Raw genomic sequence first — 72089 nt, forward strand, 5'->3', positions numbered from 1 at the left:
TTTTTTATTGATATATACTTATAGATTTGATTTATAGAGGAACTCAGGCTAAAAAGAGATCACAGTGAAGGGCACTTATGAACAACAACAAATCAAGGTTTTCTGTCTTTTTCAGTAGCCAGTTCATCACCATCACAGTGCTCCGAGTCAACCCAGAGGGCCAGGGTGGGGAGGGAGGTGCGGGGGTTCAGGATGAGGGGGGACATAGGTACACCCGTGGCCAATTCATGCTGATGTATGGCAAAACCAATCAAGTATTATAAACTAATTATCCGCCAATTAAATAAATAAATTAAAAGAAAAAGCAATCTCTCTGAAGCCCAGTCTGTAGACGCTGAAGCTACTGCCTTTGAGTAAGGCAAACAAAACCACCTCTCTCTGCCTTCCATGACACCTGGCAGTTTTCATCTGGTAATTTTTTGTCCTCACAAAATGGGACACTCTCAAACAATTGTGAGGAATAATTAATATGATTACAGAGCTTATTAGGAATACTTTTACATTTGGTACATTAATTCTAAAGAGTTCCAAAATATGCAGACCATTTCTGTTTGTATACTATAGGTAACTGGAATAGAATGCTTTATAAGATTTGTTAAATATTCATAATGATTTGTTGAATAAAATAATAAAAACAATACTAAAGACCAACTAGTCTCAAAATTTTAAATAAAATTTCAACAAAGAACATGGATTTTTACAACGGCTTTAATGTTGGTATAATATGAATAGAAAATAAAGGGTAGCTTGCTATCTATGATATCAATCATGAAACCCTTTTTCTAAGAGGCAAACAGGCAATAAAAATGATCATTTCTCATACATCATCCTATCTAAATCAATGGAAACTTATCCTAATGATTAAAGTGGCTTAAATGTTTAGCAGTACACCCATTTTGTTGTTGTTCACAAGATTAAAATCTCAACATGTTCTTTATTTCATGGATACCTAACAGTGGAAAACACAGACCTAATGATCCACAACTGCTTCACTGGCCACCAATTATGGGGTTTAATTATTATCCTCTTTATTTATGATTTTAGTATAATTGCTTCTAGTTTTTTTTATCTATAAATATCTTTATGGAGTAGATATAATATTGTGCACAAAAAGAACTATCATTGCTTTTGAAATTTAAATTTAGAATATAAATATTCTCATTATTAACAACTTTTACAAGTCATCTTTTAGTCTGTTTACTAAATCCTATATACCTACTACCTAATTATCATTTACTAGGTTACTTCCATTTTAAGTCATTATATATAGTACTATGATGCACATGTCTACATATATTATGGTTTTAGGCATTTCAGATAGTTTTCTTAGGCTGTATTTCATAAGTGAAATTATTGGGCCAAAAACAAGGGAAATTTTCAGACATTATGTTCAAATTCCCAAATTACCTTCCGAATGAATTTATGACCGATAATTCTTCCACTAGTTTTTCATTTGAGTGACAGCCTCATTTCCATCTCACTAGCATTTGAAAGTAAAAGTGTTAGTCACAAGTAGTGTCTGACTCTTTGTGACCCCACTAACTGTAACCCACCAGGATCCTCTGTCCATTGGATTCTCTGGCAAGAATACTGGAGTGGGTTGCCATTCCCTTTTCCAGGGGATAGTCCCAACCGCGGGATTGAGCCTGGGTCTCCTGCACTGCAGGCAGATTCTTTACTGTCTGAGCCACCCGGGAAGCCTTAGTTTTATTCTAAAGGAGACTGTGTTGATCTGAAAGATGAGAAATGACATTATTATTGCTTTAATCTACATTTCTTTCATCACTAATGAGGTTAATTTATCTTAATGATTATTTATATATGATAAATGTTCTGATTATCTAATTTCCAAAAAAGATTTCTTGAAATTAAAATAGTCTATCCAAAAATGATACAAATGAACTTATTTACAAAATAGAAACAGATTCACTGACTTAGAGACAGAACTAGCTACCAAGGGGAAAGCTAGGGAGTAGGGATAGACTGGGAGTTTGCAACTGACATGTACCCAGTACTATATTTAAAACAGGTAATCAACAAAGACCTATTGTATAGCACAGGGAACTCTGCTCAACATTCTGTAATGACCTAAAAGGGAAAAGAATTTGAATAAGAATAGATATGTGTACATGTATAACTCAATCACTGTGCTGTATACCCGAAACTAACACCACATTGTTAATCAACTATATTCCAACATCAAGTTTTTTTAAGTAAAAAAATTCAAAATATTTTAGTCCCCATTAACTTGTCTTTTCATCTGGAATAAGAAATCTCATTTCCTTCTATTTAGTAAAAATCAGACAGTGAAATATTTACCACGTACCCCTCTTATCCTGGAAACTGGCCCTGGCCTTCTGTGACTGCACCTCTCTCTACGAGGCAAGGAGTCCATGGGCCCAAGAGGACATGCTACCTAAAGTCTGTGTGGCCCACTATCTCTGTCCAGATGCCCAGCCCCTGGAATTTCTTCTGTGCGTGGATCTAAGTCTATGCCAGGGATTGTGCGGGCCCAGGCCACAGGCTTCTCCTAGAACTGTCACTGTAGGACCAAGTCCTTCATGGATTTGGACTCTTCCAAATCTCACCTCTTGAGTATGTTGTTTCTCAACTCATTCACAAAATTGATCCCCAGAGCTTTATATTTATGTTGCAGCTAGTTGCAGGACCAAGTTACTAAACACAAGGGAACTGGAGTCAGTACTGATTTGAATTCTGGCTCTGCTTCTTATTAGCTTAAAGACTTTAAGTAAGTGACTTAATGTCTATAAGTAATACAGGATTAGGATTATAGAAGAATTATTTAATATATAAAGCATTTGGCATATAAAGTCACCTGGTAAATTATGGTCTTCATTATAAAAGAAGAAAAAAATCAGGTATTAGTTAATGATGCATTCTCTTCATCTTCTGAGTATGTATCCAGGCAGAATGTGAACTTACGTGTAGGTGTGTATGTGCCTGTGTTTACACATGCGGTCACAGAGACGTAGATTTAAACTAAAACCTGAATGTTAAAGATTGATTAAATTTGGCTTGAAAGGTCAAAAGTAGTAAAAACATATTCAATCTACTTTGCATGAAATCACAGCATGATAAAGAGCATCGAACTCAAAATCAGAAAGTCTTATATTCACACTGGACTCTTAGGAAAGTAACCACTCTGAACTTCAATTTGCTTATCTATAAAGTGACAATAACAGTCTTTCTCTGCCCATATAAAAGTATGAATTTATATATATTTGTTTACTTATTTTATATTTATATGAATTTATAGATATAAATTGTAAAATTTTATCTGCCTTTAATATTAGTAGCAAGTATCTACAGTAGTCACGTAGTGATATAAAGTAGTATCTATAGTTACAGATGTCTGCAGGGATTATAGACAGTACTACCTATAGCAGTTCCTGTGGTTGGTTTATATTCACTATTCTAGTGAGAATATTTTCACTCAGAAGCTAACTATATTCATTAGCTTCCCTGATGTCTTGTTGAATTAGCATTAAAAATTAAATGGAGGGATTCCCCTGGCGGTCCAATGGCTAAGAGTCCATGTCTCCAATGCAGGGGGTGTGGGATCAATCCCCGGCCAGGGAACTGGATGCCACATACCACAGCGAAGAGTTCGCATGATGCAAGTAAAGATCCCAGGTGGTGCAATTAAGATTCAGCACGGCCAGATAAACAAAATAAATAAATAATTTAAAAAAAAAAGGAAAATAAATGTATTCAATGAGACAAGGAGGGATCAAGTCAGTCTGAAAACCTTTAACTGTGGGCACATGGAAATGAATTCAACTCAATCCAATCATCCAGATAGGAAAATAAATGTAATAGACCTCATTATTTGTGTGTGTGTGTGTGTGTGTGAGAGAGAGAGAGAGAGAGAGAGAGAGAGGGGCAGGCTGCATGCCATTGCAGAAATAGTGACAAATTAGGCATATAGATTCATTCTGTGTTGAAAAAATAAAAAATCTATGGATTTTTTATGTATCTCAGAAACATAAACAGAGCAACAGGTAAAAACAAACTGCAGAGGGATAAGTAAAAATTGTTACTTTCCAAACTTAATACTAACTCTCTTGGTTTCTTTAGTATATTAAATTTTCTCTGTATCTTCTCTTGATGCTCTATAGAACCCTTTATATCTGAAGCTTATTTTTTCCATTCTGGAAAATTTACTTCCATTATTTCTTCAAATATTTTCTTCTCTGCAGTTTTACTTTTTTTTTTCTTCCTTCTGAAGCCTCCATTGCATCTTCTATTCCAATCCTTCATACCTCTTTATCCTTTTCTTTTACATTTTTCAACTATTTATTGTTTCCTAATGACTTCTGGTGCTTTCACACTGTGGTGCTAGAGAAAATTCTTGAGAGTCCCTTGGACAGCAAGGAGATCAAACCTGTCAATCCTAAAGGAAATCAACCCTGAATATTCTTTAGAAGGACTGATGGTGAAGCTGAAGTCCAATACTTTGGCCACCTGATGCGAAGAGCTGACTTACTGGAAAAAACACTGATGCTATGAAAGACTGAGGGCAGGAGGAGAAGAAGGCCACAGAGAATGAGATGGTTGGATGGCACCACCGACTCAATGGACATGAGTTTGAGCAAGCTCCGGGAGACAGTGGAGGACAGGGAAGCCTGGTACGCTCTAGTCCATGGGGTTGCAAAGAGTTGGAGATAGACTTAGAGACTAGATAACAACAACAAATGACTTCTGGAGGGCTGCTGAATTTGATTTTCCAATTCAACTAAATTGTTCTTCAGCTATATCCACCAGATATATTCATCCCATACATTAGGTTCCATACTGCAAATAATTATTCATACCTAAATTTTCTACTTGGTTACTCCTTATAATTCTAGTTGTGTTTTACGCTACTGTTGTCATCCTTTATCTCTTTAAAATTAGTATGGCTATTTTAATTTATTGGCTCAGGTATTAGAACATATTATGATGTAGTAGTAAAATATCCCAGCCCCGGTGGTTTAACTCAAGCAAAGTCCATTACAAGCCCCAACAGCGCTTCAAGGCAACAGCATGTGGTGTTTGAGCAGCACCGAGGGACGGAGGCTCGACCGCCACGTAGTTGTACTGTCTAGAGCATGCAATCCATTGGGCCAGCACAGCAGGGGAAAAGAGCTCTGGAGAATTTTGACCTGGCAATTAAAGGCTTCATACAGAAGTAATAAATCATAATTCTGACTTACAAAGAAGTGGCCCAGGACTGGTCACATGATCCTGTCTAACTGTAAAGGGGGAAATGGGCAATTATTCTATTTACCTGGAGAGAAGAAGTTGATATGGATGAACAGTACACACCACTGGAGTCCTTCTGTTCCAGTGCATATGTTTCAGATGACATATACTATTCTATTCACTGCTTTCCTTTTGAGGCAGTTGAACTTGTCAGGTAAAGAGGAAGTTTCATCACTGTAATGTTTAACAACGTGTCCATTTGACTAGGCCACAGTACCCAGATATTTGGTCAAACATCATTCTAGAGGTTTCTCAGTTCAGTTCAGTCGCTCAGTTGTGTCTGACTCTTTCTGATCCCATGGACTGCAGCACACCAGGCTTCCCTGTCCATCACCAACTCCAGGACCTTGCTGAAACTCATGGCCATTGAGTTGGTGATGCCATCCAACCATCTCATCCTTTGTCATCCCCTTCTCCTCATGCCTTCAGTATTTCCCAGCATCAGGGTGTTTTCTAATGAGTCAGTTTTTCCCATCAGGTAGCCAAAACATTGGAGTTTCAGCTTTAGCATCAGTCTTCCAATGAATATTCAGGATTGATTTCCTTTATGACTGACTGCTTTGATCTCCTTGCAGTCCAAGGGACTCTCAAGAGTCTTCTCCAACACCACAGTTCAAAAGCATCAATTCTTCAGCACTCAGCTTTCTTTATAGTCCAACTCTCACACCCATACATGACTACTGGAAAAACCATAGCCTTGACTAGATGGAGCTTTGTTGGCAAAGCCATGTCTCTGTTTTTTAATATGCTGTCTACGTTGGTCATAGCTTTTCCTCAAAGAAGCAAGTGTCTTTTAATTTCATGGCTGCAGTCACCATCTGTAGTGATTTTGGAGCCCAAGAAAATAAAGTCTGTCAACTGTTTCCATTGTTTCCCCATCTATTTGCCATGAAGTGATGGGACCAGATGCCATGATCTTAGTTTTTTGAATGTTGAGTTTTAAGCCAACTTTTTTACTCTCCTCTTTCACTTTCATCAAGAGGCTCTTTAGTTCCTCTTTACTTTCTGCCATCAGGGTGGTGTCATCTACATATCTGAGGTTATTGATATTTCTCTCAGTAATCTTAATTCCAGCTTGTGCTTCTTCCAGCCCAGCGTTTCTCATGATGTACTCTGCATAGAAGTTAAATAAGCAGGGTGACAATATACAGCCTTGATGTACTCCTTTCCAGATTTGGAACCAGTCTGTTGTTCCCCATCCAGTTCTAACTATTGCTTCTTGACCTGCATACAGATTTCTCAGGAGGCAAGTCAGGTGGTCTGGTATGGTCTGGTATTCCTATCTGTTTAAGAATTTTCCACAGTTTGTTGTGATCCACACTGTCAAAGGCTTTGGAGTAGTCGATAAAGCAGAAGTAGATGTTTTTTTTTCGGAACTTTCTTGCTTTATTGATGATCCAGCGGATGTTGGCAATTTGATCTCTGGTTCCTCTGCCTTTTCTAAAACCAGTTTGAAGATCTGAAGTTCAGGTTTCACGTATTGCTGAAGCTTGGCTTGGAGAATTTTGAGCATTACTTTACAAGCGTGTGAGATGAGTGCAATTGTGTGGTAGTTTGAGCATTCTTTGGCATTGCCTTTCTTAGGGATTGGAATGAAAACTGACCTTTTCCAGTCTTGTGGCCACTGCTGAATTTTCCAAATTTGCTGGCATATTGAATGCAGCACTTTCACAGCATCATCTTTCAGGATTTGAAATAGTTCAACTGGAATTCCATCACCTCCACTAGCTTTGTTTGTAGTGATGCTTCCTAAGGATCACATGACTTTGCATTCCAATGTCTGGCTCTAGGTGAGTGATCACACCATCGTGGTTATCTGGGTCATGCAGATCTTTTTTGTATAGTTCTTCTGGGTATTTTTGCCACTCTTCTTGATATCTTCTGCTTAGGCCCATATCATTTCTATCCTTTATTGTGCCTGTCTCTGCATGAAATGTTCTCTTGGTATTTCTAATTTTCTTGAAGAGATCTCTAATCTTTCTCATTCTATTGTTTTCAAGGAATTTTTTAAGATGAGGTTAACATTTAAATCAGTAGATTTTGAATAAAATAGATCAAAATGTGGGTGGACCTCATCCAATCAGCTGAAGGTCTTTTTATAAAAAGACTGACCTCCCTATAGGAAGATGGAATTTCATCAGCGGACAGCCTCTGAACTCAAAGTGCAACATCAGCTCTTCCCTGGGTCTTCAGGCTACTTTGCAGATTATGCACTTGCTTCCTCTATCAAGTGAGTCAATTCCTTAAAACAAACCCAACTCTCTCTTCTCTCTCTCATCCCTTCTCTCCCCCTCTCCATATATACTTATCTCTACTATGGATTTTGCTCTGTTCAACCCTGATTAATACACTAATGAAGCTTGAGTTGTGCACTCTCACTGCCAAATGGTTGTATATTTTTGTACATCTTCAGCAATAAGATATTTTATATGGAATCAGATAAGACTGCTGTCTCTTTCCTCTATTTCCATTTCTATTCTAAAACATATGCGTCACAATAAATCCTGAGTATAAAGTTATTACTAGCTACACCTGTGTAAAAATAGCTCTGGGGGACTTCCCTGGTGGTCCAGTGGTTAATAAGCTGCCTCACAATGCGAGGCACACCATTCAATCCCTGGTCCAGGAAAATCCCACATGCTGTAGGACAACTGAGCCTGTGCACCACGACTCCTGAGACCACACACCCTAGAGCCTGTGTTCTGCAATGAGAGAACCACCGCAATGAGAAGCCCTCGCACTGCAAGTTGTTACAACTATAAAAAGCCCGCACTCAGTAATGGAGACCTAGCAAAGCCAAAAATAAATAAATACATATTAAAAAGAAAAAAGCTTCTGGGAATACTAGTTTAGTGCACTATGCCAACTCATCCTGTCTGTATCATGATGTGAAAAAGGTCATGCTGTACTATGAGAATGTGCTTCAGTGTCCAGTACTGAGAATACAAAGGAAGTGGTCTGAAGTACACAAATCTAGAAAATAATATGTGAAAAATGATTCCAATCATCAGATATGTAAAATTATATGAGAATTTGTTTTTCAAACCCTGCCTAGTCAAAATGGAAGCTCTCTGTTCTTAGAAATATACTTGAAAATTCAAAATACATAATCTCAAGTGCAGCATACAATTTATCTTTCTTGACACAATCATGCAAAATAGGATTAATCAGATGTGCTGTGACTATAACACACAAAACTATTGCAGTATCAAAAACATGTCAAGTTTGTGAAGCTGTATGATTTATGTCCAGGTATCAATAAGAAAATCAAAATTTGAACAATCATATAGAAAAGGATAAAATATATTTGTTTTAAAGTCAATTATCTTTGATTATACAATTGTTGACAAAGAGGTGAATGAAGAGAATAAACAAACAAAAAAGGAAAACAGTTTTATAGGAATATGTGTCCTAGTTGTTGCTGTTATTGTTCTTTAGTTGCTAAGTCATGTCCGACTACGTGACCTCATGGACTGTTGCCTGCCAGGCTCCTCTGTCCATGGGATTTCCCAGGCAAGAATACTGAAGTGGGCTGCCATTTCCTTCTCCAGGGGATCTTCTCAACCAGGGACTGAACCCATGGTTAAATAATACAAATAGTTTTTTGAGATTTAGTGATATTTGTGTTATCTGTCAGTTTTTAAATATGTGTACTTTATTGCTATCTCTTGGGTCAGCCTAAACAAATAATCATTTTCACACCTGATTTTGTGTATTTGTAATTTTGTTTTTCTTTTTTTGTAAGATATAAAATGGTATAATTTACAGGCCTCATAATCCTGGATCCACCCCTTCCTGGAAGTCTCCATCATAGATTCCCCTGTAGTCCCCATGGAGCGAGACCAGCGTCAGTAGGGACTCCCTCAATGCGGCCCGCAGGGCTAGGGGCTGGCTCGCGCCCCCAGGCCCCAGAGGCTCAGAGCAGAGCTCACCATGTGGTCTGTGCTGGCCACAACAGGGGCAGAGCGCTGAGCCTGCTGCCGCTTCTCTTATCTTGGAATGTAGCCTGTCAGCCTCTGCGGCGCAGCGGGGTGCTTCAGGGTCATGCTCCCATGTTTCAAGATTTTCTCAGGGTGTCTTGTTCATAAATAGCTGTCAGCAGTTCTCCTGAGGGACAGCAGAGTCAGAAGCCGCCTATGTCAGCATCGTGCTGACGTCACTCTCCAGAGGTCTCGTTCTTGCATCTGCTGAACCCATGTCTTCCTGAGAGTATCAGCTATTCTGTCTGGTTCATGAAAAATGGCACAAGATTACACACTGAATCAATCAGTCCAGGTGAGTTCAGGAGGCAGAGATGAGTCCCCCCAGCTGAGTATCTCAGGCTACACAGAATCCCTGGTGACCTTTTGGCTGGCCCTCCAGCTGGCAGCTACTCCATTCAGGGTTTCTTTCAAGTGAATGACGGAGGTGAATCAACAGAGGCAGGTTCCCTCTGCTCTTGAGGTCGAAAACTAAAAGTTAAGAGGGAAATAAACGCAGGAGAAGAGCTGGTCAGTCCACACATGTGAGTAACTCACGGCTGGAGCAGGCCTTCTTCGACCTGCTGAACTACTCCCTGAACTGGCAACAGCACTGATCCTCTGAGCTGTGGGGAAAGGCACGTGTTTGTAGCAAAACACAACATGAGGCCTTCTAAGCAAGTAAAAGGCAAGTGAAGCTCAACAAAGCTTTCTTTTTTCAAGTTTTAGCATGTATCACATTACCTGGAAGGCTTGTTTAAACATAAATAGTTGGGTATTACTAGCTTTCTGATTCAGTAAGTCTGGAATTAGTCAATAATTTGCATTTCTAATAAGTTTGAGGTGATACTGATGCTACTGGTCTTTGTAGCACGTTGGAGAACCACTGTTCTACCCCATTCTCCCACTTTCTGCCTCTGCTCCAGGCTGCCACCACCCAATTATCCTGTGCAGACAATTCTCAGAAGGTCTTCCATCTATGAGGCCGGGGAGAGTGTTTCTCCTCTGTTAGTTCCTTAAATTCATAGTTCCCTTGTGCTTCTATGATTTCTCCAGCATTCATTTAGGAGGACAGAACTTGAAACCTGTTATTTCATCATCTTGGCAAAACCAGAAACCACCCCTCCTTCAACCTCCTCCTGTCTCTTTAGTTTAATATTTACTTAAAACCTGGGTGTGAGTCATCCTGGTTTTGCCAATTAAAAATAAAATAATATAGAGAATGCCTCATTAAACTGTCTATTCCTGTTCAATTAAGTAACATAAAGTACATCAAAACTGCGAAGTTGTCATCTGAAATCATGTCCAACAATAGATTACCTCTATTACAGCAAGTTCTCTCTGGAAAACCCATTAAAATAAAAGGTCAGTTTGATGGAGAAGGAAGTGGTAAAAGATTGTGAAAAGAAAGCAGAGCAGTGCAAAAAGTTTCTAAACTAGAGACTGTGAACCCAAAGCTATAGTTACATAAATTGTAGACCAAGAATTTTCAAACTGTTTAATGTTTCCCTTATGTTGGAAATAAATGTCTTCAGAAACTTGATTATGCCACAGTATTCTAATTATATACATAGGTTTTTAAAAAATCTATTGCCATTTAAGTAAAATGTATAACAACTCATATTAAAGTAATAGTTTATAGCCAATGACTCATTGTAAAGGGGTGAACTGAATTTTTTTTAAATGAAGGAAAACAAAGAGGAATAATAGAAGAAAGAAAATTTTATAGAAAAGTTTATAAGAAAAGTTTACATATTAAGTAAACTCTATGGTGACACTGGCAACTTGTCAAAGGCAAACCTTTTCATCTGAATCACACACACACACACACAACCCACAAACAAACACACACACACAAATATTGCCTTTCTTGTCTGTAAGTGACTCTATTTATACTCTTTCAGGTGGAGTTCCTTTTGATTACTCTAAGCATGTCTGCTATAGGATAAAAACTAAACTGCATACCTAAAATTAAAAAAAAAAGATAAAAAAGAAGTGACTGAACTATTAGAAAAAGTTATACATACATTGATATAGTAAACATGTAGTTTCTCACAGAATTATTCTCCTGGGACCCTCTCTCTTCCTACTCCCCTAATCCAACATATAGAGAAACAGGGCACACTTTGAAAAACCGTGCTCCAGTGGATTTAAAAGAACTGAAATCAACAACAGTGCAGATTTAAAAGGAGGCTTTTTCTCTTTAAATTGGGAAGAGTTGAGGATAATATCGCAGCTCCTCAGACACAGCTCTCAAGGGAACCACAAACATAGAGCTCAGTGCCTCAGCCTGGCTGCCACAGACTGTGCTTCTCTTCAAGGGAAGCCGAGGCCCCCTGGCCACGGCCCTGTGCTCCCTGAAGAATGGCTATGAAAGATGAGTGCCAAATTACAGTAATTTAGACCTTTTAGCAATGTTCTGGGAGCAGACAATAACTGACATTCATCTGTGGAGTGGAGCAAGGTTAATGATTCAATCCCATTTTTATTATGAAGGAATCTTACCCTGCTGAAATCTGCCAAAAGAAAAAAAAAAAAGAATCAATATGTATTGTTTCTGCAGTGTTGTTAGGGGTCATAGTTCTAAGGAGAACACTGTTTAAGCTAGTCCTTCGCTTACCATGTAAATTATTCTACCTAAGTGGTTCAAGAAAAATGAGTATATGGGATGCTAACTTGCAGATTCCTTGATGCAGATTTAAGTAAAGTGAAAATCTACTCTCTGGAGTCATGACTGTGGTGAATGGTTCCCTGGTACATGTCAGAAATGTTTGTCAAGACATTCCATTGATCGGGAAATGCCTTTGCCCATCTAACGATAGAGCCTCAGATCCACAGAGAGCAGCTTTCCTGACAGTACTGGTTTCTACTGGATATATGGCTGGCATCTTTAGCTATAATAGAAAAAATGACTACTTTGGAGGTCCAAAAAAGTTTGGGAAGTATCAGGGTGCCAGAGAAAATCACTGGAAGATGTCACTTGATTCACAACTTTCTGTGAACACAGAAAGTTCAACTTACAGAGCTCTGTATCCTTGGAGGGAAGTCTTAGTGGACTCAATTCAAAGAGTTTTCTTTGAACATGAAGGCTCCAGCTCTCCATGGGGTCATGCAGCGAGAATGAATTGGTGGTACCTTCACCTGTGTAGTTGCTGAAAACAACAATAAAGAACCTCTTCAACATAAAAAACAAAACAAAGCAAAACCCAAACAGTACAATGCCTGCGCTTAAGATGCTACCATTCTCTAAAGCACAATGTGCTGAATGCTCAAGAACAGTTTTGCAACAAGTAACCTGTTCACTGAGAGAGCAACTATAGGTACATTTTTTTTTCCAAGGCAGGAAATCTGTGAGTGGAGGGGGACAGTAAAGGCCCAGGGTGTCCTCCCCTGCCTCTTTCTCCAATAAAACAGAAAAGAGGCCCTCTGATGGAACTATAAACCCAGAGAAAAACAATAACTCTGTGTGGTTCCCTCAGGGTAATGAGTCCATGTGTCAATTGAAGATTTCTGAATGCCAGTACCTTTATTGAAAAGTATTCTCAGTGGTGGACTTTCTAGTGTTGTAAGAAATCAATGGGGAAGATAATGTGTGGGAAGGAACAGGGACTAGGACTTAAAAAATTCAAGGCTTTGTTATCAGAGGGATTTGGAGTTTTAATCTCACAAAGACAAAAGACATCCTTGAGCTAATTCTTTCTAGTCTCTGAGAATTATTTTCCTTGTCTATGAAATGAGGACTGACAAAATTTTCTCTAAGATCCATTTAAGTTTAAATATAGCACCTGAGGACTCTATCCTGTGCAAAGGCTTAAAATCACTCATCACCCATGATGCCATTCTCTTTTCTACCCTTGGTTTAAGACTGAGGCAGCATTTTGGTGAAGAGACGAGTCAGGCAGTTACTGCTGCTTAGTTGCTAAGTCATGTCTGACCTTTTTTGTGTCCCTATGGACTATAGCCTACCAGGCTCCTCTGTCCATGGGATTTCCCAGGCAAGAATACTGGAGTGGGTTGCTATTTCCTTACCTGTGTCTGAATATTGGCACTTCCACCTATCAGCTTCATAATTCTGAGTAAGTTGGCTAACAGATCTATGCCTTAGTTTCCCCACCCGAAAAATGGAGAGGAAAACAATCTGTCTTATAGGAGTAGCTGTGAGAATTAAATGTGTTAAGTCAGTGATGACTTGCAAAGTACCATAAACATCTGAATGTTTATACAGAAGATTCCACAAAATTGTAGGTTTTTTTTTTTTAAATCACATTTTACTCTCCAGTTCAGTTCAGTTCAGTCACTCAGTCGTGTCCGACTCTTTGCGACCCCATGAATTGCAGCACGCCAGGCCTCCCTGTCCATCACCAACTCCTGGAATGCATTTACTCTCAAGGAGACCAAAGATGGTGGTCCAGCATTCTCACTTTTGCCTCTCAGCATGGATCCATATTCTTCAAGATCCTTTCAGAGGCCGGCAACCATTTCTGTTTACATGACTGTTAGCAGTAAGAATCGATTCTGTTCCGTGAGCTCTCTTGCTGCTATTACTTTAGATATTTGTTTTTGTTGCCTTCACATTGAAACAGCATGGAGAAAACTATTGATTTCACTCTCTGAAATCTGAGAGATCTGTGCTTTTATCAGGCACTCTTCATTCTAAAAATAACTGCTATTCAGCAAGATTTTAATTTTTTCCCCAGGTTTCTTAAGATTTTTTACATGCTGCCTGCTTTTTATCGAGAAGAAAGAGGAGAAACATTTCTATAAAAATCATTTCTTTCTTCAAGAAAAGGAGAAGTATAAAAATGTTGGAGATAGGGTAAGGGAAAGAGCAAGTCTGTGATCAAGCTGTCTGTCTAGTGTGTCTGTGAGTGAGAAGGAAACAGATGGAAGGAGAATTACTACAGGCAGAGAGAAGGAAAGTGACTGAGAGACCAATTTTAAGCAGAATCAATTAAAGGGAAGTAGAAGATTGGAAAAAAAAAAAATAAGCACATGGCACCAAAAGGAGAAAGTCTGATGAAGAGTGAAGAATAATAAAAGCGTATAGTAATTCATGTATGTGACAAATTCAAGCCACATTTGAACAGAAACGCCAAAGGAAACAACAGAGAAGGATCTGATGGGACATTCCCTTCACTCACATAAAGTGATGGTTCTTTTCCCTAATCTTTCTTTAATTTTTTTGATTGAAATACTTTTACTTGCAAATTTCTAAAAGTTATTGCTCTCGTGTGCCATTTTCATTCCTTTTATGATTTTTATTAAGACTAAATAATTCAGTGAAATATAAATATATGTTCTGTCCCTAAGTATTTCCCCTCCTCCATCCCAGGAAGGTGGTTAGATCACCATTCAAGTCATCTACAGAAACGATCTGTGGTGGTACACCAAGAAAATGTGCTTAGGCTTCTGTGTTTATCAGTACGACATTCCAGATATCAAGCCCACTGAAAATAAGAAAAAAACATGGAAAATAAATATTAATCCATATAAATTCTTCCCTGACCTGCCAAGAAACTAAGAAATGGTCAGGGGCTTACAGCAACAATGAAGCTGGGAGATCCCAGCCAGGCTGAGGACATAAGATCTCATTATCCTCCCAGCCGTTTGAGCTTATTCAAAGCCCCTCATTCAAATGGTTTGATCCCTTTTTCCCCTCAGAAGAAATAGTTAGGGGCCAAAAATGAAGTCAAAGAGGGAATTCATAGAGTGCTCAGATATGGTATAAAAAACATTCCAAACATAATGTGCATCCAGGTCACCTAGAGATTTTTTTTAATAGCCAGAGCCCCAGGTTCCAATCACTAAACATCCTGTGATTTTAAGAAGTCCCCTGGTGTGCAGTTAAAGAAATGATAATGCGGACCATTATCCTAGGATCTGCAGAAATTTACCAAGTGAATGCTCACTTTCATGAGACTGGCTGTCTAAATCAACCGAACTGCTGAGCCAAGCTCATGCTGGTATAAAGTGATTCAGATATATGTGAAAAATATGACAGGTATGTAATCTGTATGTATTTACATGGAGAGAATACATATTTTACACATGCCTGGGTATGTGTACACCTCTGCTTGTGCACTTGTGTATCTTTTTTGGTGCTTTATATTCAGAACCAATTATTATTAATTCTATACAACCACACCAACATTGTACTCTTTCTGCAGTATTCTATGTATACAGTAGGATATAGGGAGCAATTTAGAGTTGGTCTATATGAAACCTTTTAAATTTATTTATTTTAGCTTAGTGATATATCTTGCGTAAACGGCTATTCACCTAAAAAAAAAAAAAACTCAAAAAATCCCTTTATAAGTCATATGGAGTTAAGCAAACATCTCAACAGCTTGTGTCATGTATTTCATTAATTTATTCAGCAAGCATTTTTCAATATTCTGTTTAAAATAAGAACTTAAGTAATTCACCTACAGTAGGTCACGTTAAGACCTAGTGAGAAGTGAGGTAAGGGCTCACCTTTCTCTCCTCTACTCTTTCCCAAACTCTACATATTTATTCTAAAAGATTAACCCAATGTATAAAAGCAACTGTAGTTTTTCTTTGGGTCACCTGATGAAATCACCCCAAGAGTATCTTTTTATAAATTTAAAAACTCTACTGATTAAATTCAAACCCCACAGAGAATATTCCAAATTGAGAAATTTAGGTTAAGAAAGATAAGCTTAATTTCTTTAGAAAATAAAATGTCTTCTGTGAATTCCTTGTATTTACTTTTTTAAGATTTCCATTTACTCTATTCAGAGACTGAATGGCAAAATTTCTTCCATGTCAATAGAAGAAGGATTTGTATCTAAATTGTACGATACTGGAATAGATACAGACTACAACTTAAATATTGGTTTTAGGCAGATGTTCATTTCAGAAACTTCTAATATCTCACTTGTATATAATAAAGAACAATGTATATAATAACATTCAGTTAGGGTTTAACATTCTTAGAATAAAATAACAGAAAACACTCACTGCCTGTCTCAGTGATAATATTTCAGAAGCTACTGTGGCCTATTTATGACCAACAGAGAAGAAGTTGGAGGTCTCTATTTCTTTTACAAGTGATGGTGGTTTGGGGAAATAAAGAATGTGTTAATGCTTCGGTAAAGACATGGGTTAGCAATAACATTAGCATTGCTTGTAGGATAGGATCAGAAGCTGGAGACAAGTATGACAGAGATGCAAAATCAAGGCAAATCTATGTTCTTCACCACCTGCCTGTTTCTTTGTGAAAAATAACTTTTATCTGAAAAATTAAAAATAACCTAGAGAGTCCCTTTCAGGTTTCCCGCTGAGGTAGAAGGCCATGCCTGCCTTTTAGTGCTTTATGAATCAGCGAACTTTTTCACAAGCATCGTTTCTTATCTAACAGTCAAACAACTTCAACTACTGTTGTATATTAGATGCTAAGGAACCTTCTTACCTTTACTATAATACTGTATGGTTCTACTCCCACACTGCATTTTTACTTCAAAAACACTGAATTTTCATTTGTTCTGTTACTATAAATGTCTCATGGGTGGAGATTCATTTCTGAAAGCAATAAAAAATTCATTTGGTTCATAAAAGAACTGTTTATGAATTGTACTACCAAAGCTGTTCTTGATATGCTATTAAAACAGAATAGTTGAGAAATCCCATTAAATCTCTAAAGAAATTTTTTAAAGTTACCATTTTAAAGGACTGACTTTATCATTGTTATTCAATATGCCTAAGCAATAGGTCCATTCTTCTAAATCCTAAATAAATAGTCCATTAGAAAAACATGGCCAAATGGTTTTAATCTAGAAAGAGTAGCTATTAAGTAATACCAAAACCAAGCAAATGCATCAGGACTTTAAATTTAAAAATTTTAAAACAGTGAACAAAATATCTCATTTCTTCTACAACATAAGCAGAAGAAAACTTCTCTAATGTTTCTCCACATGTCACAAATCACAGTATTATTACTACAGATGAAAAGTGTCAATAGAAGAATCATTCAAACACACAACAAATTTGACTCAGAAATTATTTGCTTAACAAATCACCTGCAACGCAGGAGACCCTAGTTCGATCCCTGGGTTGGGAAGATCTGGAGGAGGGCATGGCAACCTAATCCAGTGTGCTTTCCTAGGGAATCTCAAGGACAGAGGAGCCTGGCAGGCTACAGGCCATGGGGTTGCAAAGAGTCAGACATGACTGAGTGACTAAGCACAGCACAGCAACAAATTACAAATTATTTTGGTTCTAAATGAAAAGTTTGATATGGAACTTTATTTGGTGAATCAGTCAAATGAACTCATAATAGAAACTCCAAACTTCTACCCAAAAGGGTTTTAGGGGTTAATAATATGGTTGGAAGGGGATCTTGAAGCTAAGCTTGCAAAGTACTCTGTACTCCATTAAGAATCTGTGACCTATCTACAACAAAGAAGAAGAAATGGAAAGTTGAGGGTGGGGTGTCAGGGGGTCTTAAAGACACAGATGCCCCTAGTAGTGGAGATCAGGAGAGTGGAGATGATGTAGAAGGAAACTGAAAACAAAGAAAGAAAATGAAGCCGTCATGTTCCTCACACACTGCATAAACTACGTGGAAATATCCTTTCAGCTTTAAGCATTCAGGAAAAACTGATCCAGCTAAAAGGGGTCTTTATAACTTGTATAAAGGCAAGTTAAATTTCACATTCAATTTCTTAACAATTACTGCCTCTCCCCTAAAGAGAGGAGATCCTCAGGGGTCATTTGAAAGAACTATCCTGGATTAGAATTTTGCTTCTCCACTATTATCTGTATAATTTTGAACAAGTTACTTGACCTCTCAGATTCTTACTCTTTGAATTTAGAAATTTTACTAATGAGCCTCTAAAGCGGTGCATGGTATACAACAGGCACACCATAAATGTGGATGAATGGATGACTGAATGGATGCTTACCTAGGTTATATGAGACCTGAATAAGCATGTACATAAAATGCGTGACAACCAATAAGAATGCAGCAAAGACTGATTTTTTTTTTCCTTCTCCTACATCTCCCACTACCTACTACTATGACTTCTCTCTCATTCTTTAACGGATCAAAATAAAAGAAGTCAATTATTTAAGGCAAATCTCTAGTTATTTTGATTCCCAGAGAACAGGAGGCCAAGAGAGGTGGGAAGAAAAGGGACAGTGACAGAAATCCAGGAGGTTCCTTCCCTTTCCTCCCTAAGCACCTCCTGACATGGAAGCAGGAAGCATGGGCATGGGCAGAGCTGCTGTCAAAAGCTTCCTTGGAGGCTAGCCTATTCCAAACTCTAGTACTTTCTCTTGGCAAACGGTGACCAGAGGTTTGGATCCAGCATTCACCTACACCAAGGCACTTGGAGGCATATACCGTGACCAGTGAGGAGTCAGTGACTTTGCTGGTAGGGTCAGGAAATAAGTTAGCAGTGGTCAGCTACTGGCTCTAGGCTTTCCTTCTCTAGCCACTCTCAAGGGTAACATCCAACATGACCCCAAGTCCTAAAAAATACATTCACAGATGATGCAAGCCTCTCCATAACACTTAATATCACAGGAATATTCCTGGCCCCAAGTGACCATTTGGAGTAGGAAATGGCAGCCTACTCGTTTGCTTGCCTGGCAAATTCTGTGGACAGAGGAGCCTGACAGGCTACAGTCCATGGGGTCACAAAGAGTCGGACACGACTAAGCACACACAGGTCACCATTAGAGACAGACAGTCTACTGGGAATGCCCAGCTGCACCTAGCAGGATTCTGCAGTCGCCTGAAATATATAGGCTTACTCAAGTACTGTGAAAGGCTGTTTTGAAACACATAATTATGTACCAGAGTATTACATTTGGTTACTTTCAGCAACCTTGTCTTTTTTTTTTTTTTTACTGAAGTATAATTGTAAAAAGCAAAAATAAAGACTGTTTTAACATATTGGCAACTCTTGGCAATTGAGTAATTCTATTTAATTCTACCATTTAACATACTGGTGATTCTCCTTGGCAATAGAAGGGATTACATTGAGGAAAACAGAACCAAAATGCCTTTATCAAAGATACTGTCACCTAAAGATGCTGCTGCTGCTGCTAAGTCGCTTCAGTCGTGTCCGACTCTGTGCGACCCCATAGACGGCAGCCCGCCAGGCTCCCCCGTCCCTGGGATTCTCCAGGCAAGAACCCTGGAGTGGGTTGCCATTTCCTTCTCCAATGCATGAAAGTGAAAAGTGAAAGTGAAGTCAGTCATGTCCGACTCTTAGCAACCCCATGGACTGCAGCCTACCAGGCTCCTCCGTCCATGGGATTTTCCAGGCAAGAGTACTGGAGTGGGGTGCCATCGCACAGAGCAAAAACTGACAAAAGGTATTCTTTCTTCTCATGGAAGTTGATGACAACAGCTTAACTTGCCATTCCACCCTTATTAAATTCATCCCCCTAAAAGTTAGGTTTTAGTGCTAGTTCTTCACCTTGGGTCAGAACTAAACATTCTTCTGTCTGTGTAATATCATGAACAGCATCTGGTATTTAGACACAAGCATATTCAAAGCATACATCAAAATAATACAATAGAAGAATACTTCTTTACTGGGATGGAGAGTGAACAAGATCTGTGGAGGGAAAAACGACTCTCAATATTCGAGGAAAATCTTTAGCAATGAACAGTAGGAGACTGTAGAAACTGAAAATGAAAAACAGAAAAAAGTCTCTCTCTAAATCTAATTTCCCTTTCCTAATTCCTTTCGTTAAATTGTTTTCTTCTCCCTCTTCCATTGCATCTGTAAGTGGTTAACTGTGTCTAATGTTCTCAGAAAGACTTTGGAGCAGGGGGTAAGATGCTAAGATCGCTTAGGTATAGGCCTGCTGAAAATGGAGATGTAAAATAGGTACTCCTTAAGTTTGTGTTTCAGACCAGCATTTTAGCCGCCAAAAACCTTTCATATCAGACGAGCTTCAGTTTTAATCATCCATCTTCCTCTTACAAGTTGTGTGGCCTTGGAAAATTTACTTACACTTTCTGACCCTCAACTAACCTTTTGGAAAAAAGATATGGGAAAAATTAGTGTTCCGTGAGTTGAAATTTAATACCAGAGAGAGATTGGAGACAGTTAATTAACATTTGTTGTTGTTGTTTCTGTTAGTCCCTCAGTTGTGTCCAACTCTTTGCGACCCCATGGACTACAGCCCACCAGGCTCCTCTGTCCCCGGAATTCTCCAGGCAAGAATGCCTGGAGAATTCCCTTCTCTGGGGGATCATCCTGATCCAGGGATTGAACCCTGGTCTCCTACATTGCAGGCAGATTCTTTACTGTCTGAGCCACCTAGGAAGTCCAATTAACATTTATTAGGCACCTAATATATGCCACACACTGCTCGTTTATATGTTTTCTTTTATGTAGAATTCACAGCAAGCTTTTCAGTTACATGTCCTCTGTTCTGAAAATGAAGAAAGTGAATTTTAATGAAGTAAAGAATGAATGAACCTCTGTCCAAGATTATACAGCCATTAAGTAGCAGAGATTTTAACACAGAGCTCTCTGAGGCACAGACCACACACATTACTGCTATGTGGCCTCCCAAGGGATAATATGGATAGAAATTTTGGTAATATTGGGGCAAAAGGGGTTGCTAAATAGAGCTGTAGTGGGCACAGGACTCGGATTTCCTGATATCATCATAAAACTAAACAACCATAGCAATACTTGTAATTATTGTAAATTATCAGAAAGAGAAAGTAAATACTCAGAATCAAAGATGGACTGTTTATGATATTTCTGAGATTAAACCCTCCAAATAACAGGTCAGTTAAATGGGTACATGGACACACTGAGAGATACATATGCACACACACCCAACTTCATACACGTTTACATACAGGTACACATATGTACACACATACACTCATGTACATGTACACATACATACAGGCACTCAGGTACTTAACATCTGGATTTACAAGGGAAAAAACTTTCAAGCCCATAAATAAAAGCAGAATCTTATTTCAGATTCTCTCGGGATCTTAATTTAGGTTTTAAATTTCCCTTTATAATTCGAAGCATCTGGCCTAGGAACACCCACCCTCGGCTCTGGTATTTGTGATCCATGTGAAAAATTTCAGTTGCTAAGTAGGAACTTCTGGTTTCAAGTGATAGTCCAACTCAGCCCATGCTTTCCGATGATGAAAAGTATAAGTTTCTTCTACCTTGGTTGGCTAAACGTGGGGCCAGCCTGCAGCAGCAGAGGAGGCTATGATAGACACCACCTCCTGCCAAGACAGAACCACTCTCAGCCAAAATGACCTTATCAGACAGTTTCCCAAATTACAGATAAATGAGAATAAATAATTTAAAGAACTGTATCCAAGAAGGGAGCTCTGTGATGTTCAAAAGTTAGAAGAATAGAAAGAAAAGGCAAGATGTTGAAAAAGTCTGGAAATTAGCTTACCTGAGTATCTGATCTAGAACCATCCTTTTCAATCCTGCCTTATTAACTTTGGTATACTCAATCAGAGACTAGAAAAATAGAAAGGAACTAAGACATTTAATTACATCTAAACCAATGCTATGATAGTGACAACTTCAAATTTAGAAAGATATCATGAAAAAACTCTGCTTCTGTACAAATTTATTACTGCATGAATGGTAAAGACTTATAACCCAAAATATGATACAAAAAGTAATCTGATTATCTGTCCAGTATGTGCAAAACCAGTTCTCTGGTCAATTTTGATAACTGCTTATTCTTCTTGCATTCAATTTTCTCCCAGAACTGGCTCATATACGTATCTCTGACCTCTGAAAAAAACAGAAATACCAGCTGGTAAGATCCATCCAAGTTCATCTCTAAAGCATGGCCATTATCTGGACTATTAGCTCTGTCCAGAACAGAGCACATTCTTCCCCTCAGTACATTTTCACTAGGCTTGTTACAAGAAACAAGTGACTAATCAGGGAACGCCTAACGTGGCTGGAGATATCACAGAGATGCTTTCAAATACTTGCCCCAACCCAGTGAGATAGGTACTATGATCACACATCACAGGGAGGAAACCGCGATCAGGTTACCTACCCAACGTTTCTCATTATACTGTGACGCTGCAGTTGAAGCCAACACTCTTCATTCCATTCACGTTCCCTGGGATCTTGTGATTTTAAAAATGATGAAAATGTTCATCTAAATAATAAACAGCACCTAGAACCTCCCAGATTTTCTCAAATGTATCTCTTTTAGGAACAGAAAACCCCAGGCACCGGGAAAGGAAAACATTCCAAAATAACCTCAAGGGCTTGATGCTTATTAAATGGCAAGATGGTTCAGTCGAAAAAGCTAATGATGCCAAGGAGAGTCAGATTTTCTCCAAAGCTTCAAGGTGAAGACAAATAAAGCTCTCAGCAGCATTACAGATAATGAAAATCATCAACAATTCCCTGCTTCTACTGTCTTGCGCTGATACTTCCGTCGTGCAGATCACCCTAATTTGATTGCAGGATTTTTTTCCCTTGTTGTTGCCAAGAACTAGAAACACCGTGGGATGTAATAAAGTGGTGTTCTGGGTCTTTTATTGTCATTATTATTCTAATTCAGTTTTAGAAATTAGATGTGACTTTACTGGCTAAGAGCAGAGCTCTCCGTCTTTTCACATAAGGTGTGCCAGTCAGACATCCCCAATCACGTCACCTCTTATTCATCAGTTTTGCAAAGGTGCCCTGGGGAAAGAGCCATGGCAAGCAGAGAAACACCTGTAAAATGCATTAAAAACTCTTCTGAGAATGATTTTTCTCTGGGACTGAGCCACATTTACTAGGCGACAAACAGCCTGCTGGGCATTCATTTTATCAGTCAAGTATGCTCGAAAGCTCAATGTTCTCCCACAGGTCTCACTAACTGTACCTCCACCCTGACATCTTTTTATTTTAAACAATGTCAGAATTAGCTGAATGGTCCTAGTCCTAAGGAAAGGGCCAATGCTGCACTTGAAAAGCACTAAGGTATCCCCAAGAGATATATAACCCACTCTCAAACCAGGCATCCTAAGTTGAATTCAAACTCTGTCCTGAATTAGCTAAATATTTTGTGCAAGTTAGTAAGCCTCGATTTAATTCTCTCCTGTCAAAAAGAGCTTATAATACTTTAGAGGGTGACTGTGAGTATAAAAGACACAATGTCTTTTAAAGTATTCACCATAATGTGTGTTACTTAATGAGAATCTAGAAAAGTGGTTGGTAAGTATATGTTTGTGTCTGTATATAAAACGTAGGGACATTAGCAAAAGGAAAAAGAATGTCTTTGCCACCAAAACCAAGAGTTATATGGCCATGTAAGTTTAAAAAAAATATATAGGTTTGAACATAGGGAAACAGATTTTTTAACCGAAGATTTCCTTAAACTTAAACACACATTAGGAAACCACTAGAGAAAGCTGTAATTAAAAAAACAACAAAAAAAGTGGAGTTTCACGGATGCCAACCAGTCAGCTGAAAAGAGACACACAAATGTTAAATCAACACCCAGAAAAACTGTCCCTAGAGGGCTTCATGGGAGGTCAAGCCAATTTCCACCTCAATCTGAAAGAAAAAACACCAAAGGCAAGCAGAACAAGCTCATGAGATAAATAAGGACACAACAGACTGAGAGAAAAAGGCTTCTCAGGCAAATTACCTAAAGTGAAGATGTCCATGCTCTGTGTATGTCCACAATTCCTTCGGAAACAGCTAGTACAGAGACGTATGAAGAAAAGCCAAGGTTGAGAAGTGCCTGGAAAGTGTCACTGTGTTCTTGGGCTCCCTTTTCTCACTGAGGAAACCAATCGAACTTCCAATCTACCAGAGATGATACTGTGAGGATTAAATAAGATTGAGCCTTTTTTAAAAAAACACCAAACTGTTACACACTGTTACACTGAATGTAAGTTGGGACCACTTAGTAAGGAACAGGTGAAGAGAAGGTCAGGATTTATTATAAAATCTAGAGAAATAATGGAATGAGACCTTGCTACTCAAAATGTATTCTATGAACCAGAAGTATCAGCATGATCTGAGAACTTGCTAGACATGTATCAAAACTGATTGAAACATAATCTGCATTAAAAAAAGATATTTAGGTGATCTGGGTACACGTTAAACTTGAGAGGTATTTGCACACTAGCTTTATAGAAGGAAATATTGAAACTTGGCAGAAGCTGACCATAAGAAAATAAAGCTAAAAATAAAACATGGTGCTAAAAAGACATAATAGGCTCCAAATGGAGACACTTATGCTAAGCCCCACATGAGGAAACCAAGACTTAATACCTAACCTAAATGCTGTTTCAGCCCATGTCAAGAATGTAACCTTTAACCAGTCAACTTGGAATTACCCAGTCAGCACTAGTAAGATAATCTACCCAAAAGATTCCTCCATTCCCTTGAGAACGGTGACCTTGCCTGAAACAATGCATTTTTTGCTAATAATTTCCTTTTACACTCATTCCCTTTCTGCCTTTAAAAGCCTTTCCTTTCCTTCAGTTTGGTGGAGAGTCCCTCTCTATTTGATATATGGGATGCTGCCCCATTCCCGAATCATTTAATGAAGTAAATTTTATCTTTAAGTTTATTTGGTTGAATTTCTCTTGTTAACAGGTTTGGTAGCAGGAAGGGCATCCAAGGGGAACTTCTTACGGCATTCAAGGACAATGAGAAACACAGGTATGGTACCCTAGAACCCCGTTTTGAGTTCATGGTCTTTATTATCACCATTTTCAAGGACCATGGCTAAGTTCAGCAGGGTTCTGAGCTCCACTCTGTTGTGTTGAGCTCCTGATCTAACTGTCTTTCCAGTGCAGGGCATAGCAGATCAGCTTGAGCTGGAAGATAGTTCCATCTGCTATCTGAGTCCCAGACCTTTGGTTCAGTTGGATTGGAACTCCCTCAGTTTCAGTTTACAGGCCACATTTGCTGGAGAATGCTGGTCTGGTTCACACTGGAAATTGTTGGTGGTGTGTACGGTTTTCTCTTGTCTAGTCCACTAACATCTCTTCATTATTGTTACTGTGTTAAGGTACATGTTTCTTTGTCTTGGTTTGTCTAGACAAGGTCTATTGTTAATGGAAATCTTGGGGGAAAAAAACACAAAAATTGAGCACTGGTTGAGTATTTATGAGTTCTTAGAGCACTCACTACACAGAATAAGTTGGTCATGAAACAAGTTGGATTTATCCTAGGTCACCTGCCAAGTGGAAGAAAATTTCCATGCCAGGTAAACTGTGAAACATCACACAGTTCTTAACGGCGTGGCACATCACTTTTAGGTATTAGTTTGGCTCTGAGAACACAAAGGCTTAGCTAAAAATAATTGCAACAATAACAAAGTAAAAAATTGGGATCTTCAAAACACAAAATGTTAAGTGTGCCACCTGGTGGCACACCTGCTTATTTTATGTCTAAGAACTACAGTCCCCAAAGCTATCAGTTCAGTTCAGTCGCTCAGTCGTGTCTGACTCTTTGCAACCCCATGAATCGCAGCACGCCAGGCCTCCCTGTCCATCACCAACTCCTGGAGTTCACTCAGACTCACATCCATTGAGTCAGTGATGCCATCCAGCCATCTCATCCTCTGTAGTCCCCTTCTCCTCCTGCCCCTAATCTCTCCCAGCATCAGAGTCTTTTCCAATGAGTCAACTCTTCTCATGAGGTGGCCAAAGTACTGGAGTTTCAGCTTCAGCATCATTCCTTCCAAAGAAATCCCAGGGCTGATGGACTGGTTGGATCTCCTTGCAGTCCAAGGGACTCTCAAGAGTCTTCTCCAACACCACAGTTCAAAAGCATCAATTCTTCAGCGCTCAGCTTTCTTCACAGTCCAACTCTCACATCCATGCAAAGCTATAAGTATCTACAAACACGGCAAAGTCCTACCAAAGACACAACCTAGAAAGTATGCCCATTATGTGAAACATTTCAAATCAGTTCAGTTCAGTTCAATTGCTTAATAGTGTCCAACTCTTTGTGATCTCATGGACTGCAGCATGCCAGGCCTTCCTGTCCATCACCAACTCCAGTAGCTTGCTCAAACTCATGTGCATCGAGTCAGTGATGCCATCTTACCATCTCATCCTCTGTCATCCCCTTCTTTTTCTGCCTTCAATCTTTCCCAGCATCAGGGTCTTTTCTAATGAGTCAGTTCTTCACATCAGGTGGCCAAAGTGTTGGAGTTTCAGCTTCAACATCAGTCCTTCCAATGAATATTCAGGACTGACTTCCTCCAGGATGGATTGGTTGGAACTCCTTGCAGTCCAGGGAATTCTCAAGAGTCTTCTCTAACACCACAGTTCAAAATCATCACTTCTTCAGTGCTCAGCTTCCTTTATGGTCCAACTCTCACATTCATACATGACTATTGGAACAACCATAGCTTTGACTAGACAGACTTTTGTTGGCAAAGTAATGTCTCTGCTTTTTAATATGCTGTCTAGGTTGGTCATAACTTTTCTTCCAAGGAGCAAGCGTCTTTTAATTTTATGACTGCAGTCACCATCTGCAGTGATTTTGGAGCCCCAAAATATAAAGTCTGTCACTGTTTCTACTGTTTCCCCATCTATTTGCCATGAAGTGATGGGACCAGATGCCATGATCTTAGTTTTCTGAATGCTGAGTTTTAAGCCAACTTTTTCACTCTCCTCTTTCACTTTCATCAAGAGGCTCTTTAGTTGTTCTTCACTTTCTGCCATAAGGTTGGTGTCATCTGCATATCTAAGGTTATTAATATTTCTCCCAGCAATCTTGATTCCAGCTTGTGCTTCATTCAACCTGGCATTTCATATGATGCACCCTGCATATAAGCTAAATAAGCAGGATGACAATATACAGCCTTGATGTACTACTTTTCCTATTTGGAACCAGTCTATTGTTCCATGTTCAGTTCTAACTGTTGCTTCCTGACCTGCATACAGATGTCTCAAGAGGCAGGTCAGGTGGTCTGGTGGTCCCATCTCTTGAAGATTTTTCCATAGTTTGTTGTGATCCACATAGTCAAAGGCTTTGGTGTAGTCAATAAAGCAGATGTTTTTCTGGAACACTCTTGCTTTTTCAATGATTCAGTGGATTTTGGCAATTTGATCTCTGGTTCCTCTAAATTCAGCTTGAACATCTGGAAGTTCACGGTTCATGTACTGTTGAAACATGGCTTGAAAATTTTGAGCACTACTTTGCTAGTGTGTGAGATGAGTGCAATTGTGTGGTAGTTTGAACATTCTTTGGCACTGCCTTTCTTTGGGATTGGAATGCAAATTGACCTTTTCCAGTCCTGTGGCCACTGCTGAGTTTTCCAAATTTGCTGGCATATTGAGTGTAGTGCTTTATCACAGAATCATCTTTTAGGATTTGAAATAGCTCAACTCAAATTCCATCACCTTCATTAGCTTTGTTCGTGGTGATGCTTCCTAAGGCCCACCTTATTTCACATTCCGATGTCTGGCTCTAGGTGAGTGATCACACCATCGTGGTAATCTGTGTCATGATGATCTTTTTTGTATAGTACTTCCATGTATTCTTGCCACCTCTTCTTAATATTTTCTGCTTCAGTTAGGTCCATATTGTTTTTGTCCTTTATTGAGCCCATCTTTGCATGACACGTTCCTTTTTTTTATCTCTAATTTTCTTGAAGAAATCTCTAGTCTTTCCCATTTTATTATCTTCCTCTATTTCTTTGCATTGATCACTGAGGAAGGCTGTCTTATCTCTTCTTGCTATTCTTTAGAACTCTGCATTCAGATGCTTATATCTTTCCTTTTCTCCTTTGCCTTTCGCTTCTCGTCTTTTCTCAGCTATTTGTAAGGCCTCCTCAGACAACCATTTTGGCTTTTTGCATTTCTTTTTTTTGGGAATGGTCTCTATCACTGCCTCTTGTACAATGTCATGAACCTCTGTCCGTAGTTCTTTAGGCACTCTATCAGATCTAATTCGTTGAATCTATTTGTCACTTCCAGTGTATAATTGTAAGGGATTTGATTTAGGTCATACCTGAATAGTGTTTTTCCCTACTTTCAATTTAAATCTGAATTTGGCAATAAGGAATTCATGATCTGAGCCACACAGTCAGCTCCTGGTCTTGTTTTTGCTGACTATATAGAGCTTCTCCATCTTCAGCTGCAAAGAATATAATCAATCTGATTTTGGTATCGACCATCTGGTGATGTCCATGTGTAGAGTCTTCTCTTGTGTTGTTGGAAGAGGGTGTTTGCTATGACCAGTGTGTTCTCTTGGCAAAATTCTATTAGCCTTTGCCCTGCTTCATTCTGTATTCCAAGGCCAAATTTGCCCATTATTTCAGGTATTTCTTGACTTCCTACTTTTGCATTCCAGTCCCTTATAATGAAAAGGGCATCTTTTTGGGGTGTTAGTTCTAGAAGGTCTTGTATGTCTTCATAGAACCGTTCAACTTCAGCTTCTTCAGCACTACTGGTCTGGGCACAGACTTGGATTACTGTGATATTGAATGGTTTGCCTTGGAAACGAATGGAGATCATTCTGTTGTTTTTGAGATTGCATCCAAGTACTGCATGTCAGACTCTTTTGTTGGCTATGATGGCTACTCCATTTCTTCTAAGGGATTCTTGCCCACAGTAGCAGATATTTCAAATATACAAGATAATTGGCCTAAGTAGTATACCTTAAAGTACTTTATAGGCTTTCATATCAAACAGAATGAAATACTTATTTTAATTGGTATACAAAACATTTCAAAAGGAAGACTCCCAAATAACTTTATTAAAAAGTTTGTTGCTAAAGGCTAACGAGAATTTAAAATACAAGATCATAAACAAAAGTGAAGCAAACCATTAGCTTTACAGCTACAAGAGCTCCGTCAGACACTAAAATTAATACCTGGATCCCCCAACACTGCATACTCCAAGGGGTTGATCTTTACAATGCTGGTCCAGGGATCAATGTCTCAATTATTATCATCTGGAACACATGAAAAGAGATTATCTTCAAAGGGCTTATGCAAATTTTTCGACATCAGACTCACATGCCTTCTTGTCTACTCTCAAAGGAGAACCTTCCTATTGGCCCCTTTCAGAGTTGATACAACTCGGAGAGATTTTCTGGTAAATTGCTCTGGTATTCCCTTAAACAGCTAAGGTAAACTAAAAGTTAATGAAGAACTTTGTCAAATTCTGGAACACTGAAGCTACACCCCCTAGTTTAAACCTTACTTGCCTGAAGTCTGCCAACAGGATCTTCAGAAAACTGACAGAAGCCAGCTGAGGGTAAGATGCTTTACCAGAATCAGCTCTCCTGGATCTCTGTCTGTAGTACTCAGTAGAAAGAAGAAAATAAAATATCTTTTGCAACCTCATTGGGAATGCCTCTTGAGTCCAAAGGGTTGTTTAGTACTGCCAGAAATATTTACTGTTTGTCCCAGCTAAAAAACTTACAAAGTAGCTCTGTGGTCAGAAATTGGCCAAATTGCAAAGCCTACTAGAAACATTTTAAAAGCCTTCTCCCTTAAACTAAAATAAAACTACATATCCAGAGGGAAAGAGAAACATTTTAAAGCCCCTGTAAAAGAATTTATGGGTGGGTCAACCTATGATATCATTTAAGTTGCAAGCCAATTCCTTGAGGAATTGAGAGCAACGGTCCTTAAAAATCTTTGCAAAACTAGAAATGCAGCTCCAGAGGCAATCCAAAGTTTACCTATTCCTTTTTACCAATTTCAAAACCTCCTCTGTTTCTCTTAAATGACTTATAACCTGCGTTCTTACCCTGTACCTTTGAGATGTAAATGATAAAGTACAAACTTCAAGGAAGCAATTCTTATCAGTGAAAGAAAAGGAGGGTGGGGAAAGGTCACTTGAAACGTGGGCAAATGAGATGTTTTAAGTGTACTGAAGCTATGACGTCTCTTCATGCATCTATATGCTCACACGTGTCTCCATACATGTGTATATGTGTGGTATTTTCTACCTCCACTTGGTAATGCCAAAACTAATCTGTAAAGGTATTTAACTGTTCTAAAGAAAATTAAATGCTTATATGAATTACATATTCACAAAATTCTTAAAAATACAATAAAACATAGTCCAATACTTTTCAGGTTCACATGACCTGAGATAATAAGCATTAGTAAATAAAAGCCAGTTTGTTGGTTAAATTAAAGAGGTATGTCTTTAGAGTTATCAACATTAAAAATAATTCTGACATACAACTTTCATTCTAACCTAGATTTATTAACAGTCCATTAGGTCATGTCAGAGCTTAGAAAATTTGTGAGTCAAACTAAACAAAACAAAAAACTTGGGATGATTGCTGACTTTGTCTAATGGCTCATGAAGTTTTTGTGGGTAATATAAACATAAGTGCTGAAGAACAAGTAAACTGAATAGATGTAAGTACGATAAAGAGTTTTAGATGAACTTTTCACAAATCTTTTTGAGATCCTGAAACAAAGTTTTGCTAAGTTAAATTAAATGATAGGGGCGAGAGAATATTGAGATGGTTGGATGGCATCATCGACTCAACGGACATGAGTCTGAGCAAACTCTGGGAGACAGTGAAGGACAGGGAAACCTGGCATCAATGAGGTCACAAAGAGATAGACATGACTGAAGGACTGAACAACAAGTCATTAAATATACAGATCATTTCCAAATGAGTTATTAATTACTAAACACAGGTTTATCCACTTTTGTTTTCCTTTTACAGAGAAGTGGAAAGATCTATCAGTAAATATGTTCTGTGGCACGCTGAAAAATTAGTTATGAGAAATGAACCGAGATCATTCTGTTGTTTTTGATAGTGATCAGGATCTTTAATTACAGCAAGAAGGATCTAGTTTCCTGATCAGGGATTGAACCCAGGCCCCCTGCATTGGGAGCACAGATGTCTTAGCCACTAGACCACCAGGGATATCCGCTTGTGTGGTTTATAGACCCTTAAAATTTTATGGCCTCCATGGCTGTCACCTCTCCAGTCCTGAGTCATAGATTTAAACAGAAATTATCAAGGCATTCATGATTCAGGATTTGCTTCCATTGGCAGGGCCCTACTTCCTTAGTTTGGAGTAAATGCAAATGAGGCTATAACCAGGAATGTTTTCTTAACTCTTGAAAGTTTGCAGAATCTTGAATGTAAAGCAACAAATGACCCCCAAAATCCTTAGACTCTCTGGCCTAAGTTTTCCCTGACAATGCAATAGCCCTTGATTATCTTTTAACTGAATAAGGAGTTATATATGCTGTGGCCAATACTACCTGCTATACCTGGTTTAATATTTCTGGGCAAGGTAAAGCTGTTTCATAACATCCCTGAGCAAGTCACATGGCTTAAAAAGGTGACTCCTTCAATGGGGACTTCCTTTGACTTATTTGATTTTGATTGGTTTGGGTCTTGGGGACAATGGCTCCAAACTGCATCCAGATTGGAACTATCCTGCTTATAAGAAACATAGTAACCTCCTGGCAGTTTGTGGGTTCTTAAAGGTTTTAAATGTAAGCTCACAGCCATTGGCCTCTAAGCATATGATTTCCATAACTAGAACTTCAAAAATAGAACAAAGAGAATGACCATATTAAAAAACCTGAAGTTGTGGCCTGTCATTTATTACAGAGATTAAGCGAAATGTCATGACCAGTGGATACCGCATAAAGGATCAACAAAAGCTTTGAGAACTACAGAACAGTAGCTGAGAGTGACCCTACTGCTTTATAATTTGATTGCATTTCTCAGTTGAGTTGAGGGTCTGATCAAAAGGGGAGGATTTTTTTTTTTTTTTTTGGGTAGGGGAGGATTGCTAAAAAGAAATAACAGGGCCAAAGTAGATTCACTTGTACTAAGCCTCACATAAGCAAAGCAAGACTTAATTGGTTCAGTTCAGTTCAGTCATTCAGTCCTGTCCAACTCTTTGTGACCCTGCAGACTGTAGCAAACCAGGGTTCCCTGCCCACCACCAACTCCCGAAGCTTGTTCAAACTCATGCCCATCAAGTCAGGGATGCCCTCCAACTATCTCATCCTCTGTCATCCCCTTCTCCTCCTGCCTTCAATCGTTCTCAGCATCTGGGTCTTTTCCAACGAATCAGTTCTTTGTATCAGGTGGCCAAAGTATTGGAGCTTCAGCTTCAGCATCAGTCTTTGCAATGAATATTTAGGATCGATTTCCTTTAGGATTGACTGGTTTGATCTCCTTGCTGTTCAAGGGACTCTCAAGAGTCTTCTCTAACACCACAGTTCAGAAGCATCAATCCTTCAGTGCTCAGCTTTCCTTATGGTCCAACTCTCACATCTATACATGACTACTGGAAAAACCATAGCTTTAACTATACAGACCTATGTCGGCAAAGTGATGTGTCTGGTTTTTAATATGCTGTCTATGTTTGTCATAGTTTTCCTTCCAAGAAGCAAGCGTCTTTTAATTTCATGGCTGCAGTCACCATCTGCAGTGATTCTGGAGCCCCCCAAAATAAAATCTGTCACTACTTTCACTTTTGCCTCTTCTATTTGCCATGAAGTGATGGGACCAGATGCCATGATCTTAGTTTTTTGAATGTTGAGTTTTAAGCCAGTTTTTTCACTCTCCTCTTTCACTTTCATCAAGAGGCTCTTTAGTTCTTCATCGCTTTCTGCCATAAGGGTGGTATCATCTACATATGTGAGGTTATTGATATTTCTGCCAGTAATCTTGATTCCAGCTTGTGTTTCATCCAGTCCAGTATTTCACATGATATACTGCATATAAATTAAATAAGCAAGGTTACAATATACAGCCTTGATGTACTCCTTCTGCAATTTGGAACCAGTCTAACTGTTGCTTCTTGATCTGCATACAGGTTTCACAGGAGGCAGGTAAGGTGGTCTGGTATTCCCATCACTTTAAGAATTTTCCACAGTTTCTTTTAATCCACACAGTCAAAGGCTTTAATGTAGTCAATGAAGCAGATGTCTTTCTGGAATCCTCTTGCTTTTTCTATGATCCAACAGATGTTGGCAATTTGATCTCTGGTTCCTCTGCCTTTTCTAAATCCGGCTTGAACATCTGGAAGCTCTCGGTTCATGTACTGTTGAGTCCTGGCTTGGAGAATTTTCAGCATGACTTTGCTAGTGTGTGAGATGAGTGCAATTGTGTGGTAGGTTGAACATTCTTTGGCATTGCTTTTCTTAGGGATTGGAATGAAAACTGACCTTTTCCAGTCCTGTGGCCACTGCTAAGTTTTCCAAATTTGCTGGCATGAGTCCAGCACGCTTTCACAGCATATTCTTTTAGGATTTGAAATAGCTCAACTGGAATTCCATAACCTCCACTAGCTTTGTTCGTAGTGTTGCTTTCTAAGGCCCATTTGACTTCACACTCCAGGATATTTGGCTCTAGGTGAGTGATCACAACACTGGGGTTATCTGGGTCATGAAGATCTTTTTTGTATAGTTCTTCTGTGTATTCCTGCCACCTCTTCTTAACATCTTCTGCTTCTTTTAGGTCCAAACCATTTCTGTCCTTTATTGCACCCATCTTTGCAGGAAATGTTCCCTTGGTATCTCTAATTTTCGTGAAGAGATCTCTAGTCTTTCTCATTCTATTCTTTTCTTCTATTTGTTTACACTGATCACTTAGGAAGGTTTTCTTATCTCTCCTTGCTATTCTTTGGAACTCTGCATTCAGATGGGTATATCCTTCCTTTTCACTTTTGCCTTTCACTTCTCTTCTCAGCTATTTGTAAGGCCTCCTCAGACACCGTTTTGCATTTTTGCATTTCTTTTTCTTGGGGATGGTTTTGTTCCTCTTAATTCTCATTTATATCTGTTTATAACCTACATAACGCTAGTAAAATAATGCTCAAAATTCTCCAAGCCAAGCTTCAACAATACGTGAACCGTGAACTTCCAGATGTTCTAGCTGGTTTTAGAAAAGGCAGAGGAACCAGAGATCAAATTTCCAAAATCTGCTGGATCATCGAAAAAGCAAGAGAGTTCCAGAAAAACATCTATTTCTGCTTTATTGACTATGCCAAAGCCTTTGACTGTATGGATCACAGAAACTGTGGAAAATTCTGAAAGAGGTGGGAATATCAGAACACCTGACCTGCCTCTTGAGATGTCTGTATGCAGGTTAGGAAGCAACAGTTAGAACTGGACATGGAACAACAGACTGGTTCCAAATAGGAAAAGGAGTACGTCAAGGCTGTATATTGTCACCCTGCTTATTTAATTTATATGCAGAGTACATCATGAGAAATGCTGGGCTGGATGAAGCACAAGCTGGAATCAAGATTGCTGGGAGAAATATCAATAACCTCAGATATGCAGACACCACCCTTATGGCAGAAAGTGAAGAACAGCTAAAGAGCCTCTTGATGAAAGTGAAAGAGGAGAGTGGGAAAGTTGGCTTAAAGCTCAACATTAAAAAACTAAGATCATGGCATCTGGTCCCATCACTTCATGGCAAATAGGTGAAGAAACAGTGGAAACAGTGACAGACTTTATTTTTTGGGGTCCAAAATGACTGCAGATGCTGACTGCAGCCATGAAATTAAAAGACGCCTACTCCTTGGAAGAAAAGTTATGACCAACCTAGACAGCATATTAAAAAGCAGAGACACTACTCTACCAACAAAGGTCCATGTAGTCAAAGCTATGTTTTTTCCAGTAGTCATGCATGGATGTGACAGTTGGGACTATAAAGAATGCTGAGGGCTGAAGAATTGATGCTTTTGAACTGTGGTGTTGGAGAAGACTCTTGAGATCCTTTGGACTGCAGGGAGATCTAACCAGTCCATCCTAAAGGAAATAAGTTCCGAATGTTCATTGGAAGGACTGATGTTGAATCTGAAACTCCAATACTTTGGCCACCTGATGTGAAGAGCTGACTCACTGGAAAAGATCCTGATGCTTGGAAAGATTGAAGGCAAGAGGAGAAGGGGATGACAGAGGATGAGATAGTTGGATGACATCACTGACTCAATGGACATGAGTTTGAGTAAATTCCGTGAGTTGGTGATGGACAGGGAGGCCAGGTGTACTGCAATCCATGGAGTCACAAAGAGTCGGACATGACTGAGCAGCTGAACTTACTGAACTGATAACCTACATAAGGTAGCTTTCATCTCCAGCATAGAAAAAGCTAGAGAAAAATCATTCCTTTTACATCAGTGTCTGCTCCATTGAACAGAAGCAATATACAGTGCTGGAGGTAACCTTTGGAAGTAACTTGACAATAGCTCTTCTTGATCTCAACAAATATATATACATATATTTTATTTTTTCTTGTTTACAAGTTTTACAATATCTATAGAACCAGAAAAGTGACACTCTCAAGTCATACCTGGATTCTTTTTATGATACTGTAATGGTTGATACATGTCATTATATATTTAAGACCAACATAATGTATAACACAAAGGTGAACCCTATTGTAAACTATAAACTTCAGTCAATAATGTCTCAACATTGTCTCACTGCTTGTACCAACCGTATCATACTAATGCAAATTGGTAATAATAGGAAAAACTGAGGAGAGTGGTGAGAGAGTATATGGGAATTCTACTTCCTGTTCATTTTTCTGTAAACCTAAAACTGCTTCCAGAAAAGTCCTTTCTTACTAACATTTTACAAACTGTATTGAATAAATTAATTAGAGTCGACATGGGGATAAAAATGGGAAAGAATTCTTGGGAAAAGATCCTGATGTGATAAAACATAATGACAAAGTTGGAAGCTTAAACACATGGCTGATTTATTTCATCATTGGGCTTCTTCTTTCATTTAATATTTATGAAGAGAGAAGCATTTCACCTATGTTATCAAGAAAAAAACAATTATTTGGATCCAATATAAATATCTGTACTGTGTGGGTAAAGTCAAAACGTAAAGACTGAAGTTTATTTCATAATTCAAGTTTAGATTCAAGTTGTCTCTGTGGTGATTGCAAGTAAATTACCTAAACATAGTCATTTCCAACACTGTTAGCTCATAGCACTAGACAAGAATGCCAAGAGAAGAAAAGCCTTAACATTATACAATAAAAAAACAATGTATTTTGTTTCTGGGGTTCAAGATGCACTGTGTTGGAGGCACTCTGAGACAACTAACCAAGTTAGGGTTTGGGATGTTCTATGTTTCTCTACTGTCCTGGGACACAGAAAAGGGAGGCAACAAAATGAGGTTTCTTTATCTGCCATGCAAATTCTGAAATAAAGTATTTTTGTGAGCTTTCTAAGTTGACTGACATGCTATCTCTAATTTGATCTTTGAGTATAACAAATATTAACATTTATGTACTTATATTCCTAAGTATAATTTTATTTTCTACTTATATTATGGATAAAAGAAATGTTCACATACTGAGGTACAAGAAAGTCATTCTGACTAATACATGAGTTAACTTGAATTTTATGTTAACTAAAGCAGTCTGTTTGTGGTCTATCAAACACACGTTTTACATATGCTGTCATTGGCCAGAGGTAAAGAATATCCATGTGAAAATAAATATAAAAAGCCTCCCTTCCTGAGATTCCAATGTTGGTACTCCTCCAGTATTATAAGACTGTCTTTCCCAGTGCCATATTGTGTACTTGTTGATCTGTTTTTCCTTTTTTTGAAGCCCCGAAGGAATGTATTCTTGACTTGTTTGATGTTCTTTAGTTCTGATAAGACATAAAATTGTGCTGAAAATGCTTCTCTGAGGTAGACTCTCCTAATTTTCTGAGAGACTGTCTTCTGAGTTATATTCCTCAGTTTGGCTCAGATAAAACTCTTTTCTACTCCTAGTATAGGTTTTTTATTGATTATTTTCATTGACATGATTAAACTATTGCTTTCCAGGTGGTCTGACATGGTAATGTGCTAGAGCACTAAATCCTCCTGCCTGAAGTGAGACAGGGAAATCTGTCCCATAGACAGGCTGGCAAAGAACGTTACCTGTTGCAAATTGCAGTGAATTTAGTTCAGTGGTACTGACCTGTTTATTTCATAGGTTATTTTGCAGGCACAGTTCTTTGTCTCTACTAATGCACCAGGAAGTAGGAAGGAAGCAGAATGACTTGTTGAAACTCTAGAATAACAAAAAGGGACTTGTTTGTAAAGATTCTGTTCTGCTCCATTAGTTCTCTCTGGTGTAGCTTAACTTCTGACTCTTGAGTTTATTGTTTCACCAGAAGCCATGCTTTGGGTGTTGCTGTATCTTTTTCCTTTGGAGAGAAAGGCTGTGTCTCTGGATCACTTGAGGTGATTTTATTTTATTTTTTTCTAATGAGAGGGTTACATGTACTCAGGTCAGCAACTTCTTTAAGATCCTAACAATGACAATTGTTTCACATGACTCCTAAGTGTCCACAAACGTCACTTTAAGTCATCCAACTACAACTTGAAAAATCCTTGCAGCGTTAGAAACAAACAGCTTTACAATTTAGTGACTGTCTCAGAATTCTTGTGCTAATAATCTAGCATCATTTCTAAGCACTTTTCCCTCTACCTCTCAGAGCTTTTCTGAGCTGCTGTTGCCATTCTGCACTGCATTTTGGGGCACTAGATTTTGAAAGATTTTTGCCACCTTTACTTTGCTAGAAACGGTATAGAAAAGAAGGAAGAGCAGACATCCACATATAAACTGTATATGCCTGGCCACTCCACTTGTTAACTCGCTTTACTCACGAGCAACCTCACAATAGATGGAGAAGCCTCCTCTCAACTCAGTGTCATTCAATGTCATTAGCATGCGGTAAATTTCTAAATTTAAAACATAAGATTCATCCTGACAAATCTAAATATACCATTTTCGTCAATACAGAAATTTGTTTAACCTTGTTTCTTTAGAAGTTCACTGGTCTAAGAGGAGATGATACAAAGGGCAGAGCAAGTCTGATTCTTTCTGACGCCTTTATTCCTTAATGAAAAAACTGTTTTCCTTTCACATACAAAATGAATTAAAAACCCAAATTAAAGAATACTTCCTTATATTAAACATATAATGTTATACAGGGACTGTTAAGCTTCCAAGGGATTCTGGGTAAAAGAATCCAATTTTACAGATTAAAGGTAAAAGTGAATGAAACCATACTTTGAATAGTAATTTCTGAAGCACATATCTCTCTTTATTTTATCAGCACCAAGAATTTATGTCTTTATCCAAGCTCTCCACCATCCATCTTAGAATTGCCTGAAGTGCTAAGGGGAAAATCATTAAGACATTTACTTTTCTTTCCTTCAATAACAATGCCTGTAGGACAGAACCCATTGGGTGAGTGGAAAAAGCCAGGAGAGACCACTGAAAATATAATTACATAAATGAAGATGTCAGTCTTTGACAAAAGAAAAACCAATTTGGCATAAAGTTACCACTTTTAAATACCATTATTTAGTAAACAGAAAATACAATATTACTATAAAATTCTGAAACCTTTTGTTGATAGCCATAGGTAAAACACTACAAAACTAAGCAATTAAAACATGGTCTTAAAAACTAGCTCAAGAATGGCCCTTCTCATGCCTTGGGAATAAAGGAATAGATAGGCCAATGGGATAATCACATAGGTCAAATATATTCCAAAATGATCCAAGTCATTGTGATATTTTTTTCTAGAAGCCTGACTAGGTACTTTGATGTCTCAAGCAAACATTTTGAAAGAGATATGTGCTAGTTTTTGATTGCTATGTAACAAATTACTACAAATTTAGTGGTTTAAAACAACGCTAATTAATTATCTCACAGTTTCTGTGGGTCAGGAGTCTGGGCACAATCTAACTGGGTCTCCTGCTCAGGGTGTCACAAACCTACAATCAAAATGTTGGCTGGGAAGCATCCTTATCTGGAGGTGAGTCCTCTTTCAAGTTTACTCAAGTTGCTGGTGGAGTTCAATTTCTTCAATTTCTATAGGACTGAGGCCCTCAGCTCTGAGAGGCCACCCATTTCTGTAGGCAGTTCAGATGTGGTTGTTTGCCTCTTCAAGGCCAGCAGGAGAGCTTTCTTTCAAGTGCATCACCTAAAAAAGTCAGGCCCATTTGCAAAATTTCTTCACCTCTTCCACATAATATAACCATAGGAGCAATATCTCATCGTATGAACAGGTTCCATTCACACTGTGCACATTAGGGGATTGAACAGAACCCTGGTCATTCAGTATTATCTCAGGTCTTTCATAGGCCCCTTCCAATGAACTTGGTACTGACTCCCATCCCTTTCCTTAAACATAAAACTCCCTACAGACTATAGACCTTCTTTCTTCTCCAGTCTCCATCTATCTTTTCAGCCAGGTTAATATGTCTACAGGTTAATAAGGTCACAGAGAGACCTTGAGTCATTTTCTTATCCCCCTTTTTCTCTGGTTCTCAACGCAAGCTTTTCAAAAGTTCTGACTCTGAAATTCCATACATTCCTCTCTTGCTTGATTTACCTCCTAAAATAACAGTCTCCCTTGAATGGCTTTCTATTCTAGAAAATCATCACCCACTACTTTCCCAGGTTAGTACTGCTATGTTGAGGCCTCACGTGTCCATGTAAAGTGGAATTTGCTGGGTAGGTATTGAGAGAGATGCATATTAACCCTCTATAGTGTTATACTGGGGCCTTGTAACTCCAGGAAACCTCTACCACTTCACAGTCCAGATGTGGTTATCAATTAGTGACAGCTGGTTGTCATGTTATTTCAGATATTTTTACATAACAATGAGACAAGTACTTCTAAGTCACAAATGATGAACTTTAAGGCTCAATTTATTCGAAGGGATAGTTTCAGCTAATATTCCTGCATTTATCTGTGTTTTATAAAGCAAGAGCTGAATTTCTTTCTCTTTTTTAATGATACAGGCTCAATATCTTTATACATATGTATTATTATAAACCTTAAAGAATCATGTGTTTTCTGTTTCAGAATGTATATATATATAATAAAAGAAACATATGATAGGAATGTGAAACTCTAAATTCAAGGTATTGATTATTTCTGGAGAAAGCGAGAGAAATGGGATTAGGAAGAAGAACAGAGAGGACTATGGTCACCTCTGTAATGTTTTAATTCTTAGGTTTCTTGGTAAAGACATAGGTGTTCAATATACTATTGAAGTCATTAAAAAAAGAAACATTTAAAGTTGCTGAAAATGATCCTAAAGACATGCAGAGAAGGAAAAGTCATTTCCTCAAGAAATCTACTAAAACTCAGCAAGAACAGCAATTATCTGTGCTAGCTGAACCACAACCCACTTCCTTCTCCCTGTTTCTCTGCCTAGAGAAATTCCACTCTAGGCAGCCAGGAGCACAGGACTCCTTTTCGCTACAGCCACGTGTCAAGGGCTATAGTGTCTTTCCAAGGAGGGCAGAACATCCACATTTCTCATTCCACGTCACAGATGTTTGTGGCATAGCTAAGTTCCTGGTAAGTGCCATCAAGAGACTGGGGGCTCCCTTTTTCTGTCCAGCTCCTACTCATGGGAAGAGGCCCTACTTATGTATGCATGACACCCTAAGAACACTTAGGTCCCCAGTTCATACATAGGTCTGAGGTTCCAGACTAGGAAAGGCAACAAAGAGGACCAGAGACTACCACCCTCCATCCAGTGCCCAGCTATTAAAGCAGGAGTGTCACTCAGAGAAAAGCAGAGCACTTGTCCCTAAACCCAGCTCTAGCGCATGGCTCAGAGATCTTTGCCCTGGGCAAGAGGCAGGCCATAGACTAGAGAGGTCTGAAGCTCTACCCAAGAGGACTTATTTTTTTGAGTCAGAATGTGAGTAAATCTAAGCCTAAGGATGCGCTCACAGATGATGGAGGTTTTGGTGGAAAGCAGTTACGAGCAAGCTAGTAGATTAATTACTAGCCTAACCAATAAATTAGATTTCCTAGAATTAAATTTCTGTATCTCACTGGAATTAAGTTAACATAAATTTGATGTAGATGCTGACATCTTAAGATGTATATATTAAGCCCTACAGCAATAAATAAGAAAAAAACCCCAATAAGAACTGTAAAAAATCATTAAAGAAATGAAAACATTACATTAGAAAATGTTTAAGGAAAAGAAAGCAGTAAAAAAGGAGTAGAGGAACAAAAATGACATGAGACATATAAAAAACAAAAAGCAAAACTACAAATGCAAATCTTAACTATATCAATATAACATGCTGCTAAGTCGCTTCAGTCGTGTCCGACTCTGTGCGACCCCAGAGATGACAGCCCACCAGGCTCCCCCATCCCTGGGATTCTCCAGGCAAGAACACTGGAGTGCGTTGCCATTTCCTTCTCCAACGCATGAAAGTGAAAAGTGAAAGTGAAGTCGCTCAGTCGTGTCTGACTCTTAGCAACCCCATGGACTGCAGCCTACCAGGCTCCTCCGTCCATGGGATTAAGAGTACTGGAGTGGGGTGCCATTGCCTTCTCCAATATAACACGAGATGTGTATGGATTAAATAATTCATGCAAAAGACAACTGGATAAAAAAATAATATCAAACTATGTGCTATGTACAAGAGCCATACTTTAGACTTAAAGAGACAAATAGATTAAAAGGCAAAGGTGTGAAAAAAGTATACCATGCAACAGCAACCATAACAAAACTAACGTGGCTATATTAATAGTCAAAATATATTTTAAAACAAAAATATTACTAGGGATAAGTACAGGAATTTTATAAGAGTAAATTCTCTTATAAAAGGGTTAATCCATCAGGCATCTACAACAAATTATAAACAGATATGTGCCTAGTAACTGAGCACCAAAATACATGAGGCAAAAACTTATAGAAAATAAGGGAGAAGTAAACAATTAAACAATACTAGTTGGAGACTTCAATATTTCATTTTAAATAATGAATAAAACAACTGGCAGATGATGAATTTGAATGAACAAGGAAATGAAAGCATCAAAACACTTACAAAGCAACTAGACTTAAGAGGCATCTATAGACTACCCCACTCAACAACAACAGAATATACATTCTTTCCTAATGCACGTGGAACATTCTCAGGGTAGGTGACATGCTAAGTTATAAAATAAACCTCATAATATTCTCTAAGCATAATAAAATAACATCAGAACTCAATAATAGGAACAAATTTGGGAAGCTCATAAATACATAAATATTTGGGAAGCTCATAAATACATGGATATTAAACAACATCAGATCAGATCAGATCAGTCGCTCAGTCGTGTCTGACTCTTTGCGACCCCATGAATCGCAGCACGCCAGGCCTCCCTGTCCAACACCAGCTCCCGGAGTTCACTGAGACTCACGTCCATAGAGTCAGTGATGCCAGCCAGCCATCTCATCCTCTGTCGTCCCCTTCTCCTCTTGCCCCCAATCCTTCCCAGCATCAGAGTCTTTTCCAATATACTTCTAAATAATCAATATGTCAAAAAAGAAATTACAAAATACTTTTGAGATAAATGGAAATGAACGCACAGAATGCCAAAACTAACAAAATGCAGCTGTAAAAGCAGTGCTTGGAGAGACATTTTAGACATACTATAGGCCATAAATGCCTATAATAAAAAAATAAGAAAGATCTCAAATCAGTACAATAACCATCTAGCTTAAGACACTAGAGAGAAAAGACAAACTGAACCCAAAGCAAACAGAATATAGGAATAAAGACCAGAGTAGAGGTAAAAAGAAAAATGAAAAAAATGGATAAGATTAATGAAACCAAAAGTAGGTTATTTGAAAAGATCAAAATTGACAACCTTTAAGAGTACAAACTTCCAGCTATACAATGAGTAAGTTATGGATATCTAGCATACAACATAGTGATTATAGTTATTAATACTGTATTTTTACACTTGAAAGTTGCTAAAACTGTATATCTTAAGTGTTATCACCACAAAAAATAGATGACAATTATGTGACATGAAGAAGGTCTTAGCTAATGCTACTGTGGTAATCATTTTATAATAAATAAGTATATCAAATCAACACACTGCATACCTTAAACTTGTACAATATTGTATGTCAATTATATCTCAAAAAATATAGAAAAAATGAACAAACCTTTAGCAAGACTTATTAATAAACAAAGAGAGGAGACTCAAATCGCTAAAATCAGGAATGAAACAGAGGACATTACTACTCATCTTACAGAAATAAAAGTGATTATTATGGAATACTATGAACAGTGTATGCTAATAGGTTAGATAACTTAGATGAAATGGACAAATTACTGAAAAGATAAAAACTACTCAAACTGATTCAGGAAGGAATAAACAAATTGAATAGATCTATAACAAATAAGGAGACTGAATTAGTAATCAAAAAACTATCCACAAAGGAAAGCCCCAGCCCAGATGGCTTCACTGCTGAATTCTGCCAAATGTTTAAATAAGAATTGGTATCAATCCTTCATAAAAAAATAGAACAGGAAGGACCACTTCCCAACTCATTCTATGAAGCTCTACTAATCCAAACCTGACCAAAAAAATCATAAGAGAAAAACTACAGACCAGTATCTCTTAAGAATATAGGAACAAAACTACTCACAAAATAACCAGCAAACTAAATCCAGCAATACATAAAGAGGATTATATACCATGACCAAGTTGAATATAGTCCAGCTAAAATATTCATACTTAATGGTGAATACTGAATGCTTTCTCTTCAAGATCAGGATACTTCTATCCCACATTATACTGAAGGTCCTGGTGAAGCCAATTAGGCAAGAAAATGAAGTGAATGACATCTAGATTGGAAACACAGAAATAAAATGCTGTTGCTTGACAACATGACCTTGTGTATAGAAAAGCCTAGGGAACTGTTTAATAATTATTACAACTAGTAAGTCCAAAAGGTTGAAAAGAGGCAGAAAGACTCTCAACACACAAAAAGTTTATTGTGATTCTATACACTTACAGTTTATAATCCCAAAAGAAAATTAAGAAAACAATTCCACTTACAACAGTATCAAAAATAATAAAATATGTAGGAATAAATTTAACAAAAAAGTGTAAAACCTGTACCCTTAAAAGTACAAATCATTGTTGAAAGAAATTAAAGAAGATCTAAATAAGTGGAAAGGCTGATGTTCATGGATCAGAAGATTTAATATTGTTAACATGGCTATGTTCTTCAACTTGCTCTATAGATTCAATGCAATCTTGATCATAATTTTCCAACTGAATTCATGGTAAACATGTATATTGTAAGATATCATGAGATAATCAGTGTAAACAGACAAACAAAGCCCTTTCTGGCCAAAGAAATTTGGAAAAATAAGTTAGCCAAAATTAAACAATTTTATTTAATGCAGGACTTTTCAGCAACATTCATATGCTCAAGAGCACTGTCACTTGGCATTTTCCAAATTTATTTAACTACAGATGCCTTTTCTGGAGGGCCATGTATTAATATACCAAGGGCCATTAGTGTTCTCCAACACACATCTTGAGAAATACTGTCCCAGGGGATATTAATTCACTCTGTTAATCTACTTCTTATTGTCTCCCTAACTGACACAATGAGCAACCAGTCAGGAAGAAGGGGGAGTCAGAAAACCAAGTCCATGTGCATAAGCACACATATCTTAGCCTTTTATTAAATTGAAAGCTTCATTGACTGTATTCATTTATGATTACCTCGCAAAAGGATTGCTGGAAAGTCTCACAGAAACTGACCATTTGAATCACACTGAATGCTTTTTAGTGACTGGGCAAAAAGATTTTGCACAATGTATAGATACTAGTGAATGATGAATGGCTTCTCTGATTAGTCCAAAGTTCATAGCTCTTCCAAACTGCCTAACAGCATTCTGGGAAGCAATTAACACACCAAAACAAGGATATGTCATTGTAATCAGCAAAATCTAGAGTGGAGGATCTCTACAGGTCAAATCTAGGTTTATCCAATTAATAAAGAACATAAAAAGAGATGTGGGGAGAATATTTAGACTAAGAAATACTTTTAAAATACTATTTTAAAAATGGGCAAAATTAATTATAGTGTTTAGAGATACACATTGGGGTGGAAATGTTTAAAGAAATGCAAAGACATCACAACTATGAAAATCAGAATAGAGGTAAATTTTATGAAGGAAAGAAGGATTTGTGATTGATAACGGGAATGTGGAGAGCTTCTGGAATGGCTGCCCAAGGCTCTATTCTTTGATCTTTGCAATGGCTCACCTTTTAATAATTCTTTATGTTATGTATAACAATCCATGTTATAGCATTATAAAAATCCATAAATTATAATCATTATGCTATAAGCTGTTTTCTTAATCTGTGTTTAATCTTAATCTGTGTTTTAAAAATGGCTTTATAAATAGATATGCATCAAAGGTTATATATCCACATTTAATTTCTGCAGAAAACTCACCTTCAGAAGAATGGAATAGATCTTAACATCTTTCTCCTGATATTCAGTACCTTCCTATGTCACCACATTAAGGTACATACCATTTCCAGATTCACTAAAAGACAAATGCATATACCCTTCTGATGACACTATTTCTTTCATTTGTTCTTTACATATAGAACTAGATAAAGTATTTGTGTTGTGGGCAACTATTTTCTAAAACTGTTTGTTTTATATTGGAATATAGTTGATTAACAAAGTTGTGTTAGTTTCAGCTATACAGCAAAATGATTCAGTTATACATATACATGCATCTATTCTTTTTCCCAGACCCATGTCCATCGAGTCAGTGATGCCATCCAGCCATCTCATCCTCTGTCGTCCCTTTCTCCTCTTGCCCCCAATCCCTCCCAGCATCAGAGCCTTTTACAAAGAGTCAACTCCTCACATGAGGTGGCCAAACTACTGGAGTTTCAGCTTTAGCATCATTCCTTCCAAAGAAATCCCAGGGCTGATCTCCTTCAGAATGGACTGGTTGGATCTCCTTACAGTCCAAGGGACTCTCAACAGTCTTCTCCAACACCACAGCTCAAAAGCATCAATTCTTCGGTGCTCAGCTTTCTTCACAGTCCAACTCTCACATCCATACATGACCACTGGAAAACCATAGCCTTAACTAGATGGACCTTTGTTGGCAAAGTAATGTCTCTGCTTTTGAATATGCTATCTAGGTTGGTCATAACTTTTCTTCCAAGGAGTAAGCGTCTTTTAATTTCATGGCTGCAGTCACCATCTGCAGTGATTTTGGAGCTCAAATAAATAAAATCTGACACTGTTTCCACTGTTTCCCCATCTATTTCCCATGAAGTGATGGGACCGGATGCCATGATCTTTGTTTTCTGAATGTTGAGTTTTAAGCCAACTTTTTCACTCTCCTCTTTCACTCTTTCACCTTCATCAAGAGGCTTTTTAGTTCCTCTTCACTTTCTGCCATAAGGGTGGTATCATCTGCATATCTGAGGTTATTGATATTTCTCCCGGCAATCTTGATTCCAGCTCGTGCTTCTTCCAGCCCAGCATTTCTCATGATGTACTCTGCATAGAAGTTAAATAAGCAGGGTGACAATATATAGCCTTGACATACTCCTTTTCCTATTTGGAACCAGTCTGTTGTTCCATGTCCAGTTCTAACTGTTGCTTCCTGACCTGCTTACAAATTTCTCAAGAGGCAGGTCAGGTGGTCTGGTATTTCCATCTCTTTCAGGATTTTCCACAGTTTATTGTGATCCACACAGTCAAAGGCTTTGGCATAGTCAATAAAGCAGAAATAGATGTTTTTCTGGAACTCTTTTGCTTTTTCCATGATCCAGTGGACGTTGGCAATTTGGTCTCTGGTTCCTCTGCCTTTTCTAAAACCAGCTTGAACATCTGGAAGTTCACGGTTCATGTATTGCTGAAGCCTGGCTTGGAGAATTTTGAGCATTACTTTACTAGCATGTGAGATGAGTGCAATTGTGCGGTAGTTTGAGCATTCTCTGGCATTGCCTTTCTTTGGGATTGGAATGAAAACCGACCTTTTCCAGTCCTGTGGCCACTGCTGAGATTTCCAAATTTGCTGGCATATTGAGTGCAGCACTTTCACAGCATCATCCTTCAGGATTTGAAATAGTTCAACTGGAATTCCATCACCTCCACTAGCTTTGTTCTAGTCACTGGCAAACAAGAGGCAAAGTGCAGACAGGAACAGGGGAAGGGGCAAGGAAGAACTGATATAAAGGACCATGGTGTGGGGCAAAGAACACTGTGCTAGATGATCTAAGTAAGGAAAACCCTGGACTGAACTGCATGAGCATTGGCGTCCCCATTCATATTATAATCTATGTAACTGGTATCTGTTGGAAAATATTCTATATAAATAAAAATTTTAATATATCCCCTGACACCAAGACTGGGGCTGTGCCCCAGGAGATAACATTTGGAAAGAATGACACTACACTAGTTAGTTTGGTAAAAGGAAGCATAGAAGATAAAGACAGGAGGTTGCAAAGGCAAATGTCCCCTCTTGGCCTATGTCATGAGGCAACACTGGCCTTCCTTCTGACCCTTCTCACATCCATAGTGGCACTCTTGAGCAGTATCTGCAATTGTGGGTTTAGTTCTATAAAGAATTATTGTCTCTTACTCTCTTATGCAAAGAGAACATTTAGGAGTCCTGAGGTCTGGAGTATTTAAGCAACAACAAAGTCTTCAGAACTCATTAGTTAACTGAAGCATGCATAGAGGAAAAAAATGTAACTACACAGACATCTGCGTTTGGCTTGATAGAGTAGCTTGTAGAAGATCAATGCTCCCACTGAGAACAATTAGAAAAACTAAAAAAAAGCTACAAAAAAGGAATGATTTGAAGGATCAGAGAGATAATGAATCAACCAAGACAAGAGGATCTACACTGCAGAAAGATGAGAAGCAATTTCCTTTAGGCCACTTTTCCTCTCAGGGGATTTGCCAATTCTTAGAAACCTGTATCAGGCTTACAGAACAAAGGGTGGCAGAGAAGTCATCAGAGTTTTAAGCAAACTCAGGAATACGGAGACAGAATTTGAGGTTTAGGCTGCTATGGGAGGCGGATGTGAGCCAGGATGCCAATATTCTTTAGATATGCTGCTGCTACTGCTAGGTCACTTCAGTCGTGTCCGACTCTGTGCGATCCCATAGACGGCAGCCCACCAGGCTCCTCCGTCCCTGGGATTCTCCAGGCAAGAACACTGGAGTGGGTTGCCATTTCCTTCTCCAATGCATGAAAGTGAAAAGTGAAAGTGAATTCACTCAGTCGTGTCCGATTCTTTGTCAACTCCATGAACTGTAGCCTACCAGGCTTCTCCATCCATGGGATTCTCCAGGCAAGAGTACTGGAGTGGGGTGGCATTGCCTTCTCCATCTTTAGATATGAGATACACATAAAAGAGTGTAGCCAATATCAAACACCTGCTGTCTTTTCAAGACATTTACTATATAGGGCAAAAGGTTAAGAGGACCACAAAAAGCAGCTAAAAACTACAGAGAAGGTTTTGACAATCTCAAGGTATTGGAGATATAAAAATTGGAGTTCATGACTTATTGAAGAAAAGGTCCCTGGGGGGCACCCTAAACTCTTATTAGGAACCTTGAAGTTCCTAACGGGGAGTCAGGAAAGAAAGAGTAAGACACATACAAAGATTTCAAAAGAGCTACAAGATGGCTCAGGTTCTTACAGGGTAGAGATAACTTGCCCCTCTGATATTAGCAAGAGGATGGGAGAATCTTTCCAGTAGGAAGAAAACATCCACAGCCTCAAAAGTCTCATATGTAATGTCCACATTTATTCAAACTTTCCAAGTGTAGCAAGAAGCAGGATCAAGAAAAAAACAGGTAATAGAAACAGATCTACAGTTGACCCAGATATTGGCCCTATCTGTCACTGACTTTAAATATCACTGGGATTATTAATGTAGTCAAGAAAATAAATGACAAGTGTCAAATGGAAGCTGCGGAACAGAAAGCACAATGACTAAAATTTAAAAGTCTATTCAATGGGTTTAACAGTAGACAGAACTCAACTCAAGAGATTTTGTGACCTGGGAGATCAATTAATAGAAAATATCAAAACTCAAGCACAAGATTTAGAAAAAAACAAAAAAAGAAAAAACAGAGCATAAAAGACATATACAACATATGCAAACTTTTAATAACATGTGACTGGAGTCTAGATGGAGAGGAGCAAGAAAATGGAGCAAAAGTGATAATTGAAAAAATTTTGGCTGAGATTTTTTTCAAAATTATAAAAAGATGTCAAGTTATAGATTTAAGAAGCAGTATGATCTCACAACAAAAGAAATCTACCTTGGCACAACATAACAAAATGCTGAACATCAAAATAAAGAGTTAACCTTAAAAACAGCCACAGAATAAAAGACACATTTTCTCAACAGAAATAACTGAAGCCATAAGATATGGCACAATATCCCTAAAGCACTGAAAGAGAAAAAACTAACAACCCAGATTTCTATACAAAGCCAAAATATCTTTTAAAAGTGAATGTGAAATGAAGACATTTCCAGACGGAAAAAAGTAGAGAATTTGTCAAGACTAGAAATGGACTGCTGCTGCTGCTGCTGCGTTGCTTCAATCGTGTCCGACTCTGTGCGACCCCATAGACGGCAGCCCACCAGGCTCCCCCGTCCTTGGGATTCTGCAGGCAAGAACACTGGAGTGGGTTGCCATTTCCTTCTCCAATGCATGAAAGTGAAAAGTGAAAGTGAAGTCGCTCAGTCGTGTCCGACTCTTAGCGACCCCATGGACTGCAGCCTACCAGGCTCCTCTGTCCATGGGATTCTCCAGGCAAGAGTACTAAAAGACATAATAAATGGAGTTCTTCAGGGAGAAGAAAATTGGTCCTGATCCTAGATGGAAATACAAGACTGTAGAAAGAAATAAAGACCAAAAGAAGGAACAAAAATATTCACAGATAAAAATAAATACTGATCATGCAAAAGAGTAAAATATTTGGCAGGATTTAAAATATATACAGAAATTAAAATTCAATGAATACTAATTTTAAAAGGCAGTTGTAGTAAATGGTAATAGAGGGATCTGAGGCTGTAAAATTATTTAGGAAGTGGCAAAAATATTAATTTATATTAGATTCTAAATAAAGTTAAGGATTCATGTTGTAACCTCTACTGAAAATAAAGAGAAATATAAAGAATACAGGTAAAGCAAAGGAGGAGTAAAAGAATGTGTAACAAGAGAACTTAAAATAATAAAGATAATATAGAAAGATAGTAACAATGACCCTATGTTCGAGACAGCAAAAGAGACACAGATGACAGTCTTTTGGACTCTATGGGAGAGGGAGAGGGTGGGATGGTTTGGGAGAATGGCATTGAAACATGTATATTATCATATGTGAAACGGATCGCCAGTCCGGGTTTGATGCATGAGACAGGGTGTGCGGGGCTGGTGCACTGGGATGACCCAGAGGGATGGGATGGGGAGGGAGGTGGGGGGAGGTTCAGGATGGGGAACACATGTACACCCGTGGCGGATTCATGGCAATGTATGGCAAAACCACTACAATATTGTAAAGTAATTAGCCTCCAATTAAAATGAATAAATTAAAAAAGATAATATTTAATAAAAGTGAAGCAAAAAAGAAATATGTAAAGGTAGAACAAGAGAAATTAAACCACTAGGCAGCAGCCATGCCTAAAGATGCTAATAATTACATCAACTGTAAGTGGTCTAAATGCTCTCATTAAAGGACAAACATTTTTCAGACAAGATTAAAAATAACTATGTGTTGCTTAAGAAGAACAACAACAAAAGGTGAAGGTAAAAGGGGAAAATGACACAAACAGTGACTTAAAAAGCCAAATGAAAACCATTGTAGAAACTGTAAATACGGAAGCAAAAGGCATTTTTAGAAACTAAAAAAAGTCATTTGATAATGATAAAAGGTTCAGGCCTTCAGAAAGATGTAATAATTCTAAAGTTTAAAACACGTAAGGCAAATTGTACCAGAGTAAATCTTAAAAGAACTAAAAACAGAAATAGACAAATATGCAAACTTAACAGGAAAGTTTAGCACACCTCTCTCACAAAGTGATAGGGTGAGATAACATCAGTGAAGATGAGATCTATTTGAATACAAGATTAACAAACTTGCTATGACGTATATGAAATGTTACACTTGGTAGTGACAGAGTGTACATTCCTTCCAGGTGCATATGAAAAGCTTGCTAATGTTGATAAAATGGTGGGCCATAGGGGAAAAGTCACAGCAATTTAAAATAATTGAAATAACTCAGATATGTTTTCTGACCACTATGGAATTAAGCTAAATTTAAGAATCTACCTGCCAATGCAAGAGATGCGGGTTTGATGCCTGGGTTGGGAAGATCCCCTGGAGTAGGAAATGACAATCTGCTCCAGTATTGTTGCCTGGAAAATTCCAAGGACAGAGGAGTTCGGTGGGCTATACTCCATACAATAGCCAAGAGTCGGACATGACTAACAGACTGAGCCCACACAGAATCAAAAAAACGAGAAATTTTCTAACTACTTCTACAAACATACTTCAAAATATTTTAAAAATCTTATTAAATCAATGGGGAAATAATTATGAAAATTAGAAAATTTTAAACTGAAAAATGATGAAAATATATCACTTTTTTGGATACAGTTAGAAAAAAATTTATAGTACCAAATATATGAGGGGAAAAATCCTGAAATTAATTATTTAAGTATCCTTCCTGAAGAAGTTTGAAAATAAATGAAATTTTACTGAAAGAAGTTAAAAGGAGATAATAATTTTGAGAACAGAAGTAAATAAAATAGAAAGAAATATATAACAGAAGTATATAATATGAGTTGATTTTTTGGAAAAGACTAATAAAAATGATAAGTTACTAGCAAAATATTTAAAAGGGAAAAAGAACAAACCTATTACCAAAATGAGAAATGAATCATTTCATCTGTAACACATCATTCCAGATTCTTTATGCACTAAATTAAAAGGATCAAAAGAAGATATTTAGCTTTATCCACTAAATTAAAAAATTCACAAAAAAAGAACAAGTTGCTTGAAAAGTATAATGGACCAAACCTTACACAAGAAGATTCAGAAAATTAAAAATTTTCTATATTTACTTTAAAAATTAAATTTGAAGTAAAACTTAATCTTTTCATGACAAAACCTCTACTGATTGAGGTTATTAATGGTTCACCAGTAAAATTTTCCAAATATTTATAAACAGTTGTTGTTGTTTAGTTGCTTAGTTGTGTCTGACTCTGCAGCCCCATAGCCTACAGCACCCCAGGCTTCCCTGGCCTTTGCTATCTCCTGGCACTTGCTCAGACTCCTGTCCCTTGAGTCAGTGATGCTATCTAACCATCTCATCTGCTGCTCTCTATAAAGAACAGGGTTAATCTTAAAAAAATTCTGAAGATAACAGAAAAGAAAGAAATACTTCCTACCTCATTATATAAAAGAAGGATAATCTTGTTACAAAAACCTGTCAGATACATTATAGGAAAAGAAAACTAAAGGTTTCTGCTTTAAGAACACAAATGCAGTTTTATTTTAAAAGATATCGAACCCAGTAGCAAATTAAAAAAAAAAAAAGTAGGATGTCACAACCAAGCAGGGTTTATTTTAGAAATGCAAAACTATTTTAACATGAAAAAAAGCAGCAAGTATAATTTCTTACTTTAACAAATAAAAATCATATGATCAATTAAACATGTAAGAAAAAAGAATTTATAAAATTTAACACCTACCTACGGCTAAAACTGGGGCTTCCCAGGTGACGCTAGTGGTAAAGAACTTGCTTGCCAATGCAAGAGACATAAGACATGTGGGTTTGATCCCTAGGCTGGGAAGATCCCCAGGAGGAGGCCATGGTAATTCATTACAGTATCCTTGCCTGGAGAATCCCATGGACAGAGGAGCCTGGCAGACAGAGGACCCTACAGTCCATAGGGTCACAAAGAGCTGGAACATGACTGAAGCAACTTAGCATGCATATGGCTAAAATAATTTTAAAATTTCTTAACAAATTAAGAGTAAAATGGGAATTTTCTTAAACTAGTAAAGAGTGCCAACATAAAACCTACATGAAACAACAATGGTGAAATATTCAAAGCTTTCCCTCTGAAACTAGAAATGAGATAGAGATGCTTGATATTACCACTTTTATTAAAAATTGTGCTGGAGGTCCTAAAAAATGACATGAGCTAGAAAAAGCAAAAAGTATAAGGGTGTGAAAATAAGGATAATGCCTGTCATAATTCACAAATTACATATTTTCTAAGTACACAATCCAAAAGATTTATAATCTGGAATTAATAGGTGAACTCAGAAAGCATGCTGGATAAAAGGCTAATATAAAATATTAATTATTATATGATTAGAAACAAGTAGAAAATAAAACTTTAAAATACATGAAAATCCTTTAATTCTAGGAATAAATTTAACAAAAGAGGTATAAAACCTCTGCATAGAAAACTATAAAATATTACAAAAAGAAATCGCTGAAGGTTAAGTAAATATAGATAATGCATGACTGTGTAATAGAAACCTTAATATCATAAATATGTCAATTCTCCATAAACTAATCAATAGATTCTATGCAATTTCAATCAAAATCCCAGGAGGTACTTTTATGTTCATTGAGAAAGGTAATTCTAAGATTTAAATAATAAATTCATAAAACAAAAACAGCTAGTATTTGAAAAGAAAATCCTCTACATTGAGTATTATTGTTATTTTACATGGCATCATGTTTACACGGCATTTTAAAATTTCATTTTTTTTTACATCAGTGGAGAGTTTAATTCCTTGTCTTGTGACTCAAACACAGGAACAAAGCATAACTGAGATCTCTGGGAACTGGTGAGACAAATCCAGAATTTCTAATCTATGGATTTACTTACTCAGAATCTGCTAGCTCAATATAGGAACACACAGAATTCAAACAAAAGAACAAATAAAATCTTTAAGGTTTCATAAAATAGCCAAGGTCCTTGTTGAGAGTTGCAAATTTGTTTGGATTTTGGATTGCCACTTAATTGTTGCATGACTTAAGTAATTTAATCTTCTAGGTCTCAATTTCCTCAAGAGTAAACAAGATTTCTTATTTCTCCTAGAAACCATTGTGAGGAAAAAATATAAAAATTGAAAAAACATAGTGTCTTGACAAATAGAAGATATTCAGTGTGAATTTTGTCTCTTCCCTCTTCAGAACAACAATGCTGACCTTGCTAAACTTGTTGAAAATTATCAACTAAATGTCAATTCATTATCTAGGTTGGGTAGCAATTAAACTCACAGTTCCAAGTTGGATAGAAAAGGTAAAAAATCCCAAATTTGTTTCCCTTTATTACAAATTATGCCAAGTATTTTTTGAGTTCTTAGGGAAAGGAAAATCCTGTGGGCTTTACAATTTTATCCATTTTTATTGGGGGTCTGAGTTTGTAGGTACATCTTTGGATCTCAAAGGCAAAATTTGATCCTTGAGAGATAGAAACCTTGAACCAGTGTTTAGAAAGTTTTGATTTTTAATGTTAACCACTAATCAACTGATGGTGGCTGCCTGAAGCCTGTATAGAAAAGGATTCTGAGTCTGAAGCTACCAAAAAAAGTAGCAGCATCTGCCATGGTTGTGGGAGGTGGCAGGGCAGCACACAGGACATGTTTCTGACAGCCCACGCTACCTCCAAGGTATATTGCATTTCAGAATGTGAGAAATCCTCCTAAAGTGAAAAGTGCTTTCAAGCATCCACAGGATAGAAAAGCTGCACTTTGAAGGTACATTAAGTAGCAAAACAAATGATGATGAGAAGTTTGGTTTCTATAAACTACAGGTTTCTATAACCTCTATGTCATAAAAGGTAATATTTCTCAAAATTTAAAAAATCTTCGGATTTTTTAATAGATAAAAAAATAAAGTGAGGAGGTATATAGCAGTGAGAGCACTACTAAGTTTAATGGTTATTATATAGGATACAGGATACATTCCTATAATTTATAATGCAGCTTTGTTTCACAGTGGAGTTGGTCTCCTATGACAGAAAATGGACAGAATGGATATCACTAGGGGTGTGTAACTGATTGCAAAGTCTAAGTATCTAAAGTTTCTATACTTTTCTTTTCACCAGATAAATGACTTATTCCCATTTAGCCCAGGGTATTTATAGCCTGAAAGTACTGGTACTTCAAGACCAGACCTTCAGAAGTTGATAGTGCACACTACATACAATCACACAGAATCAGTGGCACAGATCATAAGCGGTTCCAAAGGCCAATGTTTAGAATCAGGCTGTTTCCAAGCTCACCTGCAGCTCCACTAGCAAGTTCCAGAAAATAGAGCAAATTAAGTCAATATGTATAGTTGATCCTTCTTTCAGTGCTGTGATTTATAAATATAAAAACTGATATGATCTCAGCTCCATGGTAAAATGAGGAATATAGTACATTTCTTTATATATTTTAGTTTTTGTTTTAACACATCAGTACATTTTTAGTTACTTAGAGGTATCTATGAAATATCTTTCTTCCTTGTTAGTTAGCAATTTGAGACAGACTTTTTTAAAGCATTCTTCAATATCATCAGTCCTTGCATACCAGCCTGTCCTGAACTTAAACAGAAAAAAGAAAGCTGCCAAAGCTAATGAACTATGACTATAGAGAATAATTCTGCCAGAGAAATAGTCAATGAATGTTTCTGCAGTTTAAACATTCACTCATCCTCTGGTCTAGGGAGGAGAGTAGAAATAAGTCTCTGTCTTTGCTCTTGTTTCCTTTTAATCATTCTATTCCTTGCTTGCACAATGAGGTCCGATTTTCAAGTGAAGGACCAGATTTAGAACAGCGGCTCAGGAGACTCATGGGATCATTTTACCCAGCATAACATCTATAATTTATGGGAACAATTTGACCTGATAAAATTCTTGGTGTCCTTATCCACTATAATTTCATCTGAACACAGTCTATGTTAATATCAGTTTAGACTCTAACCTCCCTATTTCACTTACTTGTTGCTGTTTTAAATGCAGCCCTGCCCAGTTTCTGGGCAAGGCATCTGATTTAAAGATTATTAGCCAGGACTTTCTTTTTCTTGGATTAAGAAGTCATTTATAGAGCTAAAACACTTTGGAGTTAAGTTAGTTCTCCTGAGAACTTCCAGGTTTAATAACTGCCTAACTATATGCAGGACTTTATATAAGATGGAAAGGATGTATGTATGTATGATACAGTGCCTGACCTTAGAAGCCTTCTATATGTCTGTCAAATTATATCATTACATCCAACAAAGACTCAATGAGCATTAACTACAAACAGGACAAAACTGCATGAGATGGTCTGTCCTTGCTTTTAAGATGATTAGGATTTTTCTCTAAAAAGTTTGAAATTTCTAGTGAAGTAATAAAATACATAGACTATTACAAGTCTTTGTAGTTCTAAATGAGTATATTAATGTACACTTTTGTCTCATCTTCTCAACTGGAAAAGTCTTTTAAGCGAATGACTGTGTGACATATCTTGTTTATATTTCAAGTGTCAAGCCTAATCCAGACAGATATTCCCAAGGAGCCTACACAACTGCTGTGGGATACAGACATTAAACAGTGTTCCTTTCCCCCCCAATAGAGTGTGATAAGTGCTAAAATAGAGATGTTATCAGATACCAAAGAAGGATAAGGAAAGAATAACTCATCTGGAAGAAGTTTAAGAAACGCTAGTTGAATAAATGAACAAAAATGCTAAAGTGAAGTAGCTTGAAATTTAAGAGCTTAAATTATTTTGTTTTTTATACAATTTTAAAGGTTACTTTCCATTTACAATTATTACAGAATATTGGCTATATTCCCCATGTTGTACAATACATCCTTGAGCCTATCTTATACCCAATAGTTTGTATCTCCCCTATCCCTATGTTGCCCCTCCTTGCCACTGGTAACCACTAGCTTGTTCTCTGTATCTGTGAGTCTGTTTATTTTATTTTATTTTTTTAACATACTCACTTGCTTGTTGCATTTAAAAAATTGCATATATAAGTGATACCATACAATAATTGTCTTTCTCTGACTTATCTCACTTGGCATAAAGCCCTTCAAGTTCAGCCATGTTGCTGCAAATGGAGAAATTTCATTCTTTTTTCCATGTGAGTAGCATTCCATTGTGTGTGTGTGTGTTTGTGTGTGTGTATATATACTGCATCTTCTTTATCTATTCACCTGTTGGACATTTGGGTTGCTTCCTTATCTTGGCAATTATAAACAATGCTGCTATGAACATTTGGTGTATGTACCTTTTCAACATTTGGTGAATGTATCTTAGTGTTGTGGCGTTATTTTTTTGGATCTATATTCAGAAGTGGAATTGCTAGGTCATACTTTTAGTTTTTTGAGAAACCTCCATATTGTTTTCCACAGTGGCTGCACCAATTTACATTCCCATCAACATCGTAGGAGGCTCTCTTTTTCCCACATCCTTGCCAATATTTGTTATTTGTGTTCTTGTTGATGGTAGAGATGATCAATTTCTATTATACCTTATGAAACAGTCTGGATATTCAAGTGACATTGCTTTTTGGAGTGAAGATTCTTATTTTTATCTACAACCAAACAACTTCTTAAGAGTTGTATTTTGTTTTACTTTAACCACAGCAATGACCCTCTGCTCCCAAACTGGAGAAAACACAAAGTGGAATCAAAGACAAGATCTTTGGGACATTCTTTTGAACTGCAACTTGAAGAATTTTGTGTTGATTGAACTGCTTTAAACAGAAACATTCTGGAAATTCTCATCTGTTATCAGTGGAGCCAACAGAGGGTGCCAGTGATGGTAGTTATCCAGCAACTATGGCCTATTATGCACCAGACATCCCAGTAGACACTGGTGAGAGATGTAGAGTAATACAGTGATTCTGGCCTCAAGAAAGTCAGATTAAAGGTAGTTCAGATGGTAAGGAATCCTCCTGCAATGAGGGAGTCATGGGTTCAGTTATTGGGTCAGGAAGATCCCCTGGAGAAGGGAATGGCTACCCACTCCAGTATTCCTGCCTGGAGAATTCTATGGACAGAGGAGCCTGGTGGGCTACAGTCCATGGGGTCACAAAGAGTCAGACATGACTGAGTGATTAACACTTTCACATCATAAATGAGCAAGGAAAGAACAATTTTAAAATCTGGGCTACACTGCTTTTTTTATCGTGCAGTCATGCCACTCTTTACTTTAAGCTATTGGTTCCCAAACTATGGACCCTGGCCCAGAAACATTAGCATCAGCTGAAACTTGTCAAAATGCCAATTTTCATATCCCAGTTTACACTTACTGGATCATCATCTGGGGATGGGGCCAAACAATGCATGTTTTAACATGTCCTCTAAATGGTACTAATAATGAACACTAAAATTTGAGAACTACTTATCTAGGCCAACTCCTTATCTTTTCACTATAAACACCAATATTTCAACCATGACTAAATCATGTCTTCTGAGTTACTCATTAATTTATGGAAATAAGAAAGTGATACAATGGTTATAAACATTAAACAGGAGCTTTCAGATTTAACATTTTTTCACTTAAATGCTAATATATCCCCCCATCAATTTATGGTCCTGGTATAGTGTCTTCTGTGGCAGGTTTTTTTTGCCCTCTTTCTTCTGTAATACTAGTCAAAGTGCTTGACACTGGGTTAAACTATAACATTTAAAACACGAACATATATAAATATAAAGCCATTTTAAAATAGTTTAAAAAACTTCAGTGATCCCTGGCATATTGTTTGCTATAAAATTAACTTTGGTCTAAAAGATTTACGACCATAGCATAAACTCTGGCTTCTGGTAGATTAATAAGAGTCAGTATGAAGCGGAGGTAGACATAAAGAGTACAGAGTCAACTAGATCTGCTTCCTGGGTGGCTCAAGTGGTAAAGAATCTGCCTGCAATGCAAGAGACCTGAGTTTGATCACTAGGTTGGGAAGATCTCTTAGAGAAGGGCACGGCAACCTACTCCAGTATTCTTGCCAGGAGAATCCCATGGACAGAAGAGCCTGGAGGGCTACAGCCCATGGAGTTGCAAAGAGTAGGAGACCACTGAGTGACCAACAGTTTCACATTCACATTTTCTCCTCCAAAGTAATATTTGGTGATGTCATTCTATTTCATAATCAGGAGTGGATATCAGCATCTCTGAATACTCAGACCACTTCAAAGAAGAAAAATAAGTACAACTAGTCAGACTTCACTTTATTTGTTGAAGTCTTTAAGGGTGTTTCATGAAATGGGTGGACCTGTTGTCATTACATGTCAATCCCACATGCCTGTTCAGCGTAAATATTTGCCTTAGAAGAGACAGGCAAGATCATGGCTATGTGCATCTGCTGATTTCTCAGTCAAGTCATGTTAGTGAAACTACCAAAGTAACTTCCTTCCTCTCTGATTTCCTTTGAGGAAGAGATTTTAAAAAAGTTAGAATATATTAAATAGGAGCCCCTCCCCCATCCCCATAGAACCTCATCAATTCTGAAGTTCAGAGGTGAGTATAGAAGTGAAGAATTTGAGATGAGACATTTTGCCTTTTCTTTCTAATTTTCTTGCTTGACACCAGTTCATCAGTCATATAGAACCCTTGGTTAGAAAATCATAAACAAAACAAAAAAAAAAGAAAATCATAAACATAATAACCAGTCTATCTAGGAATTTCACTCTTTAAATATATATTTAAGTAAGCAAAATTTAACCACATATTTTGTTACAATATATTCTACATAGGAATTCTTTGTGTTCTGGGTTATTTTGCTGCCTTTCCTGCCTTCTCATTTTGGGTCATTTATCTTTTTATTAGATCTCTCCACATCCAGTCCAAGAAGAAAACATTTTGCAGGATATATCAATGGGACAACCTTATTTCCTATAAACAGAACCAAAATTAACAAGTTCCCTTGGTATCTCTAATTTTCTTGAAGAAATCTCTAGTCTTTCCCATTCTATTGTTTTCCTCTATTTCTTTGCATTGATCCCTGGAAGGCTTTCTTATCTCTCCTTGCTATTCTTTGGAACTCTGCATTCAAAAGGGTATATCTTTCCTTTTCTCTTTGCCTTTCGCTTCTCTTTTCATAGCTGTTTGTAAGGCCTCCTCAGACAACCATTTTGCCTTTTTGCATTTCTTTTTCTTGGGGATGGTCTTGATCCCTGTCTCCTGTACAGTGTCACAAACCTCCATCCATAGTTCTTCAGGCATTCTGTCTATCAGATCTAATCCCTTGAATCTATTTGTCACTTCCACTGTATAGTCGTAAGGGATTTGATTTAGGTCATACCTGAATGGTCCAGTGGTTTTCTCTACTTTCTTCAATTTGAATCTGAATTTGGCAATAAGGAGTTCATGATCAGAGCCACAGTCAGCTCCCGGTCTTATTTTTGCTGACTGTATAGGGCTCTCCATCTTTGGCTCCAAAGAATATAATCAACCTGATTTTGTATTGACCATCTGGTGATGTCCATGAGTAGAGTGTTCTCGTGCTGTTGGAAGACGGTGCTTGCTATGACCAGTGTGTTCTCTTGGCAAAACTCTGTTAGCCTTTGCCCTTCTTCATTTGTACTCTAAGGCCAAATTTGCCTGTTACTCCAGGTGTTTCTTCACTTCCTACTTTTGCATTCCAGTCCCTATAATGAAAAGGACATCTTTTTTGGGTATTAGTTCTAGAAGGTCTTGTAGGTCTTCATAGAACTGTTCAACTTCAGCTTCTTCAGCATTATTGGTCGGGGCATAGACTTAGATTAATGTGATATTGAATGGTTTGCCTTGGAAACAAACACATCATTCTGTCATTTTTGAGACTGCATCCAAGTACTTCATTTCAGACTCTTTTGTTGACTATGATGGCTACTCTATTTCTTATAAGGGACTCTTGCCCACAGTAGTAGATATAATGGTCATCTGAATTAAATTCACCCATTCCAGTCCATTTTAGTTTGCTGATTCCTAAAATGTCGATGTTCACTCTTGTCATCTTTTTGACCACTTTCAATTTTCCTTGATTCATGGACCTAACATTCTAGGTTCCTATGCAATATTGCTCTTTACAGCATTAGACTTTACTTCTATCACCAGTCACAATAGAATGGGAAAGACTAGAGATCTCTTCAAGAAAACTAGAGACACCATGGGAATTTTCATGTAAAGATGGGCACAATAAAAGATAGAAATGGTATTGACCTAACAGAAGCAGAAGATATTAAGAAGAGGTGGCAAGAATACACAGAAAAACCATACAAAAAAGATCTTCATAACCTGATAATAACAATGGTGTGATCACTCACCTAAAGCCAGACATCCTGGAATGTGAAGTCAAGTGGGCCTTAGGAAGCATCACTATGAACAAAGCTAGTGGAGTTGATGGAATTCCAGTTGAGCTATTTCAAATCCTAAAAGATGATGCTAAGAAAGTGCTGCACTCAATGTTCCAGCCAATTTGGAAAACTCAGCAGTGGTCAGAGGACTAGAAAATGTCATTTTTCATTCTAATCCCAAAGAAAGGCAATGCCAAAGAATGTTTAAAATACTGCACAATTGCATTTGTCTCACACACTAGCAAAGTAATGTTCATTGTTCTCCAAGCCAGGCTTCAACAGTATGTGAACCGTGAACTTCCAGATGTTCAAGCTGGATTTAGAAAAGGCAAAGGAACCAGAGATCAAATTGCCAACATCAATCGGATCACTGATAAAGCAAAAGAGTTCTAGAAAAACATCTACTTCTGCATTATTGACTATGCTAAGCCTTTGACTGTGTGGATCACAACAAACTGTGGAAAATTCTGAAAGAGATGGGAATATCAGACCATCTTACCTGCCTCCTGAGAAATCTGTATGTAGGTCAAGAAACAAGTTAGAACTGGACATGGAACAACAGACTGGTTCCAAATTGGGAAAGGAGTACCTTAAGGCTGTGTATTGCCACCCTGCTTGTTTAACTTATATGTAGCATACATCATGAGAAACACTGGGCTGGATGAAGCACAAGCTGGAATCAAGATTGCTGGGAGAAATATTAGTAACCTCAGATATTCAGATGACACCACTCTTATGGCAGAAAGCAAAGAAGAACTAAAGAGCCCCTTGATAAAAATGACAGAGGAGAGTGAAAAAGTTGTCTTAAAACTCAACATTCAGAAAACTAAGATCATGGCATCTGGTCCCATCACTTCATGGCAAATAGATGGGGAAACAGTAGAAACTGTGACAGACTTTATATTTTGAGGGGCTCCAAAATCACTGCAGATGGTGACTGCAGCCATGAAATTAAAAGACGCTTGCTCCATGGAAGAAAAGCTATGACAAACCTAGACAGCTTATTAAAAAGCAGAGACATTACTTTGCCACCAAAGGTCCATCTAGTCATAGCTATGGTTTTTCCAGTAGTCATGTATAGATGTGAGAGTTGGACTATAAAGAAAGCTGAGCACCAAAGAATTGATGCTTTTGAACTGTGGTGTTGGAGATGACTCCTGAGAGTCCCACAGACAGCAAGGAGATCCAACCATTACATCCTAGAGGAAGTCGGTCCTGAATATTCATTGGAAGGACTGATGCTAAAGCTGAAACTCCAATACTTTGGCCACCTGATGTGAAGAACTGACTCATTGGAAAAGATCCTGATGCTGGGAAAGATTGAAGGCAGGAGGAGAAGGGGACGACAGAGGATGAGAAGGTTGGATGGCATCACTGACCTGATGGACATGAGTTTGAGTAAACTCCAGGAGCTGGTGTTGGACAGGGAGGCCTGGGGTGCTGTAGTCCATGGGGTCGCAAAGAGTCGGACACAACTGAGCGACTGACCTGAATTAACAAGTAGTCTCAGAGGAAGGGAGTCTCCACCCACAGTTCATGAGGATGAATCATAACTGGTCTATGTTAGCCATGGAAATTTCACTTCATTTGGCAGTAAGTGGTCTGGAGTCAGCCCAAGACCCAGTTCTGACTAATGAGATAGAAGAGAGAGTTTGAACAATGAAGATACTCAGTATACACAGAAAGAGATCATGAAGCATAATATCTACTTGACACAATCATAAAATTAAATCTGAAAGGTAAAACAATTTGTGTGAGGGAACCTAAATTACATACGGCAGATCCAGGACACTGACTGGTGAGAGGATAGAGGATCACAGAAGGCTCTCCAGAGACATACTCTTTGTAGCTTTTTAGTTCATAGATCAAACAGCCATTGGTGTGAAGTCTAGAATTAGATTGAAGATTTTGGAATACTGTGAAGGCGTCTCCTCTGACTCCTAGAGTGAAAGTGTTAGTTACTCAGTTGTGTCTGACTTTTTATGACCCCATGGACTGTAACCTGACAGGCTCCTCTGACCATGGGATTCTCCAGGCAAGAATACTGGTGTGGGTTGCCAACCCCTTCACCAGGGGATCTTCCCAACTCAGGGACTGAACCTGGGTCTCCTGCATTGCAGGCAGATTCTTTACCATCTGAGACACCAAGGAAGCCCAAAGTGCTTAGCTTTTCAGGCAAAAGAATTAAAAGGACCAGTCATATTATGTATAGGACTAGAAAGCTGAGTGATCAGATGACTGAGAAGATCTGTAGCCTTTATTATGAAGGCCTAAAACAATAACCAGGAAATCCACAGTCATACTGATGCTGGAGGGTTAATATGGAAGAACTCTAGAAACTTCAGCCTACGTCAAAGAGAAGCAATCATTTTCCTCCTATGTATTAGCCAACTCTTTTGCTCCCATCTACCCTGAACACTCAAGAAGCTGCATATTGGAAGTGAATGAGTGAGACTTTCTAGAGTGAATTTTCCAGTTTAGCATCCCAGAGGTTATCATGACTGTGCTGTGCTACCTAATGGGGAGAGTGAAGTGGTAGGGAGTGAAATCATAATTCAAACCTCACAGTAACAAGCATTTCATTAGAAGTTGCAGACACCCCTCTGCTTAAATTTCATGAAGCAACATACTCTCTCAAACACGGATAAAAACATGGTGTCCCTGTTTTACAGAGAAATCACAACTCTGCTTAGCAAATTTAACAAAGATTAGATAAAGTCACTGATTTATGATAAAAAAATATATACAGGTAATGTCTACTTTAGAGAACTTTGGTCTTTTAGAAATATTCAAGAAAATAAGTTAATTCATCTTTTAGTACAGTCAGTAATTCACCAGTTTTTTTTGGGGGGGTTTGATTTTGGCTATAGCTAACCTCAACATCTGGTTGTCAATGTTGATCACTGGGAAGGCTGTGCCTTTATGGCGACAGGGTGTGTAAGATATCCTGTACCTTTTGCTCAATTTTGCTGTGATTTTAAGACTGCTCTAAAGATAAAGTCTACTTAAAAAAAAAGAACTCTCATTCACCATGACAACTGAGTAGATTTCAAGTGTGATTAAAAAAAAAACAAACCTGTTCTTGAAATTAGAATGGACTGAATCAAACTCTCCTACAAATATGTTACTTACAATATTCTGAGGATTAGTGAATTATCCTATCAAGTCTCTGGAAATAGGAAACTGCCAAAGACCAGGGAAGAAAGCATCTTCTTCTGTTCTTGTTCTGGACAATACCAGTCCTCTAGAGCAGTAAGGAAAGGACAGCAAACTCAGCTGTAAATATCAAGAGTAGTTCTAGTTCTGGCAAACTTACCTGGGGCTCCAGCATGGTGACTTTCAACCATTCTCCAGTTCAAGGCTCTTCCATGAAGAATGCACTGAGTGGATCAGAAGAAACAATGCATAAAGAAAACAACATGATATATTAGACTTCAGCCAAACAAAGCCAATGGACAAACAGTACTACAGCCCCCAAAGATTTCTCTCGATTGGCTTTAGTGTTAAATCCACTCTTTTTTTTTTTTTTAAGCTCCAAATTCTTTCCCTCATAGGATCACCACTTTGTTTTCTGTACAAAGGCCTCTCAAACTCCCCTACCATATACTTAAACTTTTACTAAGAGGTCAAATAAAATCTTATGCTAAGTATTTTATAAAAAATAAATAAATAAATAAATAGGGTGGGAGGAAACTTTTGGATGTGATGGATATTTTATGGCACTCATTGTGGTGATGATTTTATGAATGGGCATTTATGTCCAAACTCAAGCTGCAAATATTCAATATGTACAGATTTTTGAATGTCAATCACAAATTAAAAAAAAAAAATCTCCAAAGAAAATCAACTCCTTCCCAAATCTTCAAAAGGAACTGATTGAACCACATTTAATTCTGCCTTTCATTACCATTTATATTGTTTGCAAATAGTATCTCATTTTAACCTCATTATCATATTACATATTCCACCACAGAGGTATGTTTGAAGGTTCAGTCTTTATTGAGAGGACTGAATTCTACTTGACAAACTTCCTACTGTGCTCTTATATGACACAATTTCATGATTGCAATAAAACAAAGCATAGTCATATCTCTCTCTCTCCCCTCCTTCCAAATACTGTTCCTTCCTTTGTCATAATAGATTCTCCTTTTGAAAATTCTCTTTGATCAGTACAATTTATTCAATTATTTTGTGTCAGCTTTATTGAGGTATTATTTACATGCAACAGTGTACAATTTTAAGTGTACACTGCAGTGAGTTTTGACAAATGTATACAATGGTAAATACCATTACAATCAAGATATGGAGTATTTCCATCACCCCTAAAAGTTCCTTCATGCACTTTTGTGGTCAATTCACTTCCCTCACCCAAACCAGTGACAAGTACTTATCTTTCTTTGACTATACTTTCACCTCTTCTAAAAGTTCGCATGAAGGGAATCAAAGCATGTGGTCTTTAAGTATGGTTTCTTTCACTTAGCACAAGACTTTCAAGATTCATCCCTGTTGCACTCATCATATGGTAAGTATACGTTTAACATTTTAACAAACTGTCAAACTTCCCCAAGTGGTTGTCACATTTTGCACCTCCACTAGCAACACTGAGAGTTTCTGTTTCCACAAATATTGCCAAGACTTGATACTGTTAGTCTTTTTAATGTTAACCATTCAAGTGGGTGTACAGTTGCATCTCACTATGAGTTTAAGTCTATCATCTTGCTATCTGATTTTACTTGTCCTGTTTTTCATTGTTCTATTTCTCCTCTGTTTCTGTCTTCTTTTGAATTTGTTGATTTATTAATTATTGTTTGTGATATACCTCAACAAACCTCAAATGACTTCCAATCAAGGCCAATTACTTATAACTCTAAAGACTTTATTCAGTCAATGGGAACTTAGTTTATTTCATGACCCATTATTTTAAAATGGATCTGAGACTTTAACCACACACGATCAACATAAAGAAGAGAGGCTGGTGCTTGCATTAAGGAAAGGGTAAGGATCAGTAGAGTGGTGGTGAGGAAAGCACAAATGTGGCAACAGAGCTGGTGAAAATTCAGCTCTTTGTTTTTAGTGCTACTACACAGTCTGATGCTTTTGAACTGTGGTGTTGGAGAAGACTCTTGAGAGTTCCTTGGACTGCAAGGAGATTCAACCAGTCCATCCTAAAGGAGATCAGTCCTGGGTGTTCATTGGAAGGACTGATGCTGAAGCTGAAACTCCAGTACTTTGCCCACCTCATGCGAAGAGTTGACTCATTGGAAAAGACTCTGATGCTGGGAGGGATTGGGGGGAGGAAGAGAAGGGGACGACAGAGGATGAGGTGGCTGGATGGCATCACTGACTCGATGCACATGAGTTTGAGTGAACTCCGGGACTTGGTGATGGACAGGGAGGCCTGGCGTGCTGCGATTCATGGGGTCGCAAAGAGTCGGACACGACTGAGTGACTGAACTGAATTGAACTGACTAACACAGTCTTGAGAAAGATTCCCTTTAAGAAAATCATTTACGTAGGAAAAACAAATATTGTTTTCAACTACATTCTCTGTTTTTTTTTTAATTTTATTTTATTTTTAAGCTTTACATAACTGTATTAGTTTTGCCAAATATCAAAATGGATCTGCCACAGGTATACATGTGTTCCCCATCCTGAACCCTCCTCCCTCCTCCCTCCCCATTCCATCCCTCTGGGTCGTCCCAGTGCACCAGCCCCAAGCATCCAGTATCGTGCATCGAACCTGGACTGGCAACTCGTTTCATATATGATACTTTACATGTTTCAATGCCATTCTCCCAAATCTTCCCACCCTCTCCCTCTCTCACAGAGTCCATAAGACTGTTCTATACATCAGTGTCCCTTTTGCTGTCTCGTACACAGGGTTATTGTTACCATCTTTCTAAATTCCATATATATGTGTTAGTATACTGTATTGGTGTTTTTCTTTCTGGCTTACTTCACTCTGTATAATAGGCTCCAGTTTCATCCACCTCATTAGAACTGATTCAAATGTATTCTTTTTAATGGCTGAATAATACTCCATTGTGTATATGTACCACAGCTTTCTTATCCGTTCATCTGCTGATGGACATCTAGGTTGCTTCCATGTCCTGGCTATTATAAACAGTGCTGCGATGAACATTGGGGTACACGTGTCTCTTTCCCTTCTGGTTTCCTCAGTGTGTATGCCCAGCAGTGGGATTGCTGGATCATAAGGCAGGTCTATTTCCAGTTTTTTAAGGAATCTCCACACTGTTCTCCATAGTGGCTGTACTAGTTTGCATTCCCACCAACAGTGTAAGAGGGTTCCCTTTTCTCCGCACCCTCTCCAGCATTTATTACTTGTAGACTTTTGGATCGCAGCCCTTCTGACTGGTGTGAAATGGTACCTCATAGTGGTTTTGATTTGCATTTCTCTGATAATGAGTGATGTTGAGCATCTTTTCATGTGTTTGTTAGCCATCTGTATGTCTTCTTTGGAGAAATGTCTATTTAGTTTTTTGGCCCATTTTTTGATTGGGTCATTTATTTTTCTGGAGTTGAGCTGTAGGAGTTGCTTGTATATTCTCGAGATTAGTTGTTTGTCAGTTGCTTCATTTGCTATTATCTTCTCCCATTCTGAAGGCTGTCTTTTCACCTTGCTAATAGTTTCCTTTGATGTGCAGAAGCTTTTAAGGTTAATTAGGTCCCATTTGTTTATTTTTGCTTTTATTTCCAATATTCTGGGAGGTGGGTCATAGAGGATCCTGCTGTGATGTATGTCAGAGAGTGTTTTGCCTATGTTCTCCTCTAGGAGTTTTATAGTTTCTGGTCTTACGTTTAGATCTTTAATCCATTTTGAGTTTATTTTTGTGTATGGTGTTAGAAAGTGTTCTAGTTTCATTCTTTTACAAGTGGTTGACCAGATTTCCCAGCACCACTTGTTAAAGAGATTGTCTTTAATCCATTGTATATTCTTGCCTCCTTTGTCAAAGATAAGGTGTCCATAGGTGCATGGATTTATCTCTGGGCTTTCTATTTTGTTCCATTGATCTATATTTCTGTCTTTGTGCCAGTACCATACTGTCTTGATGACTGTGGCTTTGTAGTAGAGCCTGAAGTCAGGTAGGTTGATTCCTCCAGATCCATTCTTCTTTCTCAAGATTGCTTTGGCAATTCGAGGTTTTTTGTATTTCCATACAAATTGTGAAATTATTTGTTCTAGCTCTGTGAAGAATGCTGTTGGTAGCTTGATAGGGATTGCATTGAATCTATAGATTGCTTTGGGTAGCATACTCATTTTCACTATATTGATTCTTCCAATCCATGAACATGGTATATTTCTCCATCTGTTAGTGTCCTCTTTGATTTCTTTCACCAGTGTTTTATAGTTTTCTATATATAGGTCTTTAGTTTCTTTAGGTAGATATATTCCTAAGTATTTTATTCTTTCCGTTGCAATGGTGAATGGAATTGTTTCCTTAATTTCTCTTTCTGTTTTCTCATTATTAGTGTATAGGAATGCAAGGGATTTCTGTGTGTTGATTTTATATCCTGCAACTTTACTATAGTCATTGATTAGTTCTAGTAATTTTCTGGTGGAGGCTTTAGGGTTTTCTATGTAGAGGATCATGTCATCTGCAAACAGTGAGAGCTTTACTTCTTCTTTTCCAATTTGGATTCCTTTTATTTCTTTTTCTGTTCTGATTGCTGTGGCCAAAACTTCCAAAACTATGTCGAATAGTAATGGTGAAAGTGGGCACCCTTGTCTTGTTCCTGACTTTAGAGGAAATGCTTTCAATTTTTTACCATTGAGGATAATGTTTGCTGTGGGTTTGTCATATATAGCTTTTATTATGTTGAGGTATGTTCCTTCTATTCCTGCTTTCTGGAGAGTTTTGATCATAAATGGATGTTGAATTTTGTCAAAGGCTTTCTCTGCATCTATTGAGATAATCATATGGTTTTTATTTTTCAATTTGTTAATGTGGTGTATTACATTGATTGATTTGCAGATATTGAAGAATCCTTGCATCCCTGGGATAAAGCCCACTTGGTCATGGTGTATGATCTTTTTAATGTGTTGTTGGATTCTGACTGCTAGAATTTTGTTAAGGATTTTTGCATCTATGTTCATCAGTGATATTGGCCTGTAGTTTTCTTTTTTTGTGGGATCTTTGTCAGGTTTTGGTATTAGGGTGATGGTGGCCTCATAGAATGAGTTTGGAAGTTTACCATCCTCTGCAATTTTCTGGAAGAGTTTGAGCAGGATAGGTGTTAGCTCTTCTCTAAATTTTTGGTAGAATTCAGCTGTGAAGCCGTCTGGACCTGGGCTTTTGTTTGCTGGAAGATTTTTGATTACAGTTTCAATTTCCGTGCTTGTGATGGGTCTGTTAAGATTTTCTATTTCTTCCTGGCCCAGTTTTGGAAAGTTGTACTTTTCTAAGAATTTGTCCATTTCTTCCTCGTTGTCCATTTTATTGGCATATAATTGTTGATAGTAGTCTCTTATGATCCTTTGTATTTCTGTGTTGTCTGTTGTGATCTCTCCATTTTCATTTCTAATTTTATTGATTTGATTTTTCTCCCTTTGTTTCTTGATGAGTCTGGCTAATGGTTTGTCAATTTTATTTATCCTTTCAAAGAACCAGCTTTTGGCTTTGTTGATTTTTGCTATGGTCTCTTTTGTTTCTTTTGCATTTATTTCTGCTCTAAGTTTTAAGATTTCTTTCCTTCTACTAACCCTGGGGTTCTTCATTTCTTCCTTTTCTAGTTGCTTTAGGTGTAGAGTTAGGTTATTTATTTGACTTTTTTCTTGTTTCTTGAGGTCTGCCTGTATTGCTATGAACTTCCCCTTAGGACTGCTTTTACCGTGTCCCACAGGTTTTGGGTTGTTGTGTTTTCATTTTCATTCGTTTCTATGCAAATTTTGATTTCTTTTTTGATTTCTTCTGTGATTTGTTGGTTATTCAGCAGCGTGTTGTTCAGCCTCCATATGTTGGATTTTTTAATAGTTTTTCTCCTGTAATTGAGATCTAATCTTACTGCATTGTGGTCAGAAAAGATGCTTGGAATGATTTCTATTTTTTTGAATTTACCAAGGCTAGCTTTATGGCCCAGGATGTGATCTATCCTGGAGAAGGTTCCATGTGCGCTTGAGAAGAAGGTGAAATTCATTGTTTTGGGATGAAATGTCCTATAGATATCAATTAGGTCTAACTGGTCTATTGTATCATTTAAAGTTTGTGTTTCCTTGTTAATTTTCTGTTTAGTTGATCTATCCATAGGTGTGAGTGGGGTATTAAAGTCTCCCACTATTATTGTGTTATTGTTAATTTCTCCTTTCATACTTGTTAACATTTGTCTTACATACTGCGGTGCTCCCGTGTTGGGTGCATATATATTTATAATTGTTATATCTTCTTCTTGGATTGATCCTTTGATCATTATGTAGTGACCATCTTTGTCTCTTTTCACAGTGTTTGTTTTAAAGTCTATTTTATCTGATATGAGTATTGCTACTCCTGCTTTCTTTTGGTCCCTATTTGCATGGAAAATCTTTTTCCAGCCCTTCACTTTCAGGCCGTATGTGTCCCCTGTTTTGAGGTGGGTCTCTTGTAGACAACATATGTAGGGGTCTTGTTTTTGTATCCATTCAGCCAATCTTTGTCTTTTGGTTGGGGCATTCAACCCATTTACGTTTAAGGTAATTACTGATAAGTACGACCCCGTTGCCATTTACTTTATTGTTTTGGGTTCGAATTTATACACCATTTTTGTGTTTCCTGTCTAGAGAATATCCTTTAGTATTTGTTGGAGAGCTGGTTTGGTGGTGCTGAATTCTCTCAGCTTTTGCTTGTCTGAAAAGCTTTTGATTTCTCCTTCATACTTGAATGAGATCCTTGCTGGGTACAATAGTCTGGGCTGTAGGTTATTTTCTTTCATCATTTTAAGTATGTCTTGCCATTCCTTCCTGGCTTGAAGAGTTTCTATTGAAAGATCAGCTGTTATCCTTATGGGGATTCCCTTGTGTGTTATTTGTTGTTTTTCCCTGGCTGCTTTTAATATTTGTTCTTTGTGTTTGATCTTTGTTAATTTGATTAATATGTGTCTTGGGGTGTTTCGCCTTGGGTTTATCCTTTTTGGGACTCTCTGGGTTTCTTGGACTTGGGTGATTATTTCCTTCCCCATTTTAGGGAAGTTTTCAACTATTATCTCCTCAAGTATTTTCTCATGGTCTTTCTTTTTGTCTTCTCTTTCTGGGACCCCTATGATTCGAATGTTGTAGCGTTTAATATCGTCCTGGAGGTCTCTGAGATTATCCTCATTTCTTTTAATTTGTTTTTCTTTTGTCCTCTCTGATTCATTTATTTCTAACATTCTATCTTCGAATTCACTAATCCTATCTTCTGCCTCTGTTATTCTACTATTTGTTGCCTCCAGAGTGTTTTTAATTTCACTTATTGCATTATTCATTATATATTGACTCTTTTTTATTTCTTCTAAGTCCTTGTTAAACCTTTCTTGCATCTTCTCAATCCTTGCCTCCAGGCTATTTATCTGTGATTCCATTTTAATTTCAAGATTTTGGATCAATTTCACTATCATTATTCGGAATTCTTTATCAGGTAGATTCCCTATCTCTTCCTCTTTTGTTTGGTTTGGTGGGCATTTATCCTGTTCCTTTATCTGCTGGCTATTCCTCTGTCTCTTCATCTTGTTTAAATTGATGAGTTTGGGGTGTCCTTTCTGTATTCTGGCAGTTTGTGGAGTTC

The sequence above is a fragment of the Bubalus kerabau genome, chromosome 1 (assembly GCF_029407905.1).
Source record: "Bubalus kerabau isolate K-KA32 ecotype Philippines breed swamp buffalo chromosome 1, PCC_UOA_SB_1v2, whole genome shotgun sequence".
Lineage (NCBI taxonomy): Eukaryota > Metazoa > Chordata > Mammalia > Artiodactyla > Bovidae > Bubalus > Bubalus kerabau.